Source organism: Watersipora subatra, unplaced genomic scaffold, assembly GCF_963576615.1.
Source record: "Watersipora subatra unplaced genomic scaffold, tzWatSuba1.1 SCAFFOLD_69, whole genome shotgun sequence".
NCBI classification, from domain to species: Eukaryota; Metazoa; Bryozoa; class Gymnolaemata; order Cheilostomatida; family Watersiporidae; genus Watersipora; species Watersipora subatra.
Window position 1 is genome coordinate 153,548 of NW_027045270.1, and position 72,089 is coordinate 225,636.

The window sequence follows — 72,089 nt, forward strand, 5'->3', positions numbered from 1 at the left end:
TCACCAATAATAGAGAATAACAGACCTCATACATGTCAGCAATAATGGAGAATAACAGACTTTATACACTTCACCAACAATGGAGAATAACAGACTTTATACTTCTCACCAATAATGGAGAATAACAGACTTTATACACTTCACCAATGGTGAAGAATAACATACTTCATACACGTCACCACTGATGGAGAATAACAGACTTTATACATGTCACCAATAATGGAGAATAACAGACCTTATACACGTCACTAATAATGGATAATAACAGACTTTATACACTTCACAAATAATGAAGAATAACATACTTTATACACGTCATCAATAATGGAAAATAACAGACTTCATAGACGTCACCAATCATGGAAAATAACAGACTTTATACATTTCACCAATAATGGAGAATAACAGACTTCATACATGTCACCAATAATAGAGAATAACATATTTTATACACTTCACCAATAATGGATAATAACAGACTTCATACACTTCACCAATAATGGAGAATAACAGACTTTATACACTTCACCAATAATGGAGAATAACAGACTTAATCCACTTCACCAATAATGGAGAACAACAGACTTTATACATGTCACCAATAATGGAGAATAACAGACTTTATAAACTTCACCAGTAATGGAGAATCACAGACTTTATACACTTCACCAATAATGGAGAATAACAGACTTTATACTTGTCACCAATAATAGAGAATAACAGACTTTATACAGGTCACCAATAATGGAGAATAACAGACTTGATACATGTCACCAATAATGGGGAATAATAGACTTCATACACTTCACCAATAATGGAGAATAACAGACTTTATACACTTCAATAATAATGGAGAATAAAAGACTTCATACACTTCACCAATAATGGAGAATAAAAGACTTTATACTTGTCACCAATAATGGAGAACAACAGACTTTATTCATGTCACCAATAATGGAGAATAACAGATTTTATACACGTCACCAATAATGGAGAATAACAGACCTTATACATGTCACCAATAAAGGAGAATAACACACTTTATACACGTCATCAATAATAGAGAACAACAGACTTTATACATGTAACCAATAATGGAGAATAACAGACTTTATAATCTTCACCAGTAATGGAGAATCACAGACTTTATACACTTTACCAATAATGAAGAATAACATACTTTATACACGTCATCAATAATGGAAAATAACAGGCTTCATAGACGTCACCAATAATGGAGAAAAACACACTTTATACACGTCACCAATAATAGAGAATAACAGACTTTATACTCATCACCAATAATGGAGAATAACAGACTTTATACACGTCACCAATAATAGAGAATAACAGACTTTATACTCATCACCAATAATGGAGAATAACAGACTTTATACACGTCACCAAAAATGGAGAATAACAGACTTTATACACTTCACCAATAATGGAGAATAACAGACTTTATACACTTCACCAATAATGGAGAATAACAGTCTTCATACATGTCACCAATAATGGAGAATAACAGATTTTATACACTTCACCAATAGTGGATAATAACAGACTTCATACACTTCACCAATAATGGAGAATAACAGACTTTATACACTTCACCAATAATGGAGAATAACAGACTTAATCCACTTCACCAATAATGGAGAATAATAGACTTTATACACTTCACCAATAATGGAGAATAACAGACTTCATACATGTCACCAATAATGGAGAATAACAGATTTTATACACTTCACCAATAGTGGATAATAACAGACTTCATACACTTCACCAATAATGGAGAATAACAGACCTTATACACGTCAACAATAATGGAGAATAACAGACTTTATACCTGTCACCAATAATGGAGAATAACAGACTTTATACACTTCAATAATAAGGGAGAATAACAGACTTTATACACTTCCCCAATAATGGAGAATAACAGACCTTATACATGTCACCAATAATGGAGGATAACCGACTTTATACACTTCACCAATAAAGGAGAACAACAGACTTTATACATGTCACCAATAATGGAGAATAACAGACTTTATACACGTCACCAATAATAGAGAATAACAGACTTTATACACTTCACCAACAATGAAGAATAACAGACTTTATACACTTCACCAATAATGAAGAATGACAGACCTCATACATGTCACCAATAATGGAGAATAACAGACTTTATACACGTCACCAATAATGGAAAATAACAGACTTTATACACTTCAATAATAATGGAGAATAACAGACTTTATACACTTCACCAATAATGGAGAATAACAGACTTCATACACGTCACCAATAATGGAGAATAACAGACTTTATGCATGTCACCAATAATGGAGAATAACAGACTTTATACATGTCACCAATAATGGAGAATAACAGACCTCATACATGTCACCAATAATGGAGAATAACAGACTTCATACACTTCACCAACAAGGGAGAATAACAGACTTTATACTTCTCACCAATAATGGAGAATAACAGACTTTATACACTTCACCAATGGTGAAGAATAACATACTTCATACACGTCACCACTGATGGAGAATAACAGACTTTATACTTAAATAATGGCTTTGTGTTGCCATTGTCAAGTTCTTTGCAAATATGGTGATCTATGTATGTTCTATAGTCGGCTTCCACTAGTTTTTTACAATGTTTAGCATGACTTTTTAGTCGTGCCTTAGGCTCCTCAGTTTGGGTTTGTACAAAATGTTTGTACAGTCTATTTCGTTTTCTAAGTTGCCGAATAGTGCTACGTGTTATCCATGACTTTCTCTTATTGCCTGGTGCTCCCCGGGGCACAGCTTGTTCTACTACCTTAGAAAACAAATCTGTGAAAATAGACCCCAACTGCTCTGTACCAGTATGTGGCAGTGTTGACAGGTGACGTATTTGAAAGTGTATATCAGAAAAAGATTGATCTAATTTTTCTTGGTCTGCTCTGTTAAACTGAAAATAGCCAGCCTGAGGAGTATGTATAGTGTCTTTGATTATATATTTACTAGGAATTGTTATTTCGTTGAATATTATGTGATGATCGCTGATACTAGGTTCACATAATGTAACATCTATATCCAAGTTTGATATCACCAGGTCTAGTACATTGCCATCTATGTGTGTTGGTGTTGTTATTGTTTGAGTTAGGCAGTTAATATCAACAAAATCAACAAATTTTTGATGCAAAGCTACTCTATCATTGAGCTTAGCGGCACCCTTTTTATTATCAGACCATTTTATTGCTGGAAGATTAAAATCCCCAGATACTATAATATTGGGACAGGTTACTTCTTCATACCATAGCAAAAGGTCATTAAAATCAGCCTGCCTGGGCGGTCTATAATAGCAGGCAAAGTCGAAACGGTAACCACTGCAGTCTAAGCACAGAGACAAAATTTCTGAGCTGTCAGATATAAAGCAATCAGTGACTATCAATGGACAATCATTGGATACAGCAATCAACACCCCCACCTCCCAAACCAATACCTGTTCGCCTATCTCTTCTATAATATGTATACCCTGGGCAAAGTTCGGCATATCCTATGCTAGCTGTCAATTTTGTTTCAGTGATTGCTAGAATGGATGAATGATGGTTATCAATTATATGTTGCAAATAGTGTGTCTTGTTTCTTAGGCCATTGGCATTCCATAAAAGAAAAGTTATTTTGTTTTTTAATGAGCCTATTTTGTAGTAGTTGACCATGTATCTTTTTCAAACTCGTGAGTTACACCATTTCTAACCCGAAACTTCACACCTTCATGCTTCTCAGCAAGTTCCCTTTTTTTTTACGTAATTCAAACTCAATTGCCCTTTCCTCTTGAGTAAGATCTAATGTTGCAAAGGAGTTTTTAGCTTGCTTAAGTCTGTTGTATCTACTAAGAAACTCCCACTTGTCAGATTCAGTGAAGAACTCTAGTTTAATGAGTCTTGGTTTGCTACCACCTGTTTTTCCCAACCTTCTACTATCTTTAAGGTCTCTACCATTAAAAGAAATATTTGTGAGAATGCCATGAATTTCATCGCTGTGAGGTCTAGAACTAATTTCCTCCAGGTTGTGAATTATTGCATTGAATTTTTTAGACTCTTTTTCTAAGATAGTAGTTTGTATATTAAGACCTGTTTCAACCCTTTTAGCAATCTGAGTGATCTCACTATTTTGTTTAACAACATCAGCAAAGCTACTATTGTTTTGTAGAGTCTCCATAGACTCAAGTAGTGCACGAGTTGTTTTTTCCTTCTGTTCGTTATTTTGAGTAACCACTTCTCGAACTGACTCACTGCCCTCCCTCAGTGTCTGCAAGGAACCGAGGACACTGGACACTGAGTCACTGCAGCCAAGGACACTGAGTCCATTTTTGACACAAGTTCTTGATTTTTGGTTACTACAACCTCTCTAATTGACTCACTATTATCATTCAATGTTTTGAAGGAGCCCGACAAGGAGTCAATTTTTGAATCAACGGTTTTCAGGGTGGTCATGAGACCTGTAAGTAGCATACATAACTTAACTATGACGATACATACACCAAAGAAATTCAAATTTCAAATATCACCAGAAGATTTACAACTAGTTTCCGTTATGATGCGCATGGCTTTTATATATGGAGATCCAGTGTCGTCGCTAGTCGAATCACTCGTGAGCATGAAATTCATTTACTATTCCAAACTGTAAATTCAAGTCTGTAGAAAGAATAAACATCAGACTCCATGCAACATTGCACTCTCCCAAGCACTCAGGAAAGAGATGCGCAGTTTCGCACTTGAGCTAAGCCAATCAAATAGCATTGACGAAAAGGATTTCCCCGAGTTTTCCATGGCGTTACCGGGTTTTTACTCAGTGAGATAGTGATCAGAAAATAACCAAAAACGTCATTATTGTTTAATAAATACTTATCTCAGCTATTCACAATTGACTTATTTAATCAATAAATATTTAAAAAAAGCAAAATATAGTAATATAAATAGAGATCATACTAAAGTCTGTTAAAAAGTCTGTTAGCCATATTTGGTGCGTAAACATATCTACGTGATCGCAGCGTAATCGCTTTGCGTATAAACGTACAACAATGGACGAGTTACGATTGCAGAGCTCCATGACACATCCAGTAAGCTTGTTATTTTCTGACAAACATACTCGCTATTGCAATCAAATACACGCTCTATGTCATCAACTAATCAAGGTTAATATTTAGGTTTGTGAATTTAGTTGCAGTGCAGTCTGCCCTGGTAGTGAAGGGATGGAATGCAAGGGATTGTTTGTATGTCACAGATTACATTTGCTTCACGTGTGCTATTTTTTGAATGATTTGGTAAGTTTTACTGGCGAAAAAAGCCTCTTGAATTAACCTAAACCACCTGATTTACAATATTGATCTTACTTTTTCTACAGATAGGAAAATTAAATTCGCTTTCGATATTCTCATTGATCTTTTACTTGAAAGCTTAGTCACACTAGCAACTAATAAACAATAATATTGTTTGTTAGTTAAATACTATTAAACATATTATGTTTAATAGTAGTTTCAAAGATCATTTTGTTCATTAAAAGTCGATCACATAGCCATAATCAATAATCGTAATTAGTGCATTTTAATAGCTTTTTAATGCATTATATCCTGTCAAAAAACCAGAAGAATTTATAAGATCAAATAATTCGTTTACATATAGGCCTAAAGTGTTGTGAATAGCCACTTGTGAGTTTGTTCGGCGTCCAAGTTGTCTTACAATGGATAAGTAAGAGCTCTCATGCACAACTTTAATTGCTGCAAGCACCACCACCGGTTGCTCAGTATGGTTCTGCATTCTTCATGTTTTACAGCAAGCATGAAAAGGTAGATACAGCTGGATAATATCAAACATAATGCTGAACTGGGTATACGTTAGTAAGTACCCAAATAGTTACACATGCAAATGCAAACATGTAAATGGTGTATGGATGTATCCCGCTGTGTAGAGGTTAATTATTGCTACTACACTGTTTTCTTTCATGTAATTTAAAAAGTGCCTTTCTTTGTAGTTGTCCATTTCGTCACTCTTCGCTTCATTGTTCATAGGTTCTTCATTCTCTCTTATCTCTACCAGCATGTTGGGTTGCTGTTGTTTTTTACAGAAAATTTTGTTTTCTGTCAGTTGGTTTTCTATACAAGCTGATTTTTGTATTATAAAGTGGGCTAATCGTAAGAAAGCTTGGTTTCGCAAATCCATCACAAGAGTATACAGTCAAAAGTTAGACAACTTCAACTTTATTATGTAAATAATTATGACATTTTAAAAGAATTTGTTCTCTCACAACTAATTTTTAAATCAATTTTTGGTACTTGATTCAATTTTTTATGCAAGGGCAATATCTTTCATGCGAATTTTATACTTGCAATAAAATTAAAATATTTTTAGTCAATGTGATAGTCTTTTAGATGTGAAGTCTTTTAGTTAGTATAAATACATTGCTTTGCTCAGTTTGCTTACATAATAAAATTATGTGCAAATTTTTATATCAAATTTTTTGTTGCTATTAAAGATACTGCAGATTGTGATATCAGTTAATTTAAACACATAATCTGATAAAACTGTATCATCTATTAAGTTGATAAGATAAGCTGTGATAAGAGCTTTTCAGAAAGATGGAACTTCTGAGCTTGCTTGCACTAGTATGAATTCCGCCTTGAGACAAATTGAAAGGTTTTAGGTGTATTTAACAAATTTATTCTTAAGAATTTGTTCTGAATGCTTTGGAGAATCATATTTTACCATCAGTTTATACTATGATTTCCTGTCATAGATAAAAGTATGCTTGTGCCTTTGTAACAGGTAGATTCAGGGTAAACTATAATCATTGTTTTACCATTTCCCATAGACGTTGGTGAAGTGATTGCCGTCACTGTTTAAACATCTGCTTTGAGTTACTTTTGGATCTCAGGTGAAATAAACAAGCGGACAATCAGGGGCAAAAATAACGAAGTATACAATTAGATAGTAACATAGAGAATATTTTAGGGTGCAGACTGTTTAGTTGTAAAGATTTGTCTTTGTTAATAATTTTAAAGTGTGACCTAGTATATGAAAACACTGAAACTACAAACTTAATATTTGAGTGTCTGATCACAACCTTCTATATTTTAACATGATAACATTAACAGCCGGAAGAAAATAGTAGTAACAGTAATAATCACAAGCATTTAATACTAATTACAAAAGTACCATAATCTCTAAGCTGTGAACAAGTTATGAATAGAGCCTCATAAATGGAATTGGTAGTTTGTGCTGTGAGAAATGAGCTAATCACTGCTGAGAATTAAAATGTGCTGTAAAATTGGAGTGTGGTGGTAAAACAAGAACTTCTTGGTAGATTATAGTAGGTTTTTAGTAGATAATATCTGGTGAAATGCAACTGTATAGTTTTATTGCTCATTTCAAGCCCAATAAGGAGGCTGCTATAAAATATAAACAAGTACATGTTTGTTTTATACAATGAATAATCTATCATACTCAAGTGCTGAATAGCTGCTCTGATACAACACACACTCGATAGCTAATATTGTAACAACACACAACACTCACTTTCATGGCCTGTTTAAAAGTAAACTGATGACAGAAACCGTTACGACATTAGTAATAATAATAATAATATGGCAGGTAACATTACGGTTTAGTGATTGAACAATGTTTTTTGTGTACTTTCAAACTCATACTGGTTTTTATCGAATTTTTTAATTTGTAAAAATAGACAGAGATCTTTGGGAAAGTTTGACTAGAAACAGTTGCAATATTTTATAATCATATTAAAACGCACATTTTCTACCTTGACTATCTATGAGCATGAATGCAGAGCATGTGTTTATAAGATAGAATTTTCAAGCATTAAAACTGACGCAACTTCTAAGCCTATTGTTTAAAACTTGTGTTTTGAACAAGCAGTTTGAGAATAGCTAATTTTACGAACACGACGACTTTGATGAATTCAAGTTTTTCAATGTTCCTGTTTGTGTAAAAAAATATTTTACTAGCTCACAAGCTGGTTGGTATAATTCTATAACCTCCACTTGAAAGTTAATGCTGGGCGTTTAAAACATGGCAACCTTTTTCGAACTCTGTGAAATCTATTTCGACTTTGCATTGTAATTATCTGCCATTTTGGACAATCAAAGCCTTCAGTTTGACGTCTAGAGGATGGAAAATGTGTATTTGAATATATTGCAATCATACATTGCTTATTCTTATTGCCATCACATATTATATGTCAGTGTTTTGCCAAACAAGCGACCTTTTTGTGTCACAGAGCTTCCATCATAATTATTTTCTGCTTTCCAAACTGTTTTTCGTTTTGATTTTCAACGTTCAAAATCTTTGGAGAACAAAAATATATCATTATAATATATGAAGAAATTAAGGTGGTTTTAAAATGCGGTCAGTTAACATTTAAGGTTTTGTTGAAGGTCGTTTTACAATCATGAAGCACTTTTGCTGTGTAGAATTAACCAATCAAAAAGGAAGTTTAAAGCAATAAGACAACGAGTTAGCTGTATTTTTGATGCTCTCCATCTGGCATTCTCATTGTTACAGCAATGCTGAATCCATTATCACATGAAACATCTGGTTTCCGTTTAATGAACACATCTTCTAAACCTTTTACCACCATAAGCCAATGAATTATATGGCAATGCCTGTCTTTCCTACTTGCTCAGACATTTCCTATCAAACAGAATAAAGAATATCAAGCTAACATCAGATAATTATAACTTTAGTGTCAATAAAGGTAATGGATGTTTGAGATAAGATAACAATTTCCTTTCTCACATCGAATCAAATTCTTAAAATAATATCCTATTAAAATCTTTGTCTATATGTCAGTGTGTAGTTATTTAAAACAAAATATGATAAAAAACATTTTAAAAAAACCAGGTGATGTACAAATAATATCTCTTTGGGATTTTTCATGACGAAACTGTTACCAGAGGAAATGCACTTTTTTAGCATTCAATTATTTTAACATTAGGTACTCATATAGTCATTTTTTTCATTAATTATGGATTATTAATCAAATAAATAAAAGCCAAATTTTAATAGTTTACCAAGTATGTTTTTAAACCCTATGATTCACTTCCACTGAAAATTCACAAACTGTCCTGAGAATCACAGTTTATAATACTGTAAGTTTGTTGCCAATTAATTCATATATATTCCCAACCAAGGTTGAGTTTGGTTGTTAAAGTTGTCTTATCTTGTAACATCTGTAACATGGGAATACAATAGTTGTGTTTATCCAAAACTTGTGAAAGCGAATACAAAATATGTCTAAAGATTTTAGTATTTTTGCTAAGCCAATCATAAGTACTGAACGTGTCAGTACTTACCTGCAACTGTCTACAGAGCTTCAGTTCTCTAGACCTAGTTTACAGTATTAATATACTTCATTGATATATTATAGTACAGGGTATCTGCTCAGAGCGCAACTTACTATTGCATCTTCACACGTCCTCTGGTATTGAATGATCTGCACCACATTATTTTGGTATGTTCAATTCCTTTTTATGACAGTCTGGCATGTGAACCAACTAAATTGTTTTTATTGAGATATAGTCAGTAAGTCTATTTTACTTTCTAAAGATGGTTGAATGTACCTTAATAGAAATATAATCAAGTCAGACCATAAGAGTAATAAAAAAAAAATTAGTAATAAAAATGCTTTAAGCTGTAATAATATTCATAACTCGTCTTACCATGCTTGCTGTAGAAGTGAAACTGGCTGAAAAAAAATGTCAGAGCTGCAAAATAAATTTGGCATTTTTATGGCACGGTTGATGTAAAATCTCATGCTGATTGAGTTTGGATCAAAATATTTTTGAAGATGGTGATGTTCATAAGCTATAATGATTTAGATGCCCCTTTGTCGACTATTAGGTTTTACTGAATATGTAAATTATGTCCTGGTAAAAGACTCATTTAGGAGCAAATGAGTCAAGTTTGTATCTGCTCTAAGTTCAAGGTCAATTATATCTACAGATCGAACCACTAGCAAGGAAGAGGGTAAAGTAGTTGATGGTTTTTCAAATGCAACACTCACTTGTTTTCTTAGTTTCCCTAACATAAAAAGTAAATTCATATTCCTTGTCTCTAACTATCAAACAACACAAGTTTTGACTGAGCCATTGGTTTGCACTATACTTGCCTTTAGAGACTGAAAATCTGACATTTCTGCTCATGCTGCTACCTTTGCTATCATTATGGTACCTCTGTTATGCATTGCTACCATTTCCATAGCCTCTGTTCCTCTCTTCATATCCACTCATATCTTACTTCCTATAGCAACTGTCTTATTCATCACTTGGACTACTACTACTCTGATATCTATTCATGTTGTATTCACTTGACTTCTAAACCTTTTATATTACTGGGGGCTGTTCCTGTTCCTCCCCATATCCATACTAGTATCTCTCACTCTACTAAACCTTCCCATACTGCCTCCTCAACTGTCATATCATAACTGCTGTTTTAGCTTTCTTCTGTCTACTGATGTTTCACACATCTTACTGTGCCCATTGTAGCTATTAATCTGTATTCTGCTATAACTACCATCTTGATACCTGTCCCTGTTATCTCAAGATGCATGACATCACTTCTTCCTTCACAACATTTAATAGCAAGATGATTCATCAGTCACTACAGTTTAAATTGTAGCTCACTCATTCCTTATATCTATCAGGTGTATCTAAGAGCAGTTCTGTCAATACTATTATATTTATTTGAACTGCCTCTTGAAGAACGCTGACTCCCGAAGTCATATTCTTTATTGCTGCTTCCTTTAAAGTAGTTCCCATCACTTTTTTCACTGTAACCCTGGCTACCTCAGTCATTTAGTTTATTATTTCTGTTGATTATCTCACATGATCAGCTTAGCAAAACTCAGACTATGGTTAAACAAATGACTTTTAAATGGTAACTAAAAGTAGCAGTTTTTAAGCAATTATAACTTAAAACTGACGCATCTTATAAGCCTATTGTTTAAAACATCTGTTTCGTACAAACAATTTGACAATAGCTAATTCTACGAATTCTACTAACATTTGAATCTTTTTAGACTTCAATTTAATGGACACATCTTCTAAACCTTTTACCACAACAAGCCAATGAATTATATGGCAATGTTTGTCTTACCTATTTGCACAGACGTTGTCTATAAGTATCAAACAGAATAAAAAATATCAAGCTAAAATCAGATAATTATAACTTTAGTGTCAATAAAGGTAACGAATGTTTGAGATAAGATAACAATTTTCATTCTCACATCAAGTCAAATTTGTAGAATAATATCCTATTAAAATATTTGTCTATATGTCAGGGTGTAGTTGTTTTTAAAAATAACGATTTCTCTATTCTTGCTTTGAAATCAAGTTTGTAAAATATCAACTGTATGCTAATTACTCTTATGAAATAGTTACATGTGTAGTTTACATATGTTAGTGTACAGTTATTTTGACAAAATATATTATAGTCCGATTTTGGAAAATAGAAAGTGATGTACAATTAGTTTTTTATTTAATTTTTTGTGACAAAGCTTTATTTAAGATAAATTCACTTTGCATTAAAATATTTTCACTTTAAATACTCAGATAAGCATCCTCTAAGTTAATTACGGATTTTTAATCAAATATTTAAGTCAAGTTTTTGTATTTTACCATTTATGTTTTTAAACCCTATGATTTACTTCCACTGAAAATTCACAAACCGTACTGAGAATCACTGTTAATAATAGATGTAAATTTGTTGCTTATTAATTCATGTATATTCCCAACCAAAGTTGAGTTTGCTTTTTAGTGTTTTCTTCTGTTGCTTTATATGCACTCATAAATTATAATGATTATGATATATATTTCCAACAAAATAGTTGGTCCAACCTCGTCTGTAACACGTTTGTACAAGAGTTGTGTCCAGAACTTGGACAAGTTGAGGCAAATAAGTCTAAAGAACAAGATTTTAGTCTTTTTGCTAAGCCAATCATAAACAAGTACTAAACACTAAGGGTCAGCACCTACCTACCACTGTCTACATAGCTTCAGTTCTCTAGACCTAGTTTATAGTATTAATATACTTCTTCGATATATTATAGTACAGAGTATCTGCTCAGAGCACAACTTACTATTGTGGCTTCACACGTCCTCTGGTATTGGATGACCTGTACCACATCATTGTTGTGAGTTCAACTCCTTCTATAACAGTCTGGCATGTTACCAAGTTGAATGGTTTTCATTAAGATATAGTCAGTAAATGTATTTTACTTTTTAACGATGGTTGAACATCTCTTAATGGAAATATAATCAACTCAGACAATATGCCTTATGAATAGGCATTATTTTATATATTTGTATCGATAGACCAAACCATTCACAGATTAATATAAATTGTACAATCATTCTACTGAGACTTATCATTTTATTTTTATTAGTAATAATAATGCCTTGAGCTGTAATAATATTAATAACCTGGCGGACTCGGACGTGCTTGTGGTAGAAGTGAAACTGGCTGAAAAAAGGTCTAAGCTCATCCTGCAAAACATTTCGGACATTTTTATGGCCAATGAAACCAATTTATGCTGGTTAACTGTATATCGGAATACATTTGAAGGTTTACAACTTTAAATAAATTTTAAAGGTTGACTTGCAACAAAATTCACATTACAGTTATTTGGTATCAAAAGATTCATCGTGTCCTACTCTGTTGTGTTGTAGGTGAAAATATGTGAAAATGTGATTACAAGCTCTTAAAAGCTCAAAAACCAACAGTTATTCGTCGCCATCACAAAAATGCCGTAGGTTGGAATCAATTTATCTTTCTGATGTACTCAAACAATTTGGTTACTGTTTTGACACATGATACATGTCACATGTCTATCTCACTGTCAATTTATTAAGAGTTTATCTTTATAAACTATAAAGCTGTAGAGAAAGAATTTAGTACTAGTTAATATGTTGATGTTAAGCTTGTGTTATCCATAGAGAATGCCTCTCAGAGTTAACAATTACCTCTATTGCAGCTGTATCCATAGTTCCAACCACATGGCTCTTATCAGAGACTCATTGACTGCTGTAAACCCACTCAATTTACTTTGGAGCATTTGGTTGTCTTCAGAGAAGGATTGTTGATATCAACTCAATGAGATCGAATTCTCTAACCGTCACTGGTAAGTAAAAACATGTGGTGATTTAGTACAAGGTCTTTAATGAAGCTATAACTCATACTTTCTCAAACTGAATTTAATTTAGAGCATTGTACAGGAGCTAGTTTTCATCTAGTTGAAGGTCCTGAACCTAGTTTTACTTTTACATAATTTGCTCAGGCTAACAATAGTCTAACACTAGTTTTTGCTACGAGATATATTCTATTGTTACTTCCTTAAGCAAATTTGTGTTTAGTGTTAGTATTGTAAGGTTCTATCATATCTGATCTATTGTAAGGTTCCCAAGCATGTTCTAATCATGTACTCTGTGAGAAACTTTAAAATCTACTGAGAAAGCATTATTAATCAGATGGTTAGTAATATATCAGTGTAGGTACTGAAACGTCTCTCTCAAGGAGAGATGACTGTGTGTGGCTAACAGAAAGTTTCAGAGATTAAACTAGTGCGTTGTGGGTGCTAATGTGTCTTGAGTGTGTATTATGTTAGTAATAGTCACTCTAATAGAGCTCTTTTCTTACAGACCTGGTACTGTCAGCAATATCCTGTCCAGTAGAGTTACTCAAGTGTAAAGTATAGATGCTAGACATGACTACTGGGTATGTATAGCTCTATGAATCTTTTCGCTTTTGTTGCTTGTAGAATAATTAGTTACCATATTATATTGAAATGGTGATTTTAATAAAACAAGTTAAAATCTAACATATAATTTATCGATTAAAATTTTTTTGTAGAATCATATTTCGTAGTGAAACTACTAAACGTCCAATTCAATGAATTCGTTTCTTTTTGTATAATAAATCTGCAGCCTAACAGACAGTAAGTTCATCTTTCTTTTTATCACAAACCCCTCAGTTTCCATAAACCTGCCATTACTTTCTTGTTGAATTACTGGGTAAAATAGTTGATGGTTTCTCGAATGCAACACTCACTTGATTTCTCACACTCACTTAATTATTTTCATCAGTTCATAGAGTACAACACTATTCATAAAGTGAAATTTTCAACACAACCCTTCCTGAAGACCTCAAGCTATACCATACATATTCACTAAAATGTAGCAAACTGGTTGTCAGATTGGGATTGTTTTACCTTTGTCTTGGCACCTACAATGTCAGCATATTTTTTACCATCTGTCGTACTAATAGTGAAACTAGGTACAACTATCACCTGATGCTTGCAGGTTATCAGTGAGCATATGGAATGTTAGACTGACTAGTTATAGATCTAACTAGACTCAACTCATAAGCTGTGATTAGGGATGCGCTTATGGAGAACCACAGGCTATGGTAGGTGTGTATTTTTCTAGAATCAGAGACTGCACTTAATTGCTCTGTCACAGACTTAATAAGTTCAACACATGATGAACTACAGCTGCAGATGTCTTTTACAGTAAGATTAGTGGCTATAGACATATAGTACATTAGGATCTATTGTTGTAAATATCTACAAAATAATTTATGGTTATCAATATTCAGTACTTTAGGACTTCTGGATATAAATGCCTAGTAATATTAGATCAAAGGCTATAGACATGTGGTACAGAATGATCTATGGCTATTATAAACTATGACAGCAGGATAAATTAGCTACTGTCATTAACATCATGTGATCCCTCTTCCCAATAGCTGATCATAAAAAAATATGAAGTTGTCTTGTCTATCAGTTTTTCCTTGACACTTCACCATAGCTTTTTCTTAATTTAATCGATGTCTTCTGTGTATTCCTGACCATCAGCATAACAACAGTAACACTTACAAAAATTGTGTTTCAATGCTGACAGCAAAATGGCCAAGTTTTTAGTGGCTTTCACTTGTCCACCATTTTTAATATGTTTTGATATAGTTTGGTTTTAGCACAAGCGAGTCGATCTTTTAGATAGGATTTAGTTTTGGAGTTGTATCGGTATAATTGGTTGAGTTAATCTTTCTTGGAGCAGTGTCTGTCTATAGTCATATTTTGATTAGTCTTATAATTAGAGCTGCACAACGATTGTAAAAATTGATCGCGATTAATAACTGGTCTGAACCAGTTAATCTTCGATAAATCTTAGAACTAATCTAGCAAAAACCTGCATATTCAAAAACAAATAATACAGCTACATATAGATTGATTATAGTTTAAACAATTGTTAGCAGTAGTGTACATAAGTGCAATGTACAAGTACAATGTACATAAGTTAAAATGGAATAATTATTATGAGTATGAAATCTGTCTATGAAAATCTATAATTAAGTCAACCAAGAGTTGAGGCAGCACAGTTTATTCACATTATCCGAATAAAGAGATGCCCTCTTCCTACATACATTATTGCCAGCTTTAAAGAATAGCCGCTCACAGGGCACAGCAGTGCCGGTAGTCAGTAGTATTAGTTATTGTCTGCAACAGCTGGTGATGATTTCTGCGCGGTAAGATGAGAACTAGTTAAAATATATCTTAATGATGATGTGCTGTGGTGGTAAGCAAATTCTTTCTGGCATATACTGCCCTTCGCTTTTTTGTTTACGCTTCCAACAACTTACTGAAATGCGCTACCTACGGTGGAAGATATATTTCTGCTTTCATGCTCCAATAAAGTGGCAATCTTATATTACTAATATTCTGAAGCTGAAATATGATTGTGATTTTTTTGAAAAATGAAAATACATGAATAATTTACTTAAGGAAGTTTTTAAAAATAAACAAAAATAAACTGTAAGATATTAAATAATACTGAAATCTATTTTGTTGCTATTACCTAGAAACATGTTCAAACAACTAACGGCATGGCCGCTTACAACTAGATCGGCACGCGCTTGTGCATTGTATAAACAAGTTTAATGTTAGGGACTCACTGCGTTTTCATAGTCAAGTGCAAAATAATTGTGGTTTAATTTATTGGTAAGAAAGTGTTGCTTGTCATAATATTTGTTAGTAAATTAAATGGTAGTAGCCTGCTATGTTAGTATAAAGTATAGTACTAAACAGTACAAAGGAAAGGAACCACATCAAGATCATCACCTCGGTTGCATTTTAATTGAAGATTAATTGGCCCAACTCAGTTAATCGTTTATTTGTATTAGTCGTGTTAATCGTTTAATTAACACGATCATTGTGCAGCTCTATTTATAATATAAAGTTCATGTCATGGACTGTGGCATTATGACTATCAAAGTTTACTAATGTAAGCTCTATGGAAACTTATTGCTCTACGATCTAAGGTTATACATGTACGTCTCTAATTCACTAAGATTGGTGGCTTTATGTAGATGTCTAGCTCCAATCATATCATAGCTAATGAGTATCAGCTAATGTAGCATTAGTTTCAGCGAGTAGATGTATTATTTTGTAAGGCTGGCAGGTTACTAATATCAAGTCTGCTGAACTGAATCTAATCATGTACTACATGAGGATTACAGGCTATGTCTATTATGTAGGACTTAACTTGGACGTCTGATTGAATACGTCAGTGATAAACCCCTCAGAGTACAGAGAAGGTTGTAACAATAACTAACCATTAGAATCTGAGGGTGGAAGTAGAAGAATAAAACTACATGTATGATGGTAAATTATTTTTGGAAATAGAAGTGATGCCTACATTTATACTTTACTACATTTATGGTGCTACGCTAGTTAACTCTATGTTTACACGTAGACAGTTTAAGTTGATATTTTTAACTGATGTGAAAAATCTCTATTGCTAGTAGTTGGAAATACAACAGATCTGTTATATTTTCTTCAGATGGTCAACTGATGAGCTGCTATACTCTGTAGCTTGTTGAACTAAAGAACTGTCATGTTGTACCCTACCCTCTTTCCTTCAGTGCTGGTTGAGAAGAATTATCAAGAATATCTCCACTTCCAGGCCAAGTTCTACCCTTGCGCCATCTACAGTTTTATTCAACCTATAGATTCTGAGAAATGTGAAGGCCTTTTTGATCAGGAAGAGTATAAATTCATAAATTGCAAAATAGTGAGACAGCTGGAGGTAGATTTCAAGAGTTCTTCTATCTTTCCTGACTACGGATGAGTTCTACCTAGCTTGTAAACATAACATATTGACCAGTCCTAATAGAAAACCATTCAAATAGTTCATTACCAGTTTTGACTCTAGTGACTGGTCCCACTCACTAGAGCTGAGCACCAGCTCTAGTGAGTGGAATCCCAACAGAGGATCCCACTCACTGTGAGATCTTCTGTTGTGATCTGACATCTTTCTGCAGGATCCCAAAAGCTTTCTGACAGTTCCCACTCCAAGTTATTTTTTAATATTTAAAAGTAGGTATATTACAGACATTTATTTATGTTAACGTCTGCATAAAACCAGAGATAAACCAAACATATCTATGCGTCTGTATCTTTTTATTTTGTCGCTATCTTCTTCGCCCCATAGTTTACAAACTGACTATATTGGATGTTATTAAGATGTATGCAAGGTCAAGGACAAATTTAACATTGCGCAACCAAGTCACCAGAATATAACTGTTGTCATTCGTGTACAGTGATACGGTTGTAAACTAAATGACACCTCATAAATACACTAGTATGCACACATGCTAAACGGATATCCCCATTTGCATAAAATTTAAATGAATATTAGCAATATAGTGGATACGAAAAATGTAACTGATAACAGACCCTTTGTCTTTAAAAAGTGAGTTTTTACTGCAAGAGTAATTGTTTGTTATGTTACCTACACACCGTCTATACAATGTAGATGTTGGTTGACAGAAGGGTAATCATTTTAAAAAGTGATTCGTTGTGATAACTCTCACGACTTGGTTTGTTTATATTAGTGTAAGATAACACGGGTGGGTAAACATAACTTATTGATGATATCGATGGCAATGTAACAAGAGCAGAGTTAATATGATGGTTATGCCGAAGCAGGTTAAGCCAGCCATATCAAGATTCAACTAATCTCTAACTATGGAAATCCAGCAGTTCTTACACAGGGCTAACAAAGGTGATATGAAGCCATGCCTCAATGTTATATAATGTGTGTACATCTTACTCTGGTTATTGTCACTGCTCTTATTATAAAAATACTTTTATAATAGTTTATAGTAATAAAGTGCTCCAAACTGACATAGACTCACATCATCTCTTGTAAGTTTAACTTTATTAATAATAATATTTATATCTTTAGTTAGTTGTAACTAGTTCAGGCCTTTGTATCATTTTAAGCACTGGGTATACATGCTATCACTCTATTTGTATTTACATTGTAGATCAGAACAGGAGAAGGTAGTGTTTGATATCACAGGTTGTCTCCTTCTTTCTATAACCAAAATGAGCACTTTATAGCTAGTTGTTTCGTAGGTAAGTACTGTATGTCACATAGTAGACATATACATGAGTAGATACTGATAGCATTGGCTAAAGTTACATCTGGTTACATCTTAACAAAAGGTTATCTCCGCACTGTGTGGACTCACTTTCGATCTAACTCTTTGATGTCCTGACTGTTGAGTGCATTGCAGTCATAGCTAGTCACATGGTGTCATGATCATACCTGGTCACATGGTATCACAATCATAACTGGCTACATGGTATCACAGTCATAGCTGGTTACGTGGCACCACAATCATAACTGGTCACACGGTATCATGCTCACAGCTGAATACCATCAGCCCTCTACCATGAACATTCAACTAATTGTGAACAGCCAACTGTGTCATAGTTACTATGGTAAAACTAGTTGACATGTTGTTATAGGATTGAGACATTGAGATCAACCTGGGTGGTATTAAGTAAGTTAGTAAGGAAGTAGTTGCTAGTTCTGTCAAAATGCCAACTTACTGGCATACTTCAGACTACTAACTATTTATATGACAAACTCTTTTTTCAATTTATATATATATATCTCCAAGTCCGTGTGTCGTCGTCGGAAATCCGGCTATAGATCTTAAAATCTCAGGATAAATATTCCGTACCGAAGGGGATTCGATCTTGGACCGGGCCATTCACCAGTCTGACGCCTTGCCCACAAAACTACGGAAGTCGAATTGCTAGCCTGCCAATATAATTCATTATATCAGAACAAAACCTAACTGGTTTGCGTGTGATGCGGGTCATAGCATAACGTCACGAGAAGCTGTTCGTTCACATTATTAAACTGGTTAATAGCAAAACTCTCACTACTTCTCATTGTGTATAAGACAAAAAACATTTTTCATGATATTTAGTTTGAAAGTTAGAATGGCAAATGTTGTTATATGTTAAATACAAATGAGTTTCCTGTCCAAATACTCTTCTATTACACGGGCAACACCGGGTGGCACAGCTAGTAATTCTATATGGTAGTCTTACGGTAGTTTCTGGGGTTGGATAGATTAATCTTGTTGTCAGACTTAGATAACTAATATTTATACTATAATCTTTTATGATGTTGTAGCATGGCTACCTACCCTCTAAACGGACAAATTATTTCATACATACATGTAGATCCACTGTTTCGCAACTAGTACTTTGTTGTCGTATCGTTCAAATGCTACAGAATATTTATTTTCCCTTGAAGGTAGAACAGATCTGTACCGATGTTTTTAAAACGACTGCATCTCTTCAGCTTGCCCTTAAACTGTGCACAGACAATATATGATAAAGATGGCTGCCAAGGTCTGAACTGAGAGATGCTGCCAACTCTACTGTATTTCTCTCCTTGTTTGGTGATTACATCTTTACAAATGAGTACCTGCATCAATGGAGCTGGTCACACCACCAGGTATGTAGAGCTTAGTTTCATAGACCTATTTACAAGACATCGCTTACGCATGCGTTATGTTGTTCTACTTTCTGTGCTCTGCGTACACATTCTGTTTGGTATGAACTAAAAGAATAACTTGAACGTTTTTTAATTTGGTTTAATTAATTCATACTACTTAAAAAGTTCCCATATTTAACAGACGTCTGAATATACAGGGAGTCCCTGTTTAACAAGGTACTCAGTTAATAACAACTTAGAGTAACTACAGACTTAAAAACAGATCTAATATTAACTTAAAACAAACTCCTTTGTTATTATAACAATACTGTTGCAGCTGTAATTACTGTAGTTACTGTAATTATGGTGATGTTGTGGTCGTACAGTTGTGAGAGTTACTGCATGCTGTCACATATGTATGAGTTAGCTAAGGCAACCCAGACACCATCTTCCCATCTCTCACTCAGTTATCTTCCCCTGTTAGTCAGTCGAGTTTATTTCTATGATTATATCTGTGCAGAGTGGTCAATGGCAGTTCAATACTTTTATTGTCCCTCAAAACATCAGAGAAAATAAAAAGTATTGTTTTTTATTATTCAATAAATACATGACATATATAAATAAGTATATAATTAAAGAAGAAATAGAAAGTATAAAATACTGTACATACAATAGATGAATGTTTTGTTGAATGTTAGGGAATCGGCTAGACCCATAATTTTTTAATACTATTGCCTATCCTAATTTTTAATAGGTTTATCTAACATATTAAATAAGATAGTTTATTATACTATCAAAGCAGTAAACAAAAATTCAACATATAAAACAAGAAAAAGGTAAAAGATACCATAATGCCAAATGATGAGATGGTCTAACCTATTTAAACCATAACTGCCCTCATCCTGAGTAGTTTTTCAAATAGCAAACCAACTATGCTGATCACTATGGTCACACTATTTTTCATAATTTTTGCCTCAATAAAAAAATTCCAAACAATTTTGAGATTAATTTGCATTTTGTCCCTAAAACGATGTCATTTAGAACGCGTTGCTATTTAGCGGATATCGTTAATTTAGTGGCGTAACCTAGCTTACAATTGGCCAACTAACAACGCTAGCTTATGATAAAATCGTGGTTTTTGAGCTTTATTTTCTTGGCATGCAGCCCATAAAACATCCAGTAACAATCTACAAGCAGTGTTGAATATCCTATCTACCTTTTAGGAAAGACTGAGATTATAATACAGGCTGGAATTGAAAAAGAATAGGTTTTAAGACAACCGTTTCGGTAAAGTCATTTCACTGCATTCTCCTATCTGCCGTGTCATGGGTCAACCGTCTTTCAAATAGTCCTGGAACACAATTATATCTTGGTAAAGTTTCCATTGAAAGCAGACCTGTGTCTTACGTGATCTGCTGCTTATGCAACCTACAGTTATGCAACCGCACCAAGCAGTATTAAAGTTTAGCGTGAAAGCAAGTTCCGCTCAACTTGCTACAACCCGCGAACACATTCCTTTCTCATCCCTACGCTGCGAGTACTCGGTTGAGAAAATAATAAATAATGCTCCTTCATTGAGAATACATCGTGCATCATCCTAATTGTTGATTACGAGTGGTATATAGTCAACTTTGAGTGATATATTGTTGATTTATAGTGGCATTTTGTTGATTGAGGGGTGTATTGTTGACTTCGAGTGGTATATTGTCAACTTATTATAGTGGTGCATTCTGTATTGTCAACTTGAGATAGGTGTTTTGCTGACTTGTAGTAGTATATTGTTAAATTGAGAGTGGTTTATTGTGGAATTTGAGTAGTATATTGCCAATTGAAGATTGGGGTATCATGAACTTGAGTAGTATATAGTTGAGTAGTATATTTTGTACTCATCCCTCTACCAGCCTGAGGTAAGTAGTAGTATACTGAAGTCTTATTGTAAATTGATGAAACAACAACCATCCGCTTATAAAACTCCTATTTGGCTTGCATTTATTATTTTATTACAAAATATTTGTGTTAGTATCTAGGTATCATTGATGAAAAAAGGCAATTTTACCACTGTTTCCAGAATAAGATGAGCAGAAGATGCGCAGCTGCCAACTGTGAAGCTACAGACCATCTGAAGGTGTGGCCTGTGAGTTCTTCTCTTCAAATTCGATGGATTCACTTTGTCTCGACCAAAGTTAAGAATTTCAAATGGACTAGTAACAGTCGTCTGTGCTTTAGGCATTTCTCTACAGACTCATTCACCAATTATAATCAATGTCTTACGATGCCTTGTGTCAAATGAGTATATTATAATGAATGATAAAATGTTATCAGAGATAAAAGTTATGTTTTCTCTGTACTAAAGATCTTACACTACATCAGAACCAAGAGTTGCATATCTTTGTTCAAATGTATAAGTGTTTTTTTATTCCTCACTGTATAATATTATCATAGTAATTAAACCAATTTAACCGCGCTGGGACTAGGTAGCTAGCAAACCCAAACTGATCGCAATCGGAAGAATCCAGCTGACTAAGCCAGAGCCAAATCTTATCTGTAGAATTATCATGAATAAAAACCAAATAAAAGATCCATGAGTAAATAGAGTCTAGCTGCATCGATAGCAATATTGTCAAGTCAGTAGCCTACATTAATTAACATGGTCTACATTTCTGTGGTTGTTCATCATCGCATCATATATATATATATATATATATAGACAGACTGCTTACAAAATTTAAATGAAATACAATCTTTTCAAAATATTTTAGGCTCACATTCAAAGATGATGCTGTACCAACCATTCAACTTGCATCTGGCGCATCAGTACCATCACCAAGAAAGCAACAACCTAGATTGCCTACTAAAAGAGAGAGCAGATTAGAGAAGAGGAGAGCACTTGCTCCCGAGTAGGTCACCTCAACCTGAGTTCAGAAGTATAACAACTGTCTATCTCTGCTGTGTTAATGTTGTTACGTTTTATTGCATGATTATTTTATCCCTCATACCCTTTTATAATTATAGACAGGGATCATGGTACAATGAACCCAGATACTTGGTAGATCACAAGCAACTTCTAGAGGCACTCAAGTACTGTAGGAAGTGTGCGTGCTATACCAACGTGGAGTCTACATACAGAGATGGGGGATACATCAAAATGACAGCTGTTTGTGATAGCTGCAGACACGTGAGAACATTGGAATCTAGCACCAGTGGACGTGCTGTCATAAACATTTTGATAAGTGCGATGATCTTGTTTACTGGGTGCTTGCCAACCAAGTTTATCCGTACACTCTCGATGCTTAGTAGCATGGCTCCCTCTATTCAATTTTTTTTTCAGACACCAACAACACTACCTTTATGGAGTAAGTCTTTAATCTACCGTAATGTTTATGTATGACATTTAGCGCTGTTTGCTGTTGATAATTTTACTTCAGTCAACCAGAAATAGGTTGACAAAATGAAACGCAAGTATGTCGAATGTCATTCACATCATATCATGGTACAATTGAGTCCTGAATGTATTCACCAATGTTCAAAACTCAAATGAATATATACAGCAATTACTAGCTTGGTTTCTATCTAAACTCTACGCCTTTTATGTAACAATCTTGTATGTTTCATGTAATACTAAGTTTTTTCTACACAGGTCATCAGAAATCTCTACAGCCATAACATGACGGCAGTACAACAGGCCCTAGATGCAGAACATATAGATTTCAGCAGAGATGGAAGATTTGACACCCCAGGACATAGTGCCCTATACAGCACCTACACACTAATGGATGTAAAATTCTCTCTTATAGTGGCATCTCAGTTGGTGAAGGTGAGAACTGTCTCCAGTGAACATTATTATTTTTACTAGATTTGATAAATTGATTAGTTATCTGCTTAAACGTTTAACAACATATTCAGTGTTTCAATACCTATTGTGTTTATGTTTTATAAGAAAGACAGCGCCCGATAGTCAAACCAAATTGAACATTCTTACATATACAGGTCACTGAGACAACTTCATCACAGGCAATGGAGAAGGAGGGATTGATCAGATGCCGTCGAGAAGTGGAAGATGCTGGTGTTTGTATAGGCAGCCTAACAACTGACCAGCATATCATGATTGCTCCTTACATGAGGAAAGAATGGACAGAGCTTACCCACTATTTCGATCTATGGCATATTGCGAAGAGTGAGTGTTTAATTTAAAAGTTTGATTCTACAAGCACAATATCTGATATTTCTCTGAGATAGATAGAGTAGGTTCAGATTGCGCCAAACTGGTTATTTATAGCGTGTTAAGGCTGGTGGCAAAAGTGTTATCCAACCTTTTGGAATTCTGTGGTTTATGCACCAAGGTTTGCTTATTGCCACATGGTACCAGTTAATTGGATATACATGTAATAAAATAAGCACCATGCTTAAGTTATTACAGTTGTTTCACTTTTATTAGATCTAAAGAAAAAGCTCTGTGAGTTTGCTAGCGTTGCAGCTAACAGAGTTGTTGGTCACTGGTCGGAGACGATAATACGCCACCTCTATCACGTTGTGGTAAACACAGAGCCTGGAAGTCAGCTTAGAATCGAATGATGAAAATCAGTCACCAACCACATGCGCACCATTCATGTTCACAGAGATAACACTAAATTCCATCATTGTGTTCATGGGACAGACACCTTATTGCCAGAACCAGATAGTGAAGGTTATCTTTGTGATCGCCGCTGGATTGATAGATGTAAGTAACATGGCTTTAATATTATGTATGGGTGACTGATGTTATACTATTTTATTTCTATATCATCTGGCCAAGTAAATATTAATCGATTACTTATTGCTATATATATATATATAAGTATATATATATATAAGTATATATATATATAAGTATATATATATATAAATATATTTATATATGCGTTCATGTTACCATCACTGGCAAGGTATAGGTCAACTTAGGCCAAATGTAGAATTGAAGCCTTGGCATTGCAATAATTAAATAATTTCTTGTTTTGTAGATAGCCTAACGGCAGTAAAACTAAGACCGATTCTTGAAAGAAAGGGCCTGATTGATGCCGTATCTAAGGCTGGTAGACTAGCTACTACCGAGCTAGAATCTTTCCATGCCGAGATCAACAGGAATGCCCCAAAGATGGAAGGCTTCAGCAATAGTGGAATGCTATCATGGTTTGTACTAAAGTTGTGATCAATTCTCCAATAAGTCGGTCAAAACTTCAGTCAGTGGGCCTCGGAGGCTGTTTATATACTATGATGAGTTTGTTGTCACCACTCAATAGACCGATAGAACAGACAGATGAGTACACCAAATCTATAAGCTCTAACCAATGGTAATGTTTGACACACAAACATTACTGTTTTGGCATGTCTCAGTCGATCCTTTTCGTGATTTGCAACTTTTGCAAATGGCGACTTGTTAAAAAATGAGATCTTGTTTTGGTTATAGAGTACAACCGTTATGCTACATAACGAAAGCTGTAACAAAGATGTCAAGCTTAAGAGGGATGGAATGCCTCTGGTTGTCGTTCAGAGGAGTAAGGCGACCAAGCAAGTACTAACTGCTGTTCATCGGAGACAAGATGCTACATGTAGTAAGTAATGTTGGCAGACTTGCCACTGATAAAAAACTTTTCGTACCAAATAAACTAGGTATTTTTTTCTATGCTCTCGTAGGTTTCTCAAAGCTGCTTTAGTGATCACAACACGATTGCTTTCACAGTGGTTTTATACAAACCCAGTCAATGTATCAACCATATTGCTATGCTCTTTCATAATTATTGTTCTAATTTTGTAGATTACATTGATGACCTCTTCAAGGAGCTGGAAAAGCATCTCATTTCAGGATCAAAACCAGTGTATGTTGATGTGGAGCCGCCAACCCTAGCATCAACAGGTCTTTCATACAGCTTGAAAGAGATTAAAGCAAAACATCTACCGAGGATGGTTGCCACCAAGCCCCATTTTTACAGGAAAGTTGAAGGCGAGGTAGAAGAAATAGTTAGCAGTAGGAATGGTAGAGGAAGGGAGGGGGGGTAGAAAAAACTCGGATAGAAATCGGCCCATAGTTTTCCTCTAAAGACCCTGTGAACATTAACACCATAACTGTCACATGCAACTTTTATCGTATTTACCAGGTAAATCAGACATGCTGATTCAAATTTTGTACTCAAAATAAAGATTGGTCCGCCAACTTTCAGAGTATTGAAGGCCTTTTTACAGCGTTTTAATATCGGTCTCAAAAACAACATGATCAGCTCAACTAGCTCTGCTCATAGATACATGACGTAACCTAGCTTTTCAGGAATGGAATTTAGCAATGTTTAGACCGATCTAGAATAATAGAGATAGGTGCTTTAAAATCCATTTTTATCTAAATTAAGTCTTAAAAATAATGTATTTTCTGAAAGGTAAATAAGCTTTTAACATTGCATATTTAATGAGTTCAAAAAACCGCGATAACATCGCTAGCTTGTGATAAAATTGCTCTTTTTTCAGCCCATTTAAACATCATGCAACAAGCTACGAGTTGTAACAAGCTAATGTCTTTGAAGGTTAGTTGACCAATCTTTATGTTGAATACAAAGTCGGAATCAGCGTGCCTGATTTCCTTAGAAAATATGATAGAAGTTGTACGTGACAGTTATGGATTAAGGCCGAAACTTATGGTGACATATGACAATTTTTGAATTTTGGGCAAATTTTCTATATTGCCGATTTATGAAGCACTGTAAGCAGTAGAATGTGCTTTTTCAACATGTATGCGTTTTATTGACAGAAACTAAGACAAAACTCTACAATAAGCTTTTTATGGACACCCTGTAATAATACAAACCGCAAGAAAACCGCAAAAATGCAACCCTTACGACCTCTTTATTTGCATAATACATAGCTCCTTATCGTTTTGCAAAGCTCCCACACACGCTCTACTTTTATATTTTGATCTACAGTGAAGTCCTATTCAGCCATTGCGTTTGGGAAGAAGAAAAGAAGACGAGTCTTTCCATCTAAAAAGACCTATGGCTAGGTTAGCATTATCGTTTTGCTATTTTTTATTAGTAATTTTTTTGATTCAATTTTTAGTTAATATGACTAGTTTTAATTCGGTACTAGAAATCTTTTCAGCTACTATCCATTTCATTAGGCTAACCAAACAATTCAAATAGTTGGTTATGTATCGACGATACCGAGTTGATGTTATGCTATTCGATACAAAACATTAACGTTGAAGGTTTCCTATTAGGCCTTTCTATCAGTGGTAAAGTTAGCTGTGGTGCTTCAGTATGCTGTATACATCGCATAATATGAACCCAAGATAAATATGAAGTCTCAGCAAAAAATAATTATCTGCAACTAATAACTTCTAAGCATAAATTATTTTTTATTTGTAGAAAGTTGATGCGATCACACCACCGCCGAGTACATCTCTTCTCTCATCAGCACCATCTACATCTTATGCTCCAGTTTGCGCTGATCCAGATTCTGCCGCTGCTTCAGATTCTGCTGCTGCCACTTCAGTTTCTGCTGCCACTTCAGTTTCTGCTGCCGCTCCAGTTTCTGCGTCCAATTGCAAGCTGGAGACTTTCAAGAAGTATCCTGCTGGCTCGCCAATTTCTGCTGGTGCTGACACTACTTCTGGTGATACCGCTGCAAGCACTGTCAGGGCAAGCAGCTTTAGGGTAGTGAGCATTGAATTCTTATATAGCTTAGTTTCTCATATAATGTGTTTCGTCTGTTGTAGTACTAATGTAGGGTTAGTTGAGACTGATAGAGTATATGGTATGTCTAGTTTATTTGAAGTAGTTTGTAATGATTGTAAGACCATAGTTATGTCGCAGCACACATCCTCGAGTGTGGTAAATGGTAAGGCTTATGATATAAACGATAGGTTTGTTTGTTCTTGTAAGAGTAACGGGGTAGGTTATGAACATTCAAGTAGCTTTATTTCGGATTTAAATTTACTACTGCCTATTACGAGTGCTTCATACTTTGCTAAGTTAGGCATCTACTGCATGTTCTACAGTTTTAGAGGATCGTTTTAGAATCAATAGGAATATTGTAAAGGAAGAGTATCTGAAGCTTGATAGACGTAGTACTGATGTAGATACTGTAGATATAGCTGTAAGTTATGACGGTACATGGCAGAAGCGTGGAAATAGTTCACACAATGGTGTATTTGTTGCTATAGATGTTCTTACTGGATATGTTGTAGACTTTGAAGTGATGTCAAACTACTGCCAGGTATGTGAGAAAGGACCGAAGAAGGATGACAGTGATTACGACGAGTTCTGGAAGAAACACCAAGATGCTTGCGAGAAGAACCATGATGGCTCGAGCGGTGCTATGGAGAGAGAAGCAGCAAAGATTATTTGGCAGAGATCTACAACAGGGCCTTCACGTTATACTGTTTTTCTTTGTGATGGTGACAGTGCAGCGTATGATGCGGTGTGTAGTCTGAATGTGTATGGTAATGTCAGTGTCAAGGAGGAAGAGCACATAAATCATGTTGCTAAACATTTGACGACTCATTTGAAAAAACTCAAGTTTCATATAGTAAATCGGCGACGCCTATTTCCAGGAAAGGCAAGCTTACAGAAACCGTGATGACCTCTTTGCAGTCTTACTATCGCAAAGCCATCAGTCAGAATCCCGGTAACATTGATGGAATGAAAAGAGAAATGTTGGCCGCGCCATATCACATCATGTCTGAAGCCTTGCACCCGCAGCCTATTTATTGCCCTCGTGATAGCTGGTGTTGGTATAATAATCCCAGCAAGTCACTTTCAAAACCTGACTTACCAAATGCAATGTTGACTGTGATCCTGCCTGTGTACGAGAGATTGTCAGACGAGAGATCGTTGGAGCGGTGTGCGAAGTTCGGCACACAGAATGCGAATGAGTGTTTGAATGGGGAAATCTGGCGACGTTACCCGAAGTCCCAGTAGCATGGTAAGCGTGCAGTGACAGTGAGTGTGACGATGGCTGTGATGGTCTTCAATAGTGGTCAGACTGAAGTATTCAGGGTACTGAAGTATTTTGGTTTGCTTGTAGGTGAGAAGTCATTGCTGCATGTAAAAGCCAAAGATGAGCACAGATTGAAGAGAAAGATTGTCAGTAGCAGTCAGAGGAAGTCAAAAGTACGTCGCAGAGTTACTGAGCAGCAAAGACAGCGTCAAAAAGAAGGGGTAACCTATGCGGCCGGAAAGTTTGGTGCTTAATTCAACGGAATGGTGAAGTGCTAATTAGAGTATTATACATAGTAGTATTCAATAGTAGTAGACGGAAGTATTTTTAGAGTGCAAATGTATTTTGGTTTGTTTGTAGGTTAGAATAAATAGTTGCATGCGAGATGAGCAGAGGTTGAAGAGCCGGAGCATCAGTAAAGACAGAATCAGTCAACATCATGGTAAGGTTTACTTCCTCCTGTAGGTCATTGGCTTTTTTCTTTTGAAAGATTTGAGAAAAAGGCGTATTGTCTGTAGCAGTAAGTCAACAGCACGTCGCAGAACTACTGAGCAGCAGAGACAGCAGGATAAAGAGCAGAAGTTGAAGATAGCATTGGTAAGGTTTACTTTCTTTTGCAGTTGGTTGGGAACAATCTCTTGAAAAAGTTGAGATTAGTCCCATTTATCTGCCTAAGCAAGTCAACAATACGTCGCACGACTACTGAGCAACAGAGGCAGCGGCATAAAGTTTTTTTTCAAAGTCATTTTTCTTAAATGTGCTTTTTCTGTGACTCCATATGCTACCGGAGACTATAGAAAGAAGAGATTATGTGATATTGTCATGAGATTTTACTTGTATATTCAGAATTTTGTGTAGAATCAGGTGATAGTAACAGATTTTGGCTAAAATTGGCACCTTCTTTATTATTCCGTAAATTATAGGTCAGTCTTGTCATATCGATCGACATAAATATTTTGGCTTACAATTTTTTTGCAAATTGTTATCAAAGTTCTGTTTTATGGCTGCTAGAAACACATTCTGAGCTTCAATTTGACACCAAGAACAAGCATTTTGGTGTAGCAGCTTATTCACTAAATTGTCAAATGTTAAGCTGTAAAAATATTTGTTTATATTAACCGATAGACATATCTCAAAAACTTCTGCATCAAACATAATGATTTTTGTGTGGTTAATAAGTACCTAGTTTCCAAACAGTGTGAAAGATTTTAGCTCTGTATATCGATTTTCAGAAGAAGAAAAAAGGTTTTCATCCTATGTTCTGTCCGATTCGATAAGTATCCGATTCCATAAGGCACACATATTTAGCCCTTATAAACAATATGCATTACTATCGATGTTATTTTTCGAGAAGTCTAGGAGTGTCTTTTTCTTATTCAATTCTGCATTATTCAATTTTTGATCTTTTAAGGAAAGCTGCTTTTGATATTTGATCTCAAAGCACTGTATTTTTTATATTTCTATAATCCATTTCTCTATTATTTCCATTTCCATATTATTTTCATTTCCATAACACTTCCATACTATTTTCATTTCCATAACACTTCTATATTATCTCTATATTATTTCTATAACAATTTCATATTATTTGCATAATAAAATTTCCATATCCATTTCCATGAAATTATGGAAATATTTGTTTATGGAAAAGTATTTATATAGATAAACACTCGAGCAATAAGCACAATAACCGCAATAAAAACTGAGTAACCATAACAATAATAATCCACTGCATAATACAGAGCTCGATGTTGGAGTCCAATTCTGTCTTCGCAGTGCCTTAGGCAAGCATTACGGGTTTCAGCTCGTTTCTTGTTTGTAAAGCGGTGCAACGCCCGATTTCGGCATTTCTCAGGATTGCTTGAACATTCATAGGCACAGCACCAACTGCCACTTGACTTTTTCTTAGTTTAAACATTAGCAATACATACATACATGTAGTAGAATGAATATCATTACATTACTTCGAATGAAACCAAATATGGGTGTGTTTACTATAGGTGTGTTTTCAGACTAATTAACCTGCTCACTAAAAGTCAGTTTTCAGACTAGTTAACCTGCTCGCTAAAGGTCAGTTTTTAAACTAGTTAACCTGCTTGCTAAAGGTCAGTTTTCGGACTAGTTAACCTGCTCACTAAAGGTCAGTTTTCAGACTAGTTAACCTGCTAGCTATAGGTCAGTTTTCAGACTAGTTAATAGTACTAGTACCTTCCATTGCAATGAATTCTCCAACTGTGGACTATGTCATACCTATTGTACTCGTTGGTTCCGTTGAAAGGAAAGTTACAACTGTGGGTCATGTCATATCTATTGTATTTGTAGCTTCCATAGCAGTGAAAGCTACAGCTGTGGGTCGTGTCATAACCATTGTACGCGTAGCTTCGATTGCAATGAAAGCTACAACCGTAGATCATGTCATACCTATTCTACTTGTAGCTTCCCTTGCATTGAAAGTTACAACTGTGGGTCATGTCATACCTATTGTACTCGTAGTTTCCATTGTAATGAAAACTACAACTGTGGATTATGTCATACCTATTCTACTTGTAGCTTCCATTGCGATGAAAGCTACAACTGTGATGTGTGTTTGAATACCTGTGTGTGTGCGTGTGTGTATGCATGTGCGTCCACGTGTGTGTGTGTGCGCTTGTATGTGTATGCGTTTTGTTCGTGTGTTTGAACATGTATACATGCGTCTATGCAGGTCTGCGCATCTGTCCTCGTGCTATGTGTATGTGTCTTCGCAGTTGTTAGCATGCTTTTGGATATGTGTCTGTCCGTGTCTGCGTGACTGTCTTCGGAATTATCATCTTTTTTCTTCAAACTTTGCTCCAAATATTGCAGGTTTGCCAAGGTTAATTTTGTTGAATCACAACAAGATCTTCAAAGTCTGTCAAGAGGTTACTAAAATCTTCAAGGACGGCTTTTTAACTCAAAATTTGAAGGTACAGTTGGAACTATCAAGCTGTCAATATTTGGGACCTCTCTCAAGCTGCTATTGTGAACTCTCAATAGAACATTGATTGGTAAACGAATCAAATCCGTTGCATTTACTTGTACATACATGTATCCGGTTACATAAGTGTGTTTGTATGTGCATGCATGTTGGTGGGAGTTTGGTGTGTGCAAGCGTGTTTGCGCATGACTGCTATGCGTGACCGTACGTGAGTCTGACTATGTGTGTGTGCAAGTGTGTGTTCGTTTAATCGCCCAAGTGTGTTTCTGTGTGTGTCTCTGCGTGTGAGTTTGTGTATTTCTGTGCACAGCCGTGTCTGTACATTTTTCTATGCTTGTGTATCTGAGTTTGGGTGTGTTTGCGCGCGTGTGTGTTTGTGTGTGTCGCTGTCCGTGTCTGTGTGTATGCCTTTGCACGTTTATGGCAGGTGTCTGTTCCGAGCAAGTATATGAATGTATTTGTCCGTCTCTGTGTCTGCGTGACTATTATTAGAATTACCATCAAAGCTCTGGAAACATTTTTCCAAATGGTGCAATATCACGAGATTTAATATGGGGAACTTTATTCAATCACGCCAAGCTGTTTTAATCTGTCAAAAGGTTACCGTGCACTTTAAAAACAAGTTTTATACGTGCAAGTAAAAGATACATTTAACACTATTTAATGTGTGTTTGAAGACAGACCTGTGTGTGTGCATGCGTGTATGCATGTGTGTCCACGTGTGTGTGTGTGTGTGCGCGCCTGTATGTGTATGAGTTTTGTTTGTATGTGTGAACATGCATGTGTGTGTCTATGCAAGTCTGCGCATCTGTCCTCGTGCTATGCATATGTGTCTTCGCAGTTGTTAGCATTCTTTTGGATGTGTGTCTGTCCGTGTCTGCGTGACCGTCATCAGAATTATCATTATTTTTTTTAAAACTTTGCTCCAAATGTTGCAGGTACGCCAAGGTGAATTTTGTTCATTAACAACAAGAATTTCAAAGTGTGTCAAGAGGTTACTATAATCTTCAAGGACGGCTTCTCACTCGAAAGTTGAAGGTACAGTTGGAACTATCAAACTGTTCCTATTTTGGACCGTTATCAAGCTGTCACAGTGAACTCTCAAAAGAACATTTGGCGATTGATAAAAAAATCAAATCCGTTGAATTTAATGGTACATACATGTATCTGGTTACATAAACGCGTGTGTATGTGCATGCGTGTTGGTGAGAGTTTGGTGTGTGCAAGTGTGTTTGCGCAAGACTGCGTGTGTGTGACTGTATGTGTGTGCGGCTATGCGTGCGTGCAAGTGTGTCTGTTTGATCGCCTGAGTGTGTTTCTGTGTGGGTCTCTGCATGTGAGTTTGTGTATTTCTGTGCACAGCTGTGTCTGTACATCTTTGTATGTTTGTGTATCTGAGTTTGGGTGTGTTTGCACGTGTGTGTGTGTGCGTGCATGCGTGCGTGCGTGCGTGTGTGTGTGTGTGTGTCGCTGTCTGTGTCTGTGTGTATGTCTTTGCGCGTTCATGTCTGTGTCTGTTCTGAGCAAGTATATGAATGTATTTGTCCGTCTCTGTGTCTGCGTGGCTATTATTAGAATTACCATCAATGTTCTGCAAACATCTTTTCAAATGGCGCAATTTCGCGAGGTTTAATGTGGGGAACTTTATTCTATCACGCCAAGCTGTTTTAATCTGTCAAGAGGTTACCGTGCACTTTAAAAACAAGTTTTATACCCGCAAGTAAAAGATACATTTAACACTATTTAATGTGTGTTTGAATACCTGTGTGTGTGTGTGTGTGCGTGCGTGCGTGCGTGCGTGCGTGCGTGCGTGCGTGCGTGCGTGCGTGCGTGCGTGCGTGCGTGCGTGTGTGTGTGTGCGTGCGTGCGTGTGTGTATGCATGTGCGTCCACGTGTGTGTGTGTGTGTGTGTGCGCGCTTGTATGTGTATGCGTTTTGTTTGTATGTGTGAACATGCATGTGTGTGTCTATGCAAGTCTGTGCATCTGTCCTCGTGCTATGTGTATGTGTCTTTGGAGTTGTTAGCATTCTTTTGGATGTGTGTCTGTCCGAGTCTGCGTGACTGTCATCGGAATTATCATTATTTTTCTTCAAACTTTGCTTCAAATGTTGTAGTGTGCAAGTCTAGATTACTTTCATTGATCGCTTACTAGCATCATATTTTGACATATATAACAGCTGCTATAACATATATAACAGCTGCTATAACATATATAACAGCTGCTATACCATATATAACAACTGCTATAACATATATAACGACTGCTATAACATATATAACAACTGCTATAACATATATGACAGCTGCTTTCAGTTTAAAGATGCAACCGTTTAAAGGTCAAGGCCAAGATTACCCATATAGATACTATTCTACCCAGTATCTATACTAGGTAGAATAGCACCCATATAGATACCGGTACAATTCTACCCATATACGTATAGATAGCGGTACTATTCTACCCATATACGTATATACACTGGTAACTATTCTACCCATATACGTATATACACTGGTGCTATTCTACCCATATGAATACTGGTCGAAAGTATTGCTAAAACCTTCATATGCTCATCACTTGATATAATCAGCTGGTTTTTATCATTTCTAATTCTTGTAGAGTCTGACCATCTTCAAGAAGACCTGGCAGAGCTGACAGGAGAGATTTCACTTAAACAAAGAATGATTAAAGAACTCGAAAGGAGCCAGCGACAACTGCAAACAATTTGTCAGTATTACGAGGATGAAATGCTCAACTTGCAGGACCAAATAATGGCTGTTGAACGAGAACGAGACCAGGTCCTAAGCAGCTTAGGTAACTTCCTGTTATAGCTAGTATATGTTAGATCAGCTGGTATAGCTAGTATATGTTAGATCAGCTCTTAATAGTTAATCAGCTAGCTCTTAACAAGTTATAAAGTTCAGTCCATACAGTGCTATGGCTTTGGTGTAATAATCTGTCATTTAGATAGTAATTGGTATGCGTTTGATAATCTTAACGTGTAGCTAGCTTTGCAACCAGCTAATTCGTAACCGGACAGCAGTTACCAGGATAGCAAATACAAATGAAATAAACTGTTATGTGAGTTCTGTTTTCAGGCAGCAAGAAGCAGCAGTCGGAGGAACAGGTGCACAAAGTTAAAATGGAGTTTGAGAAACGGCTGGATACCATGCAACAGGAGCTCAATCAGGTAAATACTGCCAAGAAGGAGCACGCCAAAATGATGAAGAACCAAGTTGTCTACGACTGGCGCATCAGGGACCTCAGTACTGAACTGAATGAGATGAAGAAGATAAAGGTAGGCTTGCTGACCGATACAAAAGCTGTGTTAGTTAATCCTACAAAGAGAGACATCACCACTATATTTATATATGTGTTAGTTAATCCTACACACAGAGATATCACCACTATATTTATATCTGTGTTAGTTAATCCTACACACAGATATCACCACTATATTTATATGTGTTAGTTAATCCTACACAGAGAGATATCACCACTATATTTATATGTGTTAGTTAATCCTACACAAAGAGATAGCACCACTATATTTATATGTGCTAGTTAATCCTACACAGAGAGATATCACCACTATATTTATATATGTGCTAGTTAATCCTACACAGAGAGATATCACCACTATATTTATATGTGCTAGTTAATCCTACACAGAGAGATATCACCACTATATTTATATGTGCTAGTTAATCCTACACAGAGATATCACCACTATATTTATATGTGTTAGTTAATCCTACACAGAGATATCACCACTATATTTATATGTGCTAGTTAATCCTACACAAAGAGATATCACCACTATATTTATTTATGTCTTACTTAATCCTACACAGAGAGACATCACTACTATATTTATATCTGTGTTAGTCAGGGAAAAGTTTGAATGGGAAATAATTGTTTGGCGTATGAGTTTTTTGGGATCTTCGTAATGTGTTGTGTTGACTATTGCACCACCACATGATCTTGGTTTTGGAGATCTCGACAACTATGGTGATGCTATTGCAGGTGCGACTGATGGCACAGATGAAGACGGAGTCAGAGAAGAATAAGATTAGTGACCAACGAAAGAATAAGGAGCTGCTACAGCTGGAAAAAGAGACGCGGCAACGAGACAATCAGGTGCGCATGTTGGAGTTGCAAAACAGACAGGAAGATGCCATACTCAAGGTTGGTCTTTAACAACACTCAAATGTTGGTCTCTAAGTTTTCAAAGAGTGCCTTCATTAATTACAGGACGAATATAACAGTCTACTGATGTTTTAATTAATTCTGTCGTAAAAAGTAGGTGGCTTGGGATAGCCATCGACATTTCATGTATCCTTGACATATAAATCATTTTTATTTTATCCTAGCCTTTGCATAAGTCAGCGTATTGTGTTGCCAGCGCAAGCACGAAGAGGTCAGTCAGTTGAGGAAAAGACAAAGAGACTCGTCCGCCTCTTCTAGGGTGATGGCCAAAAATAGGGCAAACCTCTCCCATAAAAATTCATCTGGCAAAACTTCATCGTCTTCTGCTTCTAGGCACAAGTCAGCAGCTCTTCTCTTCTCTCCCAAGGTAAATGTTTGCATCGTTTTTTTTAACCTCTTGGTCCTAATCAATCTGCCAAATTTGCTTCAGAATGATTTTCATTTCTGAACAGTATTCTGGTGGCGAATATTAGTTACTGAAGAACAACTTATAGCTGGGCCATAGCACTAACCTGGTCGTAACTTATAGCTGAGATAAAACTAGACAATGTTAAATGAGCAATTGCAGGGTAGATAACTGCTTGTTGCTCAGACGGCGATGTACTATTTGCCTTTTGTTGATACGTCTAGCGCATGTTATCTCATGTCACCTCATGGCACCTCATGTTATCTCATGTCACCTCATGTTATCTCATGGCACCTCATGTTATCTCATGTCACCTCTTATATCAAAGTTTCTCACAGCCTTTTGTTGTAATCTCAACTTACTAGTGACTTTTTCTACTGATTACAGCTAAACCTATAGTAATATAAAATAATCTGCCACTTAAATTGGAAGAGTATTTTTTGTGTATGGCATGTTTCTTATATAAACACATTTTATGTTGTCTTGTCCTCTGTGCTAACGGACACTATGTTTTACTCGATTACTCTAACTCAGGTGGCGAAAAGCAAGTGGGACAAGCTTGAGCGGTACATTACATCCGTTGTTGTGCGGAAACAGACAATTGCCAACATGGAAGCTGAGATGGATCTTCACATTAGCAAGCGAGAACAGCTCAGCAAGAAGATAGATGCGTACAGTAAAAGGCTGGACACTGCCATTAGGAGAAATGAGGTCGGACACATGTATAGTCATTACTCTTAGGCTCTTAAAACGGGCAAATTTCTTAGCTGACGCATGGCATAAACATCTGCTGCGACTACACAGATCGAGACTACTGAATAACTAGTTATGTTTTACAAGTATCAACCTAGGTCAAGTAAAGATCAAAACATCTATTGGATGTTGTCATTACCCTTATTGGAACATGATTGTATTAATTATATATATATATATATATAGTAGATATGGGTAAACCTTAGTTTATCATTGCACTAATGTTTGTACAGCTATTTACACTTGTGTTTTCTTAAGAAAAAGATCCATCAACTTATAATCTAAAATCGTCCAACTACAACTTGAAGTCAGGCTAATGAATTGTATCAAACTGCAAGTAAAACTTAGGTCTTTAAAATATTTAATCTAACATATCCTGAAATGTTATGCAAGCAGTTCCAATTTACACCAGTGTTCATCACATATCTTTTACAGCAAGTAATAGCCTTTTTCATATATAAATACTTGTTGGTGATCGTTGTCACTAGTTCAAAGCAACTTTCAAATAAAATCGGTTTACTGTGAAAATGAACAAATTGGTGTCATGATTATGTTAATCAGGGATCAACACTTCTAACCAATCACAAATACATCAGTTTCTTCTATTACTACACAGCCATCAGGGGTGTGTGGTGTTTTTGCAAATAATAATTTTGCCAGCGTAAATAGCCAATGCCTTATTCCTTGTGTTTCTCTGATGTTTTCTGTTCTGTTGAACAGAAAACTCTCTACAGACTCTTATTTGATAATTGCTGGCATAGTCATTACATTGCATAGAGTAATCAGTAATGTCACGGTTACACTATATTGCGCTGCCATTTTGTTGATGATATGTTCAACTCATCTTCATAGCTGCTAAAGTCTGGTTTCCATATCGATTGCGAGACTCCGGCGGTAACTTGCGCAGCAAAACGCTTGCGACGTCAGGATCGGCAGCTTCTGTTCACATCTAAAGCTGCATTGGTAAACATAATCGCATAATCACATAAAATGTTTGCTCGCCACGCCATTTTGATAATGTTGACCTTCACCTGTACAGTGCATTTCAGGAAGGTTTTGCTTGCGGCTATTTGCGAAATTTGAACAGCGCTAAACTCTCGTGTTGACAGCCGGCAACTACCAGTGGTACTCGGCGGTACCCGGCGTGTAGGCTCACATTTCACCGCCATAGCCTGCGGTGCTGTTGCCGGTGCTTTGCGGCATATATGAGAACCACGCTTAAGGTAGTTGTTGTGTAACTCCTATTCATTTGCAGACGACTGTCGCCATGGACCTAGAAGATCAGCTGGAGACGATGAGCACCAATATGACATACATTCAGAGTAACGTGTCTGAGTGCCAAAACAATATCATGCAGATGGAAGAGGAGGCGAAGGTTTGTTCATTTGCTTTTGCTATGCGTCTGCTTAGGCTTGTAGTGACTACTGCTAGCATTTACTAACTTTGCATTGCTTCCTGTCTAAGCATTTACTAACCTCGCATTGCTTCCTGTCCAAGCATTTACTAACCTTGCATTGCTTCCTGTCTAAGCATTTACTAATCTCGCATTGCTTTCTGTCTAAGCATTTACTAACCTCGCATTGCTTCCTGTCTAAGCATTTACTAATCTCACATTGCTTCCTGTCTAAGCATTTAGTAATCTCGCATTGCTTCCTGTCTAAGCACTTACCTAATATATTTCATTAGTGTGTTGTATGTTTAGTAATTATTCATTGCTTTATTTATCCTTTTTAATGTTACAGCGGGCTTAGCTAACAATTCCCATTTATCGGCCCGTTCCCATAGATGGCTATACTCGAATTTACGTAAGCGCATGTAAATCAGTAAAGTTATCTTCTACAGTTATGCAGCGACATTTGATTTTGTTAATTCAGAATCTATAATCTTTCACCTTTATTTGACATCCACAATGAGTTCATCTCCTATCGACTGGAAACATTTTCTCAATAATTCACTAGAAGCAGTTCATGTTATGTTTAAAACGCTGCCCCTCTAACAACCTTTAAACCTCATCGTACGACTTGCATGCCCTTTCATACCTATCTTGTCTCTCATATAAAATATTATTATAAGCCAAGATAATCTTTTCACCTGTCGTTATTCACTAGAAGAAATGACACTTTTATTCCTATATCAATAATTTTATTATGGCTCAAATTCTTCTCATAGATTCAAGAAACAGTTAACCTGTTATATATTCTTATAGAATGAACCCCTTGTTATGTTTACAAGACACTTTCACAGTAATAACAAACTATATTTATTATTCAGTTTACAAACTCACAGCCTGAAAATACACGCTTACATATATGCCCGCAACATGGCTGCAATTCCCGCTCCGACTACTTACATACATATTCATACGCCAACATAATATTACGCGCGGTAATATAACACTAGTAAATAAAAGCAAGTATATATAATAGACATAACATCCTTCTCTTTCTCGATAAAGTTTGTTATGCCACAAATGACAAAATGTGATAAAATATGGATATCTGTGAAACTGTATGTAGTGTAACTGAGTATGAGTATCTCTCGACTGTATATGAGTAAATGTAACGGAGTATTAGTATCACTCGGAGTATTAGTATCACTCGGCTGTATACGAGTATGAGTAGAAGTAAACTGTATGTAAGTGGGAGTTATTTTCCCATGACATAGTCCTTCAGATAGCCTGGTGGCTTTGAGTTTCTCTCTCTTGTCCATCTCGGCTTGGTTGTAGTAGGTGTCTCCTGTGTCGGCTCAGGTTCCAAAGGCGTCTCATCTACAAAATCTGGGAGTGGCATCTGCTCAGCTAGACTGGATGTACCTGTCTCTTGGCTTTCTGCTTCTTCTCTACCTGCAAGAGTATCACTCGGCAGTACGTAGGGTTTAAAACATGTTACATTTCGCTTTAACCTATGGCCACCTGGACACTCAACAGTCACCTGATTTTGATTTTTCTCTACGACAGTGACTGGAGTATTCTGAAAAGGTGTGTCAACTTTGTTTTGGACCTCCCGCCTCATGAGCACCGTGTCACCTGGTATTATGGATGCAAAGTCTGCAGAATTTTTCTGGTCAAAATACAATTTAGATTTAGCTTTGTACTCTTCGTCAGAGTCTCTCACAGCCTGGTCACCAGCATAGGTCTCGAATCTGGGCATTTTTGTTCTAATACTTCTCCCATATAACAACTCTGCTGGTGGTTTGCCAGTGCTAGGATGAGGGATAGACCTATATGCTGTCATGTACTTTTGAACCTCAGGCTTATAATCTCGATTTTGGCTGTAAGCAATCTTTATGCGTTTCATGAGTGAGGAATTTTGTCTTTCAATTTCCCCATTTGCTTGTGGATATCTTGGTGTCACCCTTAAGTGCTCAATGCCATTGTGTTTTAAATAGTCTTGGAATACTTGGGAAACAAACTGGGGTCCATTATCTGACTTCACAGTTTTAGGAAGACCATGTATAAAGAACATAGAATCTAGGGCTAGCACAGTCTTTTCTGCAGTGGTATTTTTGAGGTATGCGACTTCATAAAACCTACTGTAATAATCCACTGCAACTAGCATAGATTCCCCTGAAGGTAGTGGGCCTAAGAAATCGATAGCCAAGTCCTCCCATGGGCCAGTGGGCAGTTTTGTGGATCTCAAAGGTTCTGGACCGAAACCCCTCCCTGTGATTTGACACTCGTGACACGATTTACACAATTTCTCAGCTTCAGCATCTACACCTGGCCACCAAACTTTGCTCCTTAAATTACTTTTTGTACCCACTATACCTAGGTGACCCTCATGGGCGAGAGACAGTACTTGAGGTCTCAGACTTCTGGGAATCACAATTCTAGAGCCTCTGAGTATTACTGAGCCTACACTACACAACTCGTGGGATAGCGCTCGGAAAAGTTTATGACCAGTAAACTGTGACCAATTTCCACTCTCAAGACATGATTTTACTTCCACTAACTCTTTATCTAGATCGGATGCTCTTTCAATCTGTCTAGCAGTTAGAGCTTTGGGGGTGGAATTAACAACTACTGCTCTTACTGACAACTCTTCAAGATCAGCCTTGGACCAATTTTTAGCATTAGGGTCGTGTGATATCAACCTCGAAAGTGGGTCTGCAATGTTGTTTTTCCCTTTTACATACACCACATTAAAGTCAAATGGCTGTAGGCGGAGAACCCACCTTTCTATGCGTGCACTAGGTCTTGATTTTCGACCATATATAGCTAGAAGCGGCTCATGATCTGTCACTAGGTCGAATTTAGTACCTATCACATATGGTGCAAACCGTTCACAAGCCCAAACTAGCGCTAAACCCTCTTTCTCCGTCTGACTATATCTGCGCTCAACCTCAGTCAATGAGCGGCTAGCAAAAGCTATGACACGGGGTGCATCACAATGGATCTGAACCAAAACAGCGCCCAGGCCGACAGGTGAAGCATCTGCGACAATCTTGGTCTCTGCGTCCTTGTCAAAGTATCCCAGTGTTACGTGTTGAGCAAGGGCCTCTTTGAGTTGGTCGAAACTAGCAATCTGCTCAGTACCAAAAATGAAAGGTACATTTTTGCAGGTGAGCCTTCTCAATGGTTCACTGATGCGGGACATATTAGGGATAAAACGACCTAAATAGTTTACAAGGCCTAAAAAACTTCGTACCTCCGAGACATCGCTTGGCTGACTTGCATTTAAAATGGCTGAAACTTTGCCAGCACCAGGGTCCACACCTTCACTGGATAACTTGTGGCCCAGAAATTCAATTTCAGTGGCTCCAAACACACATTTTTCTCGGTTTAATGTCAGCCCTGCCTCTGACAACCGGTTTAGGACCTGTTCTAGTCTGTTGTCATGCTCGTTCTTTGTAGAGCCATGCACAACCAGGTCATCACTCATATTTGAAACTCCTGGTATACCGGATACAACTTTGTGTATTTCATATTGGTATAACTCAGGTGCGGCATTTATGCCGAACATAAGACGTTTGTACCTATATAGGCCAGTGTGTGTGTTGAAAGTTGTTATACCTCGGCAGCTTTCATGAAGTTTTATTTGGTGAAAGCCCCATTTGAGGTCTAGTTTACTGAAAAACTTGGAGCCATTCATATCCAGCAACATTTCTTCAATTGTTGGGATGGGGTGTCTTTGCCTTTTGATTGCCTGATTAGCCTGTCGCATGTCTATGCACAAGCGGATGTCACCATTAGGTTTGGGGGTTATGACCACTGGGCTTACCCAATCAGTAGGCTCATGAACCTTTTCAATCACGTCAGCCTCGACCAACTCTTGGAGTTTTTCCTCAACTTTACTTCTCAGCCCAAAGGGTATTCGACGGTAAGGCTGGATCACTGGTTTTACCGACCGATCGATGTACAATTTGATTTCACGATCTTTCAAGAGACCTACACCACTAAAAACTCGTTCGTACTTGTTGCACAAACTTGCATACCCATCGCCTGCACACCTATTTACGTTCGCGCCAATCCTGAGCACACCCAGTGACTTAGCCGTTTCTCTACCTAATAGAGCCTCAACGTCATGATCTACCACTACAAACTCGGTGTGTATCTCAGTTTGACTATGCCTAGCAAGAGTATCAAAAACACCTATTACCTTCAAAGGCTTGTCAGCACCATATGCGTAGATTTCTCGATTTTCACCTTTACTTTTACATGAGATGTTTTCACTTTTTGCTCTTTCCCACAAGCTGCGGCTAAGGATATTACAGTCACTGCCGGAATCAACAATAAAAGTCATGTTAACACCACCGACATTCACAACGACTTTGTCGGACTCTATAACACTTGACTTTACTGCAAAAGCATATTGGCCCGCCTGTTGGTCATCACCATCGGCATTTTTCTTGTCAGTGACCTGGTGAACTTGAGTTTTACGTTTCTGTGAATTTCCAGCTGATTTTGGGTGGCTACTAGCTTGTGGCTTGGTTTTTGTTCGGCATTTAACTGCAAAATGGTCTTTGCCACCACACTTTTTACAAGTTTTTCCTTTAGCAGGACACTTGGGATCTGAACCTGTATGTCCCTGCTTGCCACACCTATAGCATTCAAGGTTGTGGACCGGTTTAGAAGCTGCCTGTTGATGACTGGGTTTCTGATATTTTACTTTATTGACTAGAACTGGGGCATGACTTATTTTCATCTCTCTAGTCTGTTTTTCAACTGCTTCAAGATTAGCAGAAATTTCTAATAGTTTAGCAAGATCTAAATCTGCCCCTTTACTGAGTAATTTCGACCTTAGAGTATCTGACAAACAACTACTCACTACTTGATCTTTGATTTCTACATTAACATTGTCGTATTCACATCCCTCAGCAATAGACCTAAGACGTGCTACATATTGTGCAACAGTCTCTCCAAAAATTTGAGTCGTTTTCCTAAACAAATGTCGTTGGAATGTCGGATTCGGTGCAACAATGTAGTGTCTGTTGAGTGCATTGATGGCCTCTGTATATTGGTCTGCATTACCAGAATTTTCCAGACTCTTAAAAGTTTCTCTGACTTTTGGCCCAGCTAAATATAACAACAGAGCACGGCGTTTAGTTCTATTTTCAGTTCTAATGGCATCATTTGCTCCATCATTTGCTTGGTTAGCGACACCCTTACAGTCTGCAAAACATTCGAATTCCTCTAACCAACTTTTCCATCTCAAAGATACAGTACTAGCATCACCATCAGGGTCAAATTTACCTGGCCCCCTCAAATCACCCAAGTCTGCCATGATTTCAAATTTGTGATTTACACCAAAATTGACTTTACTCAACCGACGGTATGACTGTAGACCAGTGCTGACAACTACTACTACAAAGTGTCACTCCAGGATCACAATGTTGAAAATTTTTTTTTTTTTTTGTACAGCTACTTACTACTACTATTAGTATACCTCTTGACTTGTTCGGTTAACTTGAATGATTGATGGAGTTAATTAAATCAACAACCAATACAATAGTAACTGCTTAATACTTAACTCTTCGCTTTGTTGTTAGTGAATCTCCGTAGGGAGTATCTTCATGTTGTTCTTCACGATGATGTTTAATTATCTATTAAACACCATCCCATCCTCGTCGCCAATTGTTATGTTTACAAGACACTTTCACAGTAATAACAAACTATATTTATTATTCAGTTTACAAACTCACAGCCTGAAAATACACGCTTACATATATGCCCGCAACATGGCTGCAATTCCCGCTCCGACTACTTACATACATATTCATACGCCAACATAATATTACGCGCGGTAATATAACACTAGTAAATAAAAGCAAGTATATATAATAGACATAACACCCCTGCTGTTTTTTTCTTGAGTCCTTTTTCATTAGTTTTTATCAGTTAACAGTACGACAAAACAAGTTACATTTACATATTGCGATAGCTCTTTGGTTTGAGCATCAAATTTGGTCATTGCTTTTGCAATCACAACGCAACTCGAAGAACTGGTTGTTATATTGCTTGTAATGATGTCTCTGAACCATATTACAAAATGTGCTCATTACACATACTACCTTACTTGTTAGGATGAGACTAGCTTGACAAAAGCTTTGGATGTCTCCTCTGTTGATGAAAGCAAGTATCTGTTGGAGCACCTTCTCTCCCTCGCTCTCACTCAGGGCTTAGCTTGTACTCATAAAGAATCTCAATTCAAGGAGTTGACTGCTCGCTGCGATAAAATGCAGATGGATTCCAGGTTACGGGATCAGCTTTTAGACCAGGTTTTGCAGGATTCCGGGATAACTATACAGTCGCAACAAGAATGTAAGCCGGCCAAATATTCTAAACACTCTACGTTTACTACCATAGTGTTAAGGATTATCAAAGAGAATGTGAAATGTCTTGCAGATGGTTGTAGTTATAAGCTGTGTTACCTTCTCTTGTGTTAAAATCTACCTGTAGTTATAAGCTGTGGTTCACCTTCTCTTGTGTTAAGATCTTCTCTTGTGTTAAGGTTAATGTGATTGTTTCTATTTGCATCAGTTTACTGGACATTTAATCTTTTTCGAAATTTTTTTAAAGCACTAGTGCAATAAAATGACTATTAAAATACATGACTACGGACATTGCATTAATTCATGTTTGTGAATGCAAGTAAAATTTTATAGGGTGAGCTCCAGCAAATCTATCTATGACAGCTACAAGTTCACATACACAGTAAATAGTATTTATAGTAAATAGCTACTATCAGTTTTAGTAGCTTTTAGCTCTCTGTATGACAGGCCTTAACTCACTCTGTATGACAGGCCTTAACTCACTCTGTATGACAGGCCTTAACTCACTCTGTATGACCGGCCTTAACTTACTCTGTATGACAGGCTTTAACTTACTCTGTATGACAGGCTTTAACTTACTCGGTATGACAGCCCTTAACTTGCTCCGTATGGCAGGCCTTAACTTACTCTGTATGACAGGCTTTAACTTACTCTGTATGACAGGCCTTAACTTACTCTGTTTGAAAGGCCTTAACTTACTGTGTATGACAGCCCTTAACTTGCTCCGTATGACAGGCTTTAACTTACTCTGTATGACAGCCCTTAACTTACTCTGTATGACAGGTCTTAACTTACTCTGTATGACAGGCCTTAACTTGCTCCGTATGACCGGCCTTGACCTACTTTTTCTGCCTGCAGAGATCTAGAACGGTATAGCTGTGGCACTAGTGGTGATAGTTCTGTGCAAACACTTCCTACTGAAATGGATAACAATTCCGTTTCTTCAATACCTCAGGTAATACTGACCTTTATTGATTTATTGAACAGGCATTTATTATTAATTTCAATAACTCTGCACGCATTGTTCAGTCATTGTTAAGTGTCAGTAAGATGCGAATGGATATTTGAATAAATTACAAAGACAATTTGAATCAATGTCGTTGTTTATTTGGCAAAACACAGTTTTGTTAACCTAATAATTATATTACATGTTTTATATAGAATGCTTTTAAGTTGTTGTTTTGTTAAGGCAGAAAAAAACTAGCTGGATTCTGTAAAGTCTGACCTTTTTTAACCAATCAATTTATTCTCTCTCAAAACCAACAGTAAAATTTACACAACAAAATTTCCTTAAAAACGCTAATAATAACAACTAATGATAATAAAAAATCTAACAAGAATGTCATGGCCTTCGCCTGGTAAAGGCTAATTCGCACTCGTCCATTTATTTGTCAATGTGACGCGTTATTTCGTGTGTCTAGCCACAACAGCCTCAACTCTTACACATTTTGACACATTTTTTAAATGTAAGTCAGTGGCTGTCATTTGTTGCTTTTCTTCTTAACGCCACAAAAAACGTAGCGTTCATGTATCTTTTGTAATTAACTTGAAACTTTCAGAGCTACAAACTATTTGATACATTTTACATGATTAACTTATGTTTTAGCTCTGTCACAACTGCTAGTTAAATTTTTCTTAGTCAAATAGTATTTGAACATTGTGCTTTACCAACTTATGTAAACTTTGTTGAACGCAAATAATATTGAAAGTTAGCCTATCTATAAATTATTTATCTGTAATTTTTAAAAAAGAATTGAATTCTATGTTAGAGTATTAAATGAGGTGTCTCTAGACTATTGTTCACTTGGGGGCAAAATCTGAGTTTTCAGAAGTATTAAAGACCACCAACTAAGGTGAAATCTACAGTTTGTTAACAGTAATGGTATACAACTTGTTAAGTAAGTTATTGCCATAATAAGTCTATGCCATAATAAGCTAAGGCGGGTAAGGTATATCATGTAACAATTAATTCGATAATGTTTTGCTAGACTAACACAAGGAAGAGCAGCTCGCTAGAAGCAGTAAGCGTAGTGTGCAAGTCTAGATTACTTTCATTGATCGCTTACTAGCATCATATTTTGACATATATAACAGCTGATATAACATATATAACAGCTGCTATAACATATATAACAGCTGCTATAACATATATAACAGCTGCTATAACATATATAACAACTGCTATAACATATATAACAACTGCTATAACATATATAACAACTGCTATAACATATATGACAGCTGCTTTCAGTTAATTTCTTTTGCCGCCTTGATCAGTTGATCACCCTTGGTTGATGCAACCGTTTAAAGGTCAAGGCCAAGATTACCCATATAGATACTATTTTACCCAGTATCTATACTAGGTAGAATAGCACCCATATAGATACCGGTACAATTCTACCCATATACGTATAGATACCGGTACTATTCTACCCATATACGTATATACACTGGTAACTATTCTACCCATATACGTATATACACTGGTGCTATTCTACCCATATGAATACTGGTCGAAAGCATTGCTAAAACCTTCATATGCTCATCACTTGATATAATCAGCTGGTTTTTATCATTTCTAATTCTTGTAGAGTCTGACCATCTTCAAGAAGACCTGGCAGAGCTGTCAGGAGAGATTTCACTTAAACAAAGAATGATTGAAGAACTCGAAAGGAGCCAGCGACAACTGCAAACAATTCGTCAGCATTACGAGGATAAAATGCGCAACTTGCAGGACCAAATAATGGCTGTTGAACGAGAACGAAACCAGGTCCTAAGCAGCTTAGGTAACCTCCTGTTATAGCTAGTATATGTTAGATCAGCTGTTATAGCTAGTATATGTTAGATCAGCTGTTAATAGTTAATCAGCTAGCTCTTAACAAGTTATAAAGTTCAGTCCATACAGTGCTATGGCTTTGGTGTAATAATCTGTCATTTAGATAGTAATTGGTATGAGTTTGATAATCTTAATGTGTAGCTAGCTTTGCAACCAGCTAATTCGTAACCGGACAGCAGTTACCAGGATAGCAAATACAAATGAAATAAACTGTTATGTGAGTTCTGTTTTCAGGCAGCAAGAAGCAGCAGTCGGAGGAGCGGGTGCGCAAAGTTAAAATGGAGTTTGAGAAACGGCTGGATACCATGCAACAGGAGCTCAATAAAGTAAATACTGCCAAAAAGGAGCACGCCAAAATGATGAAGAACCAAGTTGTCTACGACCGGCGCATCAGGGACCTTAGTACTGAACTGAATGAGATGAAGAAGATAAAGGTAGGCTTGCTGACCGATACAAAAGCTGTGTTAGTTAATCCTACAAAGAGAGAAATCACCGCTATATTTATATCTGTGTTAGTTAATCCTACACAGAGAGATATCACCACTATATTTATATGTGTTAGTTAATCCTACACACAGAGATATCACCACTATATTTATATCTGTGTTAGTTAATTTACGCACAGATATCACCACTATATTTATATGTGTTAGTTAATCCTACACAGAGAGATATCACCACTATATTTATATGTGCTAGTTAATCCTACACAGAGATATCACCACTATATTTATATGTGTTAGTTAATCCTACACAGGTATCATCTCTCATAGTATAACAGTATTTAGTAATATTGTTATATTACATTCATTGCTATATTACAATATTTGCGTCATTGAGAGACGCATCTGTATTGCTGATCATGCTTGACTAATTCTGATTTCAGGATGCTGTGGTGGATATAATATAAATGCATACGACCATCTAAAAACTATCAACACTCAAGTTGCAGAGCAACGGAACGCAACACTTGTGAAGCTAAAATCTTCTATAAGCTATCAGCATCAAGACAAATCCTTTCTTAGCTTACAAACATTCTTATCTTTCCGTAACATAATCCATTCACTTCAACTACGAGAGGCACTTACTAACTCTGAGTTTATTATTAAGCAGCTGGTACATGTATCTTTCCTAAAATGAACTTTGAATAAGGTGATTTGCAGTTAGAATTTATTAGTATTTTAAATGGCAATCTAAAAAGCTATTACTCTACTAGATTTTATTTTTCATCTTGCATTTCATCTCAGGGTTTGGTGTTAGCCAAATGTATAAAAATTTTTTACTTAAACCATTAGTTAATGTTTTTATTTATATTTCTTTATTTCGCTAGAAATAAAGCTGGTACCCACTTGGCATTTAATTCCTTGTTTAAAATCTGATTTTTTTATGGATATGTCCGAATGCCACTGTAGGAAAACTCCATAAAACTGATTGGTAACCAAGGGGATAATACATATTAGACAAGTTCAAATCATGAAAGGAATCTTGTGAACCTTGTTGTTTGAGTTGCTTGTCGGCGGGCAGGCAACTCCAGCAAGGTTGTTCACACGACTTGAACTAATGTTAGACATTCATGCAGTAATTTTCTTGTGCGGAAATACAGTCTTTTGACCCATCAATTGATAATGTGTTTGCACATATGGAACAAGTTGTAGATGAGATGCTTGTGACAAGACAGAGAATGCCGTCAGACATACAAATATGTCTGACTGCATGTTTGTATTTGGAGTTGCCTTTTCAATAGAATTGTAAATTCTGATATTGCATAGATATATGTTAAACTAACCATTACAAAGCTCAGCCAGATTACTAATAAGATTATGATATCAAAATATTTTTATAAGGTTAAAGCAAAAACCTGTATGTATAGGTTGTTTATTAAAATAAAGGGAGGAAAACTTCTGTAAAGAAACTATCCAAATGCTGAGATAGCCTAATTGCAAAGTTTTTCATCAATTTTTTGTCCGACAATAGCAATACTGCTTGTTAATAAATAATATCACTTGCGTGATGATTATTATGATATACTTTTTTTAAAGCATTGAATTTGGTGATAAAATAAAGTAAAAGTAGTTAGATGTATATATAATGCATACATGTTCGAAAGTTAGAATTGTCCTAGTTATGTAATTATTATAGCAGTCAACTGATATTGCTTAATTAACGATCAATTAGAATTTGTGATGTACCATTTTTTCACAAAATGTTTTCAACTAGCAGATTACCACAAAATTTGACAACAAAGAAATTTTTTTTTCAATACAGCCAATTTGAAGATTTTCAGTTTGCCTAACATTTTCAATTTTATTGTTAGTTCTCTGTATAACAACAGGACATCTCCGATTGGAGTGGTTTGAGTCTGATACAATAGGGACTAGCTGCAAAACACACTGCAGATTTCCATTGTTTTCACCCTATCATTGACATGCAGGAATGCTTTCGACACGTATAAAAATAGTACAATCAGGGCAAACAGTTTTAGTAGACCGTATATATGGAGTTGTTTTACGGTATAAAAGACCACTGTCAGTAGAACTTTAGCTGTGTGTGTGTGTGTGTGTGTCTGTTCTGGTGGACAGGTAAAAACGTTTTATGAAAAGGTATTCTAACCAAAAACACTTTAATAAAACATCATGACTACCCGTAACTTCATGGATACTTTTAACATGACGGATTACCATAAAACTTGAAATTGCAGCCTATAATCGTGGAATATCATGATCCGACCGATTTTAATAAGGAATTGTACATCAAACATAATACAAACCGTATAGACAATAAACCTACAGATGTATAAACCACTAGCTAGGAAAACCAATGAAGTTTTAATATCATTCGACAAAACAGTTTTCAAGTGAACCAGAGCTCATCTATTCACCATGTGAACATAGTTTACCCTAGTTTTCCAACAGATCAAATTTGCAAGAATGTTGAGCTAATAAATTTCATATAAGTCAGTATGTCGTATGCTTATACAACTGTGTAAGTGAACATGTATAAAGTGAAGTATATATATAAAGCAGTCCAATGAATGCTATCGAAGCAGATGGTTCTGAGGCACTTCAACTAACTAATTCAAAAAACTTTAACAAGGTAAAATAAAATGATTTGAAGTTAGCTTGTAGCCTTAATATGCATCAGAATCTTATAGAGTCAATACTGTATTCAATAGTAAAAATTGTGATTCCACATGAACACAAGGCCCTGGGTGTATTGAGCAAAAGAATTATCTCCCCTTGATTTATTTTCACTGTGAGTTGAATAAGAGGTCCCATTTATAGTTTAAGCATTAGGACCGTTTTATCTTATAGCCCGATTCTCTATCGACCTCAGATGAACATTGAGTTCCCAGAAAGTGGATCAAATGCATGTGCTAAGTAATAGAGTTGTCTCTTCTTAGACTATACTCTGGTTGCATTCAATAATAGAGTTGCCTCTCTTTATTCAATATATTGACAGCTAATGATTTCTCAGCAAAATATGAATATTCACCGAGTTTTCATTGCAGTGATTCCACTATGAACAGGTTATCTACACATGTCTTTTGTGGGTCGATCTTTCATCGATGGTTCTTCCATGAGCATTCCCCGAGTTTCATCAATCAAAATCAGTCCACATAATCTACTGAGGTCAACCCATGGCTATATTTTATTGATCATATAATATATTGACTTTTTATCAATCAACTCATGAATCTATACAGTATGAAGATAATATTTGTTGATAGGGTTGATCTTTCTAACTGGCAATCTAATTGCATTTTCATGATCTAGCGAGGTCATCTATATTTTGGTCAATCACCCACTGTATCGACCTTTTGCTTGTCAATTTATGAATGCATACCGTACAAGATAATATTTTGTTGAAAGCATCGAGCTTTCAAATTGCAGTAATATAATTGCATTTATATAATTTAGTGATGTTATCTATTTTGTCAACATATGGATATATAACATACAAAGATAATACTTGGACAAAACTAGCTCCCTCTCGATCTATAATAATTTGAGCATTAATAATAGCCATTCATCTCATAATAAATGTTATCATTCTCGATGGCATCTCTCGAGTATCAGTAGCCTTAGAACTGGTTAATGAACAGGTGGCATGCCATCACGCCGTCACACCTTTTCCTAGCCATTCTTAAACTGCTGGAAGTCAAACAGTGACTCATTGTTAATATATCAATAGTTGATGCATTGGTTAGTGCCTCGCTCCAGTCTCTACTAGGAATATAAAACTATATTTTACCCTACAGGATAAAATTATTCGTAGAATTGAATTTCGCGAAAATGGTCTTTTCAAGCATATTCGCGGACTAAATTATTCGCGGATGAACACATTCGCAAATAAATTAATCCGTGAAAGCAGTTAGCAATAGAGTAAGACCTTCACATGCGTATACCACTTGTTTAGGTTTATATTTAGCTGAGAAATTTATGTTTGTATGAAATTTATTTTTTGCCGCATTCAGAGATTTTCATGAATGTTCATCGATGTGAAAGCCTTTAGTGAACCAACAATTTGTGGTGGTAAGTTATGAGTTTTTTCAACGTATAGAACTGCAAGAGATTTTTTCAATGATGATGCCATGCCAAATTCCGAATAACTTGCGACAAGGTTGAAAAATTTGGCAAAGACGTGTGATGCATTAGCAATGGGCTTACATGTATTTCAAAGCCCCAGCGGCGATTTGAAAAAATTTGGAACTTGGCTATGTTTACTAACTCTGTCTAGCAGCTAGTTTTCAATTTGAGGTGCAGTCATACTTCGACATACGCGCTTAATGCGTTCCGAGACTGAGCTCGTATGTCAATTTACTCGCATGTTGGTGCAATCTATTTACATATAGAACAATTAAATATGTAATAATTGGTTTCTATACTTTAAAAATGCAAATAAAACACTCAAAACAAGATATTGTAACAAAAAAAACATGTTGGTTATTGTCCTAACTTACCACATGCTTTCAAAAAGTAACAAATAAAAAAACAAGGCAAGAGGAAATGTGATTAATTAAAATGTAAAATTAAATACATACAGTAGCAGCTAACGCTAGCATTTGCCAGAGAGGGCGATATACGTGTTATTTTTTGTTACAACAGTTGACTTTGATAAATTTGGGTTTTATCAAAGTCTTAAAAGACAAACTTAAAAGCAAACCTAAAAGCAAACTTTCATTTTTCGTAATTGAAATTTCTTCGGCGTTTATAGTTTGAGGTTTCTCGCTAGTTAGCTAGTTTTTCCTTTGTTTCACTTTCACGACTAGCCGGCCGTTTTAAGATAAACCTATCTAAAGACATCTGCCTTTGTTGCCCTTTTAACGTGCTGCGATTAGAACGAACACTGGTGTCGTCACAAAGGGTTAATGCACGACCACTAGCCAATTTGTCCGAAAGTCTATTTTTATAGATAGCACCGACCTTTATACATAGGCCTTTTTGCTTTTATCGAAACATCGTTTCAGTTACGCTGTCTCCGGCCAATTGTTTATCCAATGCCTGAGCGGTCTTTCCGTCAGCGTTCGTGAAGATCGCTGCGTCGTTTAGAAACTATGATTAGTCCTTTTGCAAACTAAATGCCCTGAATATAACCCTTCGGTTTGATAATTGTATATCTTACTCCCGGCCAATGCATCAAGACTTTCATCTATTCGCGGCAATGGATGACAGTCTTGTTCTGTGATGGAATTCGATTGGTGGAATTCAATACAAAACCGCCAGTTTCCATCTTTAGGAAACTCTTTGTGGGCAGGCAACTCCAGCAAGGTTCACATGATTTGAACTAATGTTAGACATCCATGCAGTAATTTTCTAGTGCGGAAATACAGTCTTTTGACCCATCAATTGATAATGTGTTTGCACATATGGAACAAGTTGTAGATGAGATGCTTGTGACAAGACAGAGAATGCCGTCAGACATACAAATATGTCCGACTGCATGTTTGTATTTAGAGTTGCCTTTTCAATAGAATTGTAATTTCTGATACTGCATAGATATATGTTAAACTAACCATTACAAAACTCAGCCAGATTACTAATAAGATTATGATATCAAAATATTTTTATAAGGTTAAAGCAAAAACCTGTATGTATAGGTTGTTTATTAAAATAAAGGGAGGAAAACTTCTGTAAAGAAACTATCCAAATGCTGAGATAGCCTAATTGCAAAGTTTTTCATCAATTTTTTGTCCGACAATAGCAATACTGCTTGTTAATAAATAATATCACTTGCGTGATGATTATTATGATATACTTTTTTAAAGCATTGAATTTGGTGATAAAATAAAGTAAAAGTAGCTAGATGTATATATAATGCATACATGTTCGAAAGTTAGAATTGTCCTAGTTATGTAATTATTATAGCAGTCAACTGATATTGCTTAATTAACGATCAATTAGAATTTGTGATGTACCATTTTTTCACAAAATGTTTTCAACTAGCAGATTACCACAAAATTTGACAACAAAGAAATTTTTTTTCAATACAGCCAATTTGAAGATTTTCAGTTTGCCTAACATTTTCAATTTTATTGTTAGTTCTCTGTATAACAACAGGACATCTCCGATTGGAGTGGTTTGAGTCTGATACAATAGGGACTAGCTGCAAAACACATTGCAGATTTCCATTGTTTTCACCCTATCATTGACATGCAGGAATGCTTTCGACACATATAAAAATAGTACAATCAGGGCAAACAGTTTTAGTAGACTGTATATATGGAGTTGTTTTACGGTATAAAAGACCACTGTCAGTAGAACTTTAGCTGTGTGTGTGTGTGTGTCTGTTCTGGTGGACAGGTAAAAACGTTTTATGAAAAGGTATTCTAACCAAAAACACTTTAATAAAACATCATGACTACCCGTAACTTCATGGATACTTTTAACACGACGGATTACCGTAAAACTTGACATTGCAGCCTATAATCGTGGAATATCATGATCCGACCGATTTTAATAAGGAATTGTACCTCAAACATAATACAAACCGTATAGACAATAAACCTACAGATGTATAAACCACTAGCTAGGAAAACCAATGAAGTTTTAATATCATTCGACAAAACAGTTTTCAAGTGAAGCAGAGCTCATCTATTCATCATGTGAACATACATGTAGTTTACCCTAGTTTTCCAACAGATCAAATTTGCCAGAATGTTGAGCTAATAAATTTTATATAAGTCAGTATGTCGTATGCTTATACAACTGTGTAAGTGATCCTATATAAAGTGAAGTATATATATAAGGCAGTCCAATGAATGCTATCAAAGCAGACAGTTCTGAGGCACTTCAACTAAATAATTCAAAAAACTTTAACAACGTAAAATAAAATGATTTGAAGTTAGCTTGTAGCCTTAATATGCATCAGAATCTTATAGAGTCAATACTGTATTCAATAGTAAAAATTGTGATTTCACATGAACACAAGGACCTGGGTGTATTGAGCAAAAGAATTATCTTCCCTTGATTTATTTTCACTGTGAGTTGAATAAGAGGTCCCATTTATAGTTTAAGCATTAGGACCGTTTCATTTTAAAACCCGATTCTCTATCGACCTCAGATGAACATTGAGTTCACAGAAGGCGAATCAAATGCATGCGCTAAGTAATAGAGTTGTCTCTTCTTAGACTATACTCTGGTTGCATTCAATAATAGAGTTGCCTCCCTTTTTCAATATATTGACAGCTAATGATTTCTCAGCAAAATATAAATATTCACCGAGTTTTCATTGCAGTGATTCCACTATGAACGGTTTATCTACACATGTCTTTTGTGAAGGTCAAAGTTGTGGTTGCAAACATAAATGCCACATTAGATCTAAATAGTAGACCGACGACCTAAACGCATAAGATTCACCGGAGGACGGCTCGGCCTATTCAACATTGCAAGCTACTTCCAATTTAGCCTTCTATGCTTAGTCTTACGCATTACCGGGGCGACAGCATCAAAAGGACAACCAAACAACCCCATGATTTGCGGCACAGGAGAAAATGATTCTCCACAAACATTTTGAGTAGAACAAGAATACGAATGCTCAACCGACACCAGCAAACAATCAGACATGGCACCCCAGAAATTTAACGTTACTACCTACAAGAAGAATATGATCAAGCAAAAGACTATCGCCTACCGGTGCACGAAGTTCACCGCACATGTCACGACACAAATTTAATTTTTCAGAGACATTAAGACTAGGACAACCTCAAGTAGAACCCAAAAAGTAACCTTAGAAGAATGCACTGACATGGTAATACATAAGAAGTGCTAAGCTGGATTTTTACATAGAGGAGATGGAATGTATATTACGAATGAACCAACCAACGCCATGTATGTATGGTGCTGCCAACAGAAAACCTTCAGCGCTAAGCAATGCAGTTATGTGGCAACTTACCTATACAAGAGACACGGATCTGACAAATTTTAAAGTACAACCGGAGACGTCAGTCACTGCAATTACAACAACGGCTCTTGTGAATTAAACGACAGATCAATGCTTATGTGGGACCTGGACATAGTCGAAACATGTGAATACCCGCCGTGGTTCAACGAAAAAGAATAATTTTTCGACGCACATTTTGTCTCCAATAAACAAGATTTAGCTCTGACATTTTATAACTCGAGACTGAATTCACATAAAGGCTGTAACAACTCTAATGTTTCGCTTTCGGACCAAGGCATTATAGTGAAATTTCTCACACCATTGACGAATGTCACAATTAACGATACGATAAAGGCAAGAGTATCAGCAGTGGGTCAAAACGCTGCCTTCTTCAATACAATGCTACAGTCACTTGCCTACCAGCAAACTAAGATGACTCAAAAACTATTTTGGTCAGCTTACTTCTACGCCTCCTACAATCTAGCTGAGATTTTACAGATAGTTACCATGCTAATAGGAGAACACGCGACACTCAGCGCAAGATATTTACTGGAAAACCCAAATGTTATTGCTACAACAGGTCCGGGTTTCCTCCAAGTTTACCCTTGTACTATACTTAACTACAGTCAATACGAAATACTGCCAATGGAAGAGAATAATTGCACAGAATTTATTCCGATGATGATCAAAACAGCCGGTACAGAAAAAATAGGATATTTCAATCCAAAAGACAATGTGATACACCCAGACACCTATACAGTCAATTGCAAGACAAAAGAGGCACATTGATGATGCTGGAAGGTAACATCTCTGAATACTTTCCGAACGGGACGATTTCGCCAATTAAGGAAGCCACCGACTTGAGCATTCCGTACATCAACATCTGCAGCCAGCCCCTACAAATACAAGAAACAATATTTAGCAGAGCACATATGTTAAGATGGTCAAACACAGACGATTACGGAGAACTGAATGAAATCCTATCTACCTTAGACAGACAGAAAAGAGTACTAAAGGCTATGGGAATCGTCACGAACCGCCATAACACCCTACATTACAACACCGTAGAGAGCAGAGAGAAACTATTTGGCCCTTCACTATTCAGCTTTCTATTTGGAGGACACGTAACCTCAGGTTATGAGCTCTGGACGTTCGCTTGCAACATCATTCTTACATTAATGGTTTTATCAACAGTCATCGGAGGAATCACAAAAGGATACTTTGTGTACAGAGCAAGGAAGAGTGCAACGGTAAACGCTTTACATGTGGAGACGGCACTGGAACTAACCGACATGCCCGAACGAGAAGACGAATCTGAAAAATAGTCCGATGATGATCCATCCGCACCACCGGAAAACTTAGAAATCGAATTATCATTAGAAGACTTAAGCAGTGCACCACCATCATATAAACCCTACGTACCCAAATACTCACGACCAGGAGCAACTGACGAAAAGCGTGAATGCTTGAGGGCATGGAATGAATACTTTTCGCAGTCATACGATATACAAACCTCGCGAAGATAACCTGAACAGGTTAATGGTGTTACCAAAGCCTCAAGAAAAGATTGTAGAAGAGCCACAATAGATGTGAAGATCAATGGATTTATCTGCACATCAGTCGTCGACGCAGAAGCTACAATAAGCCTTATCAATACAAGACTTGCTCGCGATGTTAATGTTAATGTGCACAGGAAGACGACTTTTCATAGGCAGTGGAAGGTAGCAGAAAACTTTGCCTGCATAGCCATCCGACTCGGTTTCTTTCATAACTCGAGGCTGGAGTACATCTTGTCTCATATCTATGAAAATACAACAATAAAGGATCAATAGATATAAAAAGATCTTGATCTACATAACATTTTTGACCAGCTTCCTCAGCTAAAAAGAAGAAAGTAAGACCATTAAAACACGAGTGAATATAAAAACCCACACTTCTGGTCAAGAGGGACAGCCATTCCTCCTACTGGCGCTAAACCTTCATATCTGAGAGCAATCTCTAAGGCGTCCCAATCGCCCATTGAAGAAATGACCAGCCAGTGAACAGATCGGTCGAGCACTCTGTCGAACAGTCCGAGAAAATGACATACCTCTATGCTCTGCTGGTACCTCATCTGCAACACACGATTCATTCAGTACATTCTACATATTCACATATCTATATATTTTCTGGTAACATTTTATAAATATTATTTAAGAGTATGTTATACATTGTTTGATGGTAACTTGAATGCACTATGGTAGTACCAAAAATATGCTATGTTAGTATCCTGGATACACAATAATAGCTAATATTAATAACAATAACAGTAACAGCTAACAACAATAGGATACACTCTGTCTTCACCTGCCAACTCCACCTGCCAATAGCGCTATCTTAGAAACCTAAAGCCTGTTTAAACTGTTAAATACGTTTAAACGCCTTCACTTCTATATTTAATTGTTTTTACACAAAATCTTTATTGACAAAAAAAATAGCCAGGTAATGGAGCTGCTCCTACGGCGAGCAGACGAGGTCTAATAAATATGCAATGAGCCAGGCAATTGTCTGCAATGCACTTGTAGATAATTGGAATGGAGAAATATATTCAGAACACCTCTTTGCAGGTAAATCAACTGAAGATTCCATAGTATCTTTTTAATTTGCTTTCCCTAACTCTTTCGACAGTTTAAATTCAGTAATATATATCAAGAATATGGTTCAAAACATCTAACATTAGTATACACCTGCATGTTGTCTTTTTATATTGATATTCAACTTTTTCATAATGAAGCAATGCCATGTTTTGAACATTTCTTTTATTTTTAGCACCTAAGATTGTCATCTACAACAATGCTTGTGCATTACCCAGGTATGCTCTCAATCGAAATCCGGCCTTTTTCAGAGAGACAAAGTTTCTGGTATATAGATTTCACTGGCACAACCATACTGGCAAGCGGCGTATAAATATAGTCATCATAAATAGTATAACAGTATTTGGTAATATTGTTATATTACATTTTTTGCTATATTACAATATTTGCGTCATTGAGAGACGCATCTGTATTGCTGATCATGCTTGACTAATTCTGATTTCAGGATGCTGTGGTGGATATAATATAAATGCATACGACCATCTAAAAACTACAACACTCAAGTTGCAGAGCAACGGAACGCAACACTTGAGAAGCTAAAATCTTCTATAAGCTATCAGCATCAAGACAAATTCTTTCTTAGCTTACATACATTCTTATCCTTCCGTAACATAATCCATTCACTTCAACTACGAGAGGCACTTACTAACTCTGAGTTTATTATTAAGCAGCTGGTAAATGTATCTTTCCAAAAATAAACTTTGAATAAGGTGATTTGCAGTTAGAATTTATTAGTATTTTGAATGGCAATCTAAAAAGCTATTAATCTACTAGAATTTATTTTTCATCTTGCATTTTATCTCAGGGTTTGGTGTTAGCCAAATGTATAAAATTTTTTTACTTAAACCATTAGTTAATGTTTTTATTTATATTTCTTTATTTTGCTAGAAATAAAGCTGGTACCCACTTGGCATTTAATTCCTTGTTTAAAATCTGATTTTTTATGGATATGTCCGAATGCCACTGTAGGAAAACTCCATAAAACTGATTGGTAACCAAGGGGATAATACATATTAGACAAGTTCAAATCATGAAAGGAATCTTGTGAAGCTTGTTGTTTGAGTTGCTTGTCCGCAGGCAGGCAACTCTAGCAAGGTTGTTCACATGATATGAACTAATGTTAGACATTCATGCAGAAATTTTCTTGTGCGGAAATACAGTCTTTTGACCCATCAAATACCATAGAACCTTACAATAGATCAGATACTATTGAACCTTATAATATATCAGATATCATAGAACTTTACAACTGATCAAATACCATAGAACAATAGAGAAAATTCATAGCTTTCTATCAATGCTAGTCATTTTTTAATGTTTACACACAAAATTAAAATTACATTTAGTCAGGAAAAATGGAAGAACTCTAAGAACGTACCTCAAGCTGAATCATTATTTCGCAATTCATGAATTTATACTCTTGCTGATCAGAACTGCCTTCAAAACTGTCACCATCTATCGGGTGGCGATAACTGTAGATGGTGCAGGTATAGAGATTGGCATGAAAGATTACGTATAACTGACATTCCTCCTCGGCGAGCACTAAAGAAAACAGGAAAATGTGACAGTTGTATAGTGCAACAGTGTACAGCAGCTCATCAGTTTACCACCTGAAAAAAATATAACAGAACTCTTGTGTTACTAACTACTAGTAATAGAGGTTTAATAAAAGACTTTATACACTTCACCAATGATGGAGAATAACAGACTTTATACACGTCACATATAATGGAGAACAACAGATTTTATACACAACACCAGTAATGGAGAATAACAGACTTTATACGCGTCACGAATAATGGAGAATAAAAGACTGTATACACTTCACCAATAATGGAGAATAACAGTCGTTGTACACGTCACCAATAATGGAGAATAACCGACTTTATAAACTTCACCAACAATGGATAATAACAGACTTCATACACTTCACCAATAATGGAGAATTAAAGCTTTTATACACTTCACCAATGGTGGAGAATAACAGACTTGATACACTTCACCAATAATGGAGAATAACAGACTTTATACACGTTACATATAATGGAGAATAACAGACTTTATACACGTCACCAATGATGGAGAATAACATACTTTATACACGTCACCAATAATGGAGAATAACAGACTTTATACATGTCACCAACAATGGAGAATAACAGACTTTATACATGTCACCAATAATGGAGAATAACAGACTTTATACAGGTCACATATAATGGAGAATAACAGACCTTATACACAACACCAGTAATAGAGAATAACAGACTTTATACACGTCACGAATAATGGAGAATAAACGACTTTATACACTTCACCAATAATGAAGAATAACAGAATTTATAAACATCACCAATAATGGATAATAACAAACTTCATACACTTCACCAATAATGGAGAATAAAAGACTTGATACACTTCACCAATGATGGAGATTAACAGACTTTATACACTTCACCAATAATGAAGAATAACAGACTTTATACACTTCACCAATAATGGAGAATAACAGACGTTATACACGTCACCAACAATGGAGAATAACATACTTTATACATGTCACCAACAATGGAGAATAACAGACTTTATACACGTTACATATAATGGAGAATAACAGACTTTATACACGTCACCAATGATGGAGAATAACATACTTTATACACGTCACCAATAATGGAGAATAACAGACTTTATACATGTCACCAACAATGGAGAATAACAGACTTTATACATGTCACCAATAATGGAGAATAACAGACTTTATACAGGTCACATATAATGGAGAATAACAGACCTTATACACAACACCAGTAATAGAGAATAACAGACTTTATACACGTCACGAATAATGGAGAATAAACGACTTTATACACTTCACCAATAATGAAGAATAACAGACGTTATACACGTCACCAATAATGGAGAATAACAGAATTTATAAACATCACCAATAATGGATAATAACAGACTTCATACACTTCACCAATAATGGAGAATAAAAGACTTGATACTATTCACCAATGATGGAGATTAACAGACTTTATACACTTCACCAATAATGAAGAATAACAGACTTTATACACTTCACCAATAATGGAGAATAACAGACTTTATACATGTCACCAACCATGGAGAATAACATACTTTATACACGTCACATATAATGGAAAATAACAGACTTTATACATGTCACCAACAATGGAGAATAAAGGACTTTATACACTTCACCAATGATGGAGATTAACAGACTTTATACACTTCACCAATAATGAAGAATAACAGACTTTATACACTTCACCAATAATGGAGAATAACAGACTTTATACACGTCACCAACAATGGAGAATAACATACTTTATACACGTCACCAATAGTGGAGAATAACAGACTTTATACATGTCACCAACAATGGAGAATAAAAGACTTTATATATGTCACCAATAATAGAGAATAACAGACTTTATACAGGTCACCAAAAATGGAGAATAACAGATTTTATACACGTCACCAATAATGGAGAATAACAGACCTTATACATGTCACCAATAAAGGAGAATAACACACTTTATACACGTCACCAATAATAGAGAACAACAGACTTTATACATGTAACCAATAATGGAGAATAACAGACTTTATAATCTTCACCAGTAATGGAAAATCACAGACTTTATACACTTTACCAATAATGAAGAATAACATACTTTATACACGTCATCAATAATGGAAAATAACAGGCTTCATAGACGTCACCAATAATGGAGAAAAACACACTTTATACACGTCACCAATAATGGAGAATAACAGACTTTATACACTTCACCAATGGTGAAGAATAACATACTTCATACACGTCACCACTGATGGAGAATAACAGACTTTATACACTTCACCAATAATGGAGAATAACAGACCTTATACACGTCACCAATAATGGAGAATAACAGACTTTATACACTTCACAAATAATGAAGAATAACATTCTTTATACACATCATCAATAATGGAAAACAACAGACTTCATAGACGTCACCAATAATGGAAAATGACAGACTTTATACACTTCACCAATAATGGAGAATAACAGACTTCATACATGTCACCAATAATGGAGAATAACATATTTTATACACTTCACCAATAATGGATAATAACAGACTTCATACACTTCACCAATAATGGAGAATAACAGACTCTATACACTTCTCCAATAATGGAGAATAACAGACTTAATCCACTTCACCAATAATGGAGAACAACAGACTTTATACATGTCACCAATAATGGAGAACAACAGACTTTATAAACTTCACCAGTAATGGAGAATCACAGACTTTATACACTTTACCAATAATGGAGAATAACAGACTTTATACCTGTCACCAATAATGGAGAATAACAGACTTTATACATGTCACCAATAATAGAGAATAACAGACTTTATACAGGTCACCAATAATGGAGAATAACAGACTTTATACACTTCACCAATAATGGAGAATAACAGACTCTATATACTTCACCAATAATGGAGAATAACAGACTTCATACATGTCACCGATAATGGAGAATAACAGATTTTATACACTTCACCAATAATGGATAATAACAGACTTTATACACTTCACCAATAATGAAGAATGACAGACCTCATACATGTCACCAATAATGGAGAATTAGCTTATTTATAATAATATATAATAATATAATATAAATATATATAATAATAATTAGCTTATTGTGAGAATATTGCAATTGTCTGACAAAAGTGAAAAATGTAAAGTTCCAATTTCAACCAAACATGCTAGAAATGCTCCAATTGAGCTAATTAGCTTATTGTGAGAATATTACAAAAGGTCTGACAAAACTGAAAAATGTAAATTTCCAATTTCAACCAAACATGCTAGAAATGCTCCAATTGAGCTAATTAGCTTATTGTGAGAATATTACAAACGTCTGACAAAGCTGAAAAATGTAAATTTCCAATTTCAACCAAACATGCTAGAAATGCTCCAATTGAGCTAATTAGCTTATTGTGAGAATATTGCAATTGTCTGACAAAAGTGAAAAATGTAAATTTCCAATTTCAACCAAACATGCTAGAAATGCTCCAATTGAGTTAATTAGCTTATTGTGAGAATATTACAAACGTCTGACCAAACTGAAAAATGTAAATTTCCAATTTCAACCAAACATGCTAGAAATGCTCAAATTGCGCAAATAAGCCTACTGTAAGAATTTTACAAATGTCTGACAAAGCTGAAAAATGTAAATTTCCAATTTCAACCAAACATGCTAGAAATGCTCCAATTGAGCTAATTAGCTTATTGAGAGAATATTGCAATTGTCTGACAAAAGTGAAAAATGCAAATTTCCAATTTCAACTAAACATGCTAGAAATGCTCCAATTGAGCTAATTAGCTTATTTTGAGAATATTACAAACGTCTGACAAAACTGAAAAATGTAAATTTCCAATTTCAACCAAACATGCTAGAAATGCTCCAAATGCGGAAATAAGCATACTGTAAGAAGTGTACAAACGTCTGACAAAACTGAAAAATGTAAATTTCCAATTTCAACCAAACATGCTAGAAATGCTCCAATTGAGCTAATTAGCTTATTGAGAGAATATTGCAATTGTCTGACAAAAGTGAAAAATGCAAATTTCCAATTTCAACTAAACATGCTAGAAATGCTCCAATTGAGCTAATTAGCTTATTGTGAGAATATTACAAACTTCTGTCAAAACTGAAAAATGTAAATTTTCAATTTCAACCAAACATGCTAGAAATGCTCCAATTGAGCTAGTTGGCTTATTGTGAGAATATTGCAATTGTCTGACAAAAGTGAAAAATGTAAATTTTCAATTTCAACCAAACATGCTAGAAATGCTCCAATTGAGCTAATTAGCTTATTGTGAGAATATTACAAACGTCCCACAAAAGTGAAAAATGTAAATTTCCAATTTCAACCAAACATGCTAGAATTGCTCAAATTGAGCTAATTAGCTTATTGTGAGAATATTACCAACGTCTGACAAAACTGAAAAATGTAAATTTCCAATTTCAACCAAACATGCTAGAAATGCTCCAATTGAGCTAATTAGCTTATTGTGAGAATATTACAAACGTCTGACCAAACTGGAAAATGTAAATTTCCAATTTCAACCAAACAAGCTAGAAATGTTCCAATTGAGCTAATTAGCTTATTGTGAGAATATTACAAACGTCTGACAAAACTGAAAAATAGAAATTTCCAATTTCAACCAAACATGCTAGAAATGCTCCAATTGAGCTAATTAGCTTATTGATAGAATATTGCAATTGTCTGACAAAACTGAAAAATGTGAATTTCCAATTTCAACCAAACATGCTAGAAATGCTCCAATTGAGCTAATTAGCTAATTGTTAGAATATTACAAACAACTGACAAAAGTGAAAAATGTAAATTTCCAATTTCAACCAAACATGCTAGAAATGCTCCAATTGAGCTAATTAGCTCATTGTGAGAATATTACAAACGTCTGAAAAAACTGAAAAATGTAAATTTCCAATTTCAACCAAACATGCTAGAAATGCTCCAATTGAGCTAATTAGCTTATTGTGAGAATATTACAAACGTCTGACCAAACTGAAAAATGTAAATTTCCAATTTCAACCAAACATGCTAGAAATGCTCCAATTGAGCTAATTAGCTTATTGTGAGAATATTGCAATTGTATGACAAAAGCGAAAAATGTAAATTTCCAATTTCAACCAAACATGCTAGAAATGCTCCAATTGAGCTAATTAGCTTATTGTGAGAATATTACAAACGTCTGACAAAAGTGAAAAATGTAAATTTCCAATTTCAACCAAACATGCTAGAAATGCTCCAATTGAGCTAATTAGCTTATTGTGAGAATATTACAAACGTCTGACAAAACTGAAAAATGTAAATTGCCAATTTCAACCAAACATGCTAGAAATGCTCCAATTGAGCTAATTAGCTTATTGTGAGAATATTGCAATTGTCTGACAAAAGCGAAAAATGTAAATTTCCAATTTCAACCAAACATGCTAGAAATGCTCCAATTGAGCTAATTAGCTCATTGTGAGAATATTACAAACGTCTGACAAAAGTAAAAAATGTAAAATTCTGATTTCAACCAAACATGCTAGAAATGCTCCAATTGAGCTAATTAGCTTATTGTGAGAATATTACAAACGTCTGACAAAACTGAAAAATAGAAATTTCCAATTTCAACCAAACATGCTAGAAATGCTCCAATTGAGCTAATTAGCTTATTGTGAGAATATTACAAACGTCTGACAAAACTGAAAAATGTAAATTTCCAATTTCAACCAAACATGCTAGAAATGCTCCAATTGCGCAAATAAGCCTACTGTAAAAATTTTACAAACGTCTGACAAAAGTGAAAAATGTAAATTTCCAATTTCAACCAAACATGCTAGAAATGCTCCAATTGAGCTAATTAGCTTATTGTGAGAATATTGCAATTGTCTGACAAAAGTGAAAAATGTAAATTTCCAATTTCAACCAAACATGCTAGAAATGCTCCAATTGAGCTAATTAGCTTATTGTGAGAATATTGCAATTGTCTGACAAAAGTGAAAAATGTAAATTTCCAATTTCAACCAAACATGCTAGAAATGCTCCAATTGAGTTAATTAGCTTATTGTGAGAATATTACAAACGTCTGACCAAACTGAAAAATGTAAATTTCCAATTTCAACCAAACATGCTAGAAATGCTCAAATTGCGCAAATAAGCTTACTGTAAGAATTTTACAAATGTCTGACAAAGCTGAAAAATGTAAATTTCCAATTTCAACCAAACATGCTAGAAATGCTCCAATTGAGCTAATTAGCTTATTGAGAGAATATTGCAATTGTCTGACAAAAGTGAAAAATGCAAATTTCCAATTTCAACTAAACATGCTAGAAATGCTCCAATTGAGCTAATTAGCTTATTTTGAGAATATTACAAACGTCTGACAAAAGTGAAAAATGTAAATTTCCAATTTCAACCAAACATGCTAGAAATGCTCCAAATGCGGAAATAAGCATACTGTAAGAAGTGTACAAACGTCTGACAAAACTGAAAAATGTAAATTTCCAATTTCAACCAAACATGCTAGAAATGCTCCAATTGAGCTAATTAGCTTATTGAGAGAATATTGCAATTGTCTGACAAAAGTGAAAAATGCAAATTTCCAATTTCAACTAAACATGCTAGAAATGCTCCAATTGAGCTAATTAGCTTATTGTGAGAATATTACAAACTTCTGTCAAAACTGAAAAATGTAAATTTTCAATTTCAACCAAACATGCTAGAAATGCTCCAATTGAGCTAGTTGGCTTATTGTGAGAATATTGCAATTGTCTGACAAAAGTGAAAAATGTAAATTTTCAATTTCAACCAAACATGCTAGAAATGCTCCAATTGAGCTAATTAGCTTATTGTGAGAATATTACAAACGTCCCACAAAAGTGAAAAATGTAAATTTCCAATTTCAACCAAACATGCTAGAATTGCTCAAATTGAGCTAATTAGCTTATTGTGAGAATATTACCAACGTCTGACAAAACTGAAAAATGTAAATTTCCAATTTCAACCAAACATGCTAGAAATGCTCCAATTGAGCTAATTAGCTTATTGTGAGAATATTACAAACGTCTGACCAAACTGGAAAATGTAAATTTCCAATTTCAACCAAACAAGCTAGAAATGTTCCAATTGAGCTAATTAGCTTATTGTGAGAATATTATAAACGTCTGACAAAACTGAAAAATAGAAATTTCCAATTTCAACCAAACATGCTAGAAATGCTCCAATTGAGCTAATTAGCTTATTGATAGAATATTGCAATTGTCTGACAAAACTGAAAAATGTGAATTTCCAATTTCAACCAAACATGCTAGAAATGCTCCAATTGAGCTAATTAGCTAATTGTTAGAATATTACAAACAACTGACAAAAGTGAAAAATGTAAATTTCCAATTTCAACCAAACATGCTAGAAATGCTCCAATTGAGCTAATTAGCTCATTGTGAGAATATTACAAACGTCTGAAAAAACTGAAAAATGTAAATTTCCAATTTCAACCAAACATGCTAGAAATGCTCCAATTGAGCTAATTAGCTTATTGTGAGAATATTACAAACGTCTGACCAAACTGAAAAATGTAAATTTCCAATTTCAACCAAACATGCTAGAAATGCTCCAATTGAGCTAATTAGCTTATTGTGAGAATATTGCAATTGTATGACAAAAGCGAAAAATGTAAATTTCCAATTTCAACCAAACATGCTAGAAATGCTCCAATTGAGCTAATTAGCTTATTGTGAGAATATTACAAACGTCTGACAAAAGTGAAAAATGTAAATTTCCAATTTCAACCAAACATGCTAGAAATGCTCCAATTGAGCTAATTAGCTTATTGTGAGAATATTGCAATTGTCTGACAAAAGCGAAAAATGTAAATTTCCAATTTCAACCAAACATGCTAGAAATGCTCCAATTGAGCTAATTAGCTCATTGTGAGAATATTACAAACGTCTGACAAAAGTAAAAAATGTAAAATTCTGATTTCAACCAAACATGCTAGAAATGCTCCAATTGAGCTAATTAGCTTATTGTGAGAATATTACAAACGTCTGACAAAACTGAAAAATAGAAATTTCCAATTTCAACCAAACATGCTAGAAATGCTCCAATTGAGCTAATTAGCTTATTGTGAGAATATTACAAACTTCTGTCAAAACTGAAAAATGTAAATTTTCAATTTCAACCAAACATGCTAGAAATGCTCCAATTGAGCTAGTTGGCTTATTGTGAGAATATTGCAATTGTCTGACAAAAGTGAAAAATGTAAATTTTCAATTTCAACCAAACATGCTAGAAATGCTCCAATTGAGCTAATTAGCTTATTGTGAGAATATTACAAACGTCCCACAAAAGTGAAAAATGTAAATTTCCAATTTCAACCAAACATGCTAGAATTGCTCAAATTGAGCTAATTAGCTTATTGTGAGAATATTACCAACGTCTGACAAAACTGAAAAATGTAAATTTCCAATTTCAACCAAACATGCTAGAAATGCTCCAATTGAGCTAATTAGCTTATTGTGAGAATATTACAAACGTCTGACCAAACTGGAAAATGTAAATTTCCAATTTCAACCAAACAAGCTAGAAATGTTCCAATTGAGCTAATTAGCTTATTGTGAGAATATTACAAACGTCTGACAAAACTGAAAAATAGAAATTTCCAATTTCAACCAAACATGCTAGAAATGCTCCAATTGAGCTAATTAGCTTATTGATAGAATATTGCAATTGTCTGACAAAACTGAAAAATGTGAATTTCCAATTTCAACCAAACATGCTAGAAATGCTCCAATTGAGCTAATTAGCTAATTGTTAGAATATTACAAACAACTGACAAAAGTGAAAAATGTAAATTTCCAATTTCAACCAAACATGCTAGAAATGCTCCAATTGAGCTAATTAGCTCATTGTGAGAATATTACAAACGTCTGAAAAAACTGAAAAATGTAAATTTCCAATTTCAACCAAACATGCTAGAAATGCTCCAATTGAGCTAATTAGCTTATTGTGAGAATATTACAAACGTCTGACCAAACTGAAAAATGTAAATTTCCAATTTCAACCAAACATGCTAGAAATGCTCCAATTGAGCTAATTAGCTTATTGTGAGAATATTGCAATTGTATGACAAAAGCGAAAAATGTAAATTTCCAATTTCAACCAAACATGCTAGAAATGCTCCAATTGAGCTAATTAGCTTATTGTGAGAATATTACAAACGTCTGACAAAAGTGAAAAATGTAAATTTCCAATTTCAACCAAACATGCTAGAAATGCTCCAATTGAGCTAATTAGCTTATTGTGAGAATATTACAAACGTCTGACAAAACTGAAAAATGTAAATTGCCAATTTCAACCAAACATGCTAGAAATGCTCCAATTGAGCTAATTAGCTTATTGTGAGAATATTGCAATTGTCTGACAAAAGCGAAAAATGTAAATTTCCAATTTCAACCAAACATGCTAGAAATGCTCCAATTGAGCTAATTAGCTCATTGTGAGAATATTACAAACGTCTGACAAAAGTAAAAAATGTAAAATTCTGATTTCAACCAAACATGCTAGAAATGCTCCAATTGAGCTAATTAGCTTATTGTGAGAATATTACAAACGTCTGACAAAACTGAAAAATAGAAATTTCCAATTTCAACCAAACATGCTAGAAATGCTCCAATTGAGCTAATTAGCTTATTGTGAGAATATTACAAACGTCTGACAAAACTGAAAAATGTAAATTTCCAATTTCAACCAAACATGCTAGAAATGCTCCAATTGCGCAAATAAGCCTACTGTAAAAATTTTACAAACGTCTGACAAAAGTGAAAAATGTAAATTTCCAATTTCAACCAAACATGCTAGAAATGCTCCAATTGAGCTAATTAGCTTATTGTGAGAATATTGCAATTGTCTGACAAAAGTGAAAAATGTAAATTTCCAATTTCAACCAAACATGCTAGAAATGCTCCAATTGAGCTAATTAGCTTATTGTGAGAATATTGCAATTGTCTGACAAAAGTGAAAAATGTAAATTTCCAATTTCAACCAAACATGCTAGAAATGCTCCAATTGAGTTAATTAGCTTATTGTGAGAATATTACAAACGTCTGACCAAACTGAAAAATGTAAATTTCCAATTTCAACCAAACATGCTAGAAATGCTCAAATTGCGCAAATAAGCTTACTGTAAGAATTTTACAAATGTCTGACAAAGCTGAAAAATGTAAATTTCCAATTTCAACCAAACATGCTAGAAATGCTCCAATTGAGCTAATTAGCTTATTGAGAGAATATTGCAATTGTCTGACAAAAGTGAAAAATGCAAATTTCCAATTTCAACTAAACATGCTAGAAATGCTCCAATTGAGCTAATTAGCTTATTTTGAGAATATTACAAACGTCTGACAAAACTGAAAAATGTAAATTTCCAATTTCAACCAAACATGCTAGAAATGCTCCAAATGCGGAAATAAGCATACTGTAAGAAGTGTACAAACGTCTGACAAAACTGAAAAATGTAAATTTCCAATTTCAACCAAACATGCTAGAAATGCTCCAATTGAGCTAATTAGCTTATTGAGAGAATATTGCAATTGTCTGACAAAAGTGAAAAATGCAAATTTCCAATTTCAACTAAACATGCTAGAAATGCTCCAATTGAGCTAATTAGCTTATTGTGAGAATATTACAAACTTCTGTCAAAACTGAAAAATGTAAATTTTCAATTTCAACCAAACATGCTAGAAATGCTCCAATTGAGCTAGTTGGCTTATTGTGAGAATATTGCAATTGTCTGACAAAAGTGAAAAATGTAAATTTTCAATTTCAACCAAACATGCTAGAAATGCTCCAATTGAGCTAATTAGCTTATTGTGAGAATATTACAAACGTCCCACAAAAGTGAAAAATGTAAATTTCCAATTTCAACCAAACATGCTAGAATTGCTCAAATTGAGCTAATTAGCTTATTGTGAGAATATTACCAACGTCTGACAAAACTGAAAAATGTAAATTTCCAATTTCAACCAAACATGCTAGAAATGCTCCAATTGAGCTAATTAGCTTATTGTGAGAATATTACAAACGTCTGACCAAACTGGAAAATGTAAATTTCCAATTTCAACCAAACAAGCTAGAAATGTTCCAATTGAGCTAATTAGCTTATTGTGAGAATATTATAAACGTCTGACAAAACTGAAAAATAGAAATTTCCAATTTCAACCAAACATGCTAGAAATGCTCCAATTGAGCTAATTAGCTTATTGATAGAATATTGCAATTGTCTGACAAAACTGAAAAATGTGAATTTCCAATTTCAACCAAACATGCTAGAAATGCTCCAATTGAGCTAATTAGCTAATTGTTAGAATATTACAAACAACTGACAAAAGTGAAAAATGTAAATTTCCAATTTCAACCAAACATGCTAGAAATGCTCCAATTGAGCTAATTAGCTCATTGTGAGAATATTACAAACGTCTGAAAAAACTGAAAAATGTAAATTTCCAATTTCAACCAAACATGCTAGAAATGCTCCAATTGAGCTAATTAGCTTATTGTGAGAATATTACAAACGTCTGACCAAACTGAAAAATGTAAATTTCCAATTTCAACCAAACATGCTAGAAATGCTCCAATTGAGCTAATTAGCTTATTGTGAGAATATTGCAATTGTATGACAAAAGCGAAAAATGTAAATTTCCA

The 72,089-nt window shown here is 35.3% G+C and overlaps 2 protein-coding genes and 2 long non-coding RNA genes across 13 annotated transcripts; 3 read left to right on the forward strand and 1 right to left on the reverse strand.

The window, feature by feature from the left end:
• Positions 1-5,086: 5,086 nt before the first annotated feature.
• On the forward strand, positions 5,087-22,329 carry LOC137410093 (uncharacterized). Of its 6 annotated transcripts, XR_010980989.1 has the most exons (12): positions 5,200-5,334; positions 9,450-9,533; positions 12,129-12,212; positions 12,748-12,827; positions 13,053-13,199; positions 13,717-13,792; positions 14,377-14,486; positions 16,610-16,728; positions 16,915-17,450; positions 18,404-18,494; positions 19,693-19,896; positions 21,944-22,329. It is a non-coding gene; the product is annotated as an uncharacterized lncRNA (long non-coding RNA). The 6 variants fall into 6 exon arrangements; XR_010980990.1 differs by lacking the exons at positions 5,200-5,334; positions 9,450-9,533 and adding an exon at positions 5,087-5,130; XR_010980986.1 differs by lacking the exon at positions 9,450-9,533 and having other exon boundaries at positions 5,224-5,334.
• A 1,598-nt stretch (positions 22,330-23,927) lies between these two features.
• On the forward strand, positions 23,928-25,035 carry LOC137410097 (uncharacterized). Its single transcript, XR_010980992.1, has 3 exons — positions 23,928-24,049; positions 24,311-24,592; positions 24,873-25,035. It is a non-coding gene; the product is annotated as an uncharacterized lncRNA (long non-coding RNA).
• Positions 25,036-26,586: 1,551 nt separating this feature from the next.
• Positions 26,587-49,117, forward strand: LOC137410095 (kinesin-like protein KIF21A). 5 transcript variants are annotated; one of them, XM_068095678.1, is made up of 13 exons: positions 26,587-26,896; positions 27,261-27,548; positions 28,082-29,099; positions 29,194-29,275; positions 35,815-35,976; positions 36,194-36,364; positions 36,938-37,114; positions 38,412-38,531; positions 44,678-44,915; positions 45,785-45,881; positions 47,518-47,712; positions 47,997-48,196; positions 48,649-49,117. In XM_068095678.1, coding segments are annotated over exons 4-10 (873 nt in total). In that variant the 5' UTR covers positions 26,587-26,896; positions 27,261-27,548; positions 28,082-29,099; positions 29,194-29,272; the 3' UTR covers positions 45,787-45,881; positions 47,518-47,712; positions 47,997-48,196; positions 48,649-49,117. The 5 variants fall into 5 exon arrangements, with proteins under 5 accessions (XP_067951779.1, XP_067951781.1, XP_067951778.1 ...); XM_068095680.1 differs by having other exon boundaries at positions 28,082-29,054; XM_068095677.1 differs by having other exon boundaries at positions 28,082-29,275.
• Positions 49,118-56,787: 7,670 nt separating this feature from the next.
• LOC137410096 (sacsin-like) lies at positions 56,788-60,221 on the reverse strand. Its single transcript, XM_068095681.1, has 4 exons — positions 60,153-60,221; positions 58,074-58,254; positions 57,655-57,942; positions 56,788-57,037 (listed from the first exon to the last, which is right to left on the reverse strand). The coding sequence occupies exons 1-3, from the start codon at positions 60,180-60,182 to the stop codon at positions 57,758-57,760; spliced, it is 396 nt and encodes a 131-aa protein (XP_067951782.1). The 5' UTR covers positions 60,183-60,221; the 3' UTR covers positions 56,788-57,037; positions 57,655-57,757.
• Between the last annotated feature and the right edge of the window lie 11,868 nt (positions 60,222-72,089).

Bases quoted from the DNA above. Each gene is read 5' to 3' on its own strand.
- LOC137410095 (XM_068095675.1), top strand. From the start codon at position 34,931: ATGGAGTTTGAGAAACGGCTGGATACCATGCAACAGGAGCTCAATCAG. The intron at 35,087-35,814 runs GTAGGCTTGCTG...ATGCTATTGCAG, and splicing joins ATGAGATGAAGAAGATAAAG to GTGCGACTGATGGCACAGAT. The intron at 37,115-38,411 runs GTCGGACACATG...ATTCATTTGCAG, and splicing joins CTGCCATTAGGAGAAATGAG to ACGACTGTCGCCATGGACCT.
- LOC137410096 (XM_068095681.1), bottom strand. From the start codon at position 60,182: ATGAATTGCGAAATAATGATTCAGCTTGAG. The intron at 58,255-60,152 runs GTACGTTCTTAG...CGTGTGTTGCAG, and splicing joins AAATAATGATTCAGCTTGAG to ATGAGGTACCAGCAGAGCAT. The intron at 57,943-58,073 runs GTGGGTTTTTAT...GTATTTTCATAG, and splicing joins TGTCCCTCTTGACCAGAAGT to ATATGAGACAAGATGTACTC.